The sequence below is a fragment of the Phasianus colchicus genome, chromosome 6 (genome assembly GCF_987193195.1).
Source record: "Phasianus colchicus chromosome 6, bPhaCol1.hap1.1, whole genome shotgun sequence".
Lineage (NCBI taxonomy): Eukaryota > Metazoa > Chordata > Aves > Galliformes > Phasianidae > Phasianus > Phasianus colchicus.
The window spans coordinates 26,873,556-26,945,644 of record NC_143441.1 but is presented as its reverse complement, the minus strand read 5'-3'; the positions used below and the strand labels follow the sequence as shown (position 1 = coordinate 26,945,644).

General features: G+C 39.0%; 1 protein-coding gene and 1 long non-coding RNA gene across 2 annotated transcripts; both read left to right on the top strand.

Moving 5' to 3' along the window:
- The first annotated feature begins 114 nt into the window (after positions 1-114).
- Positions 115-2,107, top strand: LOC149917507 (uncharacterized). The gene is made up of 3 exons (XR_016467504.1): positions 115-206; positions 1,152-1,200; positions 1,942-2,107. It is a non-coding gene; the product is annotated as an uncharacterized LOC149917507 (long non-coding RNA).
- Positions 2,108-24,453: 22,346 nt separating this feature from the next.
- On the top strand, positions 24,454-71,286 carry SCIN (scinderin). Its single transcript, XM_031590045.2, has 16 exons — positions 24,454-24,684; positions 27,695-27,849; positions 29,328-29,489; positions 40,720-40,869; positions 55,779-55,871; positions 57,000-57,132; positions 58,903-58,991; positions 59,205-59,420; positions 60,633-60,754; positions 60,950-61,040; positions 63,772-63,942; positions 64,420-64,597; positions 65,052-65,173; positions 67,246-67,323; positions 68,599-68,659; positions 69,576-71,286. Exons 1-16 carry the CDS (start codon positions 24,486-24,488, stop codon positions 69,707-69,709), a joined length of 2,154 nt encoding a protein of 717 aa, XP_031445905.1. The 5' UTR covers positions 24,454-24,485; the 3' UTR covers positions 69,710-71,286.
- Positions 71,287-72,089: the final 803 nt, after the last annotated feature.

Here is a 72,089-nt window from a genome sequence, read left to right as displayed (position 1 = left end):
AATGTTTTGTAAATGAAGGTCTAAGAACCATCACTAGGCTGGGGTTTTTTTTTTCTTGCTGTTTATCTTTTCTTCCTGACTTCCAGGTGGGCCTTTCTGCACGGACTTATTTCTCTCTTTGTCCTATGCATCAAAGCCTTATTTCAAGTCAGGATGGTGTGAAGCTACCTGCTGTAGAGAGAAGTCTTGCTTGGAAGGGCTGACAGGTGACTTGTGTGAATCTTAGCTGCTAGTTCAATTGTTTTACAGTGTCTGGGGAGATCATTTCTCACCTATACGGACAGTATTGAGGTGATAAGCAGACTAAAATTTGCTCTTTGAAAACATGTAAGATTTCATCCCATGATGTGACATACATCTAGCCACTCAGAAAAGCCTTAATGAGGTATTTCTGTGTGCTGCATCCAATGAAATACAACTGCATTAAGTATCCACAAGGGAGGAATCGCATCTGTTAAATTATGATAATTTCTGACATGTAACATACTAAAGAAAGTACGGTGATCATAACGGGGTTCGGAGGCTGTGTGTGTGTTATGAGAAGCTAGACTGCTAGGTCTGTTTTTTCCTCTTGGTTTAACCTACTGTCCTATGGGCCTCTTGTCAGTAGAGACTGAGGCAAGCTAGACCTTCTCCCTGAGTGGACAGCTTGTTTCACCTGAGTGTGTGTACACTAATAACTCAGTTCTACCTGAGTTACCATTTAGTAATGGTAAGCAAACCAAACACTATTCAATAATAAAGGCTGAGTAGGCCCCTGCAAATGGGATGCTGCATGTGCTGTGTTCAAGAGTTCCTTGCTAGAGGTAATCTTGCTAAGACATTTTCAGATGTGTTTAAGACTGGCTGTCAAAGGCAGAACCTGCAACAGTGCAAGTCTTAAATGAGGCTAAAGGAGTGGAACAGCTAAGAAGCTCTGCTCTGCCTTTTGGTAGTGGTGGTCTCTGGGTGTGGGACGACATCAACAGTTCTTTTTGTCCTCTGAACTCCTGCTGATCAGTACAATCCAGATCCCAGCAGAGAAAGAAGGGAACTTGGGCAATATTCTGACTGCTTTAGGAATCCTCTCTTCCATGGAATCTTGCATAACTGTTACCCACTCTTCAATCATAATGTTAACGGTTATGTATCTGTTCTTCCTGCCTCTCTAGATAAACTAACGAAGCACGGATGAATGCTAGAACTCTACAGTTTCAGATGGTAAATGTCCAATTCTACTCTTCTGTTTGTTGTCACCTTAATGTAGCCTCCTCCGCTTGAGTTGCATGAACTCAGTGCAGCCTCTTTCCACTGTATCCATTCTGTGCCTACAAATCGGGTCAAGATTGCTAGTTAACATACTTCTTATGATGTTGTGTGGCTTTAAAAAAAATAATTGTAAAACGCTTGATGCCACGTGCATTTGATTTGGATAGAACAGCGTAAAGTGGCAATATTTGGGATTGGAAACTTTTATCTGGTCCAGTGATAGAAGAGGAAAAACGGGCAGCTTTTAATGTCTTCTGAATTGAAAAGGGAAATATTATCCTGCAGCCTTTGATTTAAAAACTCTGGATCCATTGCCCTGTGCAGCAAGAAAAACCATCCGATTGCAAGTAGTCAGTAGAATTAGGAGGCTGTTTTAGGTCCAAGGCAAGACAGTCTTGAACCAAGAACAAAGAAATCAGACACCTAATTATTGACATTCTGATATAACACTGCTTGATCCAGTAAAGGGGGGAGATTGATTTCAAATATTTATTGGGCAGGAAAAAATCTCACGTTATGAGATTCGTGGACTTTGTACTGGGGGAAGAAAGCAAAATCTCTTGAGTTCAGAGCTCAGATAATGAGTTCTTGCTTAAAACTTGTGCAGGTGCCTTCTTTTCTACCTCATTCAGCTCCTTTAGGAGTAGGTGAACTTGTATTTAGGTAATCCTGTTTTTGTGGGGTTTTTTTTAGGTGAAGAGCCTTGTTTAGAGAGAGCACTTCACATGTTGTTGCAATGTATAATTTCACACAGCGGTCCATGTTCCACTCTGTGGGCAGTTGAACATCTCTGCTTAGAATTACAAGGTTGGAAAGGATCTACATGATCATCTAGTCCATGAATCTCTCTCTCGCTTTATTTTCCGCTAAGATTTTTTTCCCCATCCAAATCATGTCAATGGGGCTTTGGAATGGGGGGCTTTGGAATGGGGGGCTTTGGAATGGGGGGCTTTGGAATGGGGGGCTTTGGAATGGGGGGCTTTGGAATGGGGGGCTTTGGAATGGGGGGCTTTGGAATGGGGGGCTTTGGAATGGGGGGCTTTGGAATGGGGGGCTTTGGAATGTCATGGGGAAAGATACAGGAAATGTAGAATGAAGTCTGCTGGTATAATCTTTTAGATAGCTGCTGGGAGTCTGCCTTTCTTGACTGGCAGATAGCTGTCATGTTCAGTGACGTGTGCCTGACATCATCCAGGTCGCAGTAGCTGAATTTCATGTTTTCTGGGCTTGTTCTCTGAGAGACCGCCGTTGCTCAAGCTGCGCTGTCAAGTGAAGCTTGTACTCCTGGGATGAGATACCTGTGCTGAAAGGAAACAGCAGATTCACAAGTTACAGCAGCTGCATCTGTGTGCTTGACTCCTGCTGTAAATGTCTTTTGTTAGCCTAACTGACTTCTCAGCAGTATCTCAGTCACGTCACCTCAACAAAGTGTTTGAAAACTGAAATAGAACTGGACATGAATTCTGCTCTCCTGACTCATGTTTTCATACTGCACAAACCAAACATTCAGGAAATAATACTGTAAAAAACGTTGCTGCTTTGTATTCACTGGTTACAATAAATATGAATTTACTCAGAGCACAAAGTAGCAAAGCATCAGATCTTATAAAAGAACGTTTGGCAAAAAGGTAGGTGCATCCCTTAGGATAACTGGTGATACTACAGCTCTGTTTTGTTTTCAAATTAATGTTCTTTTTTCCTTAGTGAGATTTTCCTTCTAATATCCTTGTTTTCTAACATGTAAGAGAATCGCATTGAACTTGTGGCCTTGTTGCTAGGTTTCAAGCTGATTTTATGCAGTCTACTGAGACACTATTTTCATTTTTGAATTCTGAATCAAGTCCCAAGGCAACAAGGCCCTGTTTCTTAGCAACACAGATGGGTAGACTATATATTCCAGTGCTTTTGTACAATGGAAGAATAAACAACTCCCTGAATGAGGGTGTGCTGCAAGTTGATCTCTTTGCTTAACTTCTCCTAGAAAAGAAGAAAGAGAAGCATCCTGCAGTACAACGTTTGAAGTTTGTCAGGAAGTCCCTGTTTTTGCAATGCGGTGAGTGCTATCTGTCTTTCCTGTGCAGTGCATCTCTCTGGGAGTCTTTGTTCATCACTGTGCATAGAGATCTGCATGTATTTCAGATTAAGGAGTTTCAGTTTCTAAGCTACAAAAAATATACATGGAAAATCAATGGTAACAAAACTGGTAGAACTGAGGAGTGTGAAAATACACAACCTTTTTGCTGCTGTGAAATTAGTGGAAAAGCATAGAATTGGATTGCTTTTGTGGGGAACATTTTAGGCTTAAAAAAAAAAAGACATTTCCTCTGACTGTAAAACTTTGCTTTTAGGGGAAAACCAGGGCTGGAGAAAGCAGATGGAGGCACTGAGACATAAGGCGGTAGAGGGCATTCATGTGACTATAAATTCAGTATACATGCTGGTGTATGAAAAGAAGAGTTACATTTATGAGTCTGAAAAGCATTGCATGGCTTTGAGACTTCTTGGCAGTGTAGGCAAACTTTAAATTTAGTTGCATTCAGACTGTGGGTCTGATGTTGTCACAGGAAAAGAGGAGTCCTGGGAAGAAGAGAATCATACAGTCATTAAGGATGGAAAAGACCTTCAAGATCACCCTGTCCAATCATCTGCCTATCACCAGGGTTTCCCACTAAACCATACCCCTCAGTACATCTAAACGTTTCGTGAACATCTCCAGGGATAGTGACTCCACCACTTCCCTGAACCAGTTCCTGACCACTCTTTCAAAGAAGTTTTTCCTGATGTCCATCCTGAACCTCTCCTGGTGCAACTTGAGGTCATTCCCTCTAGTCCTATCACTAGTTACATGGAAGAAAAGGCCGACTGCCATCTCTCCACAACCTCCCTTCAGGTAGTTGTAGAGAGCGATAAGGTCTCCCTTGAGCCTCCTTTTCTCCTGACTAAATAATCACTGTTCCCTCAGCTACTCCTCATAATACTTGTGCTCTATACTCCTCACCAGCTTCAGTGACCTTCTCTGAACACACTTCAGAGCCTCTGCAGATCTGCACCTTTCTGCCCTGGTACATGTATAGGAGCAGATGCATAAATGCCCTTCACACAGTGCCAGCAGCAGTAAAAGTGCATAGTCTGGGTTATTACAGTTTTGGCACAGGATAGAAGCATTGGCTGTTCTTTCACACAGCTGGTTGCCAACTTTGGCAAGTCTCTGTTTTACTTGTATCTAAATCTGGCCTGGTGGATCTGCTAGCATCTCTGTTTAACTGCAAAACAAGAAAAGGCTGTTTTAAATTTAGACTTAAAACTGTCTTCTGCAAGCTGCCTCCCCCAATGTCTCATTCAGAAATACAATTTTGTTGGTACAGTCATATTTCCATTTCTTTCTTATCCTTTAGTGAAAGATTTTCTCTTAGGAAAAAAAAAAAAGATATTCTGTTTTCAGAATGAATTAGTCCAAAGAGGAGAAAGCTGTAAGGCTATGGCTTTCCTTCAAGTTTCCTAAACACTGAATATTAAGGGAAGTAGGAAAAAAACGTTTGTATTGTATTGGGAACTGTTGTATTACCATTGGGATCTGTGTTTCTCAAGACACAAAAGTGCTTTCAGGCTAGGATTGCAGGTACAGTGTAAGAAGAAATGTAACAAGGTCTGGGAGCAGCTTCAGGATCGGTAAGAGGAAGAACTGGGGTAACATAGTTTTTGCATAGAGCTAAGCATTTTGCTGCCCATTAAGGTGTTCCAGCTGCTCCAGTGGTACCTCGCAGGATGAAGGATTCACCCTGCCAGAGGCATCCATGGGTGTGACAGAAGAGCTCCTGTGTCTCACTCTAGGGGAGGAGGTGAAGCTGATGAGGAAGTGGTGGTGGCTGATGAGACAGCTTAGGGCAGTACACAACATGTGAGAACACGTTGGCATGGCAGTGTGGCAGCTTTAATTATCATTATGGCTGGGTGGGTCCAATAATGCAAATAAACATGAAAATGTTTCAGGAAGGCTAGAAACTGGTGTTTTAGTGTTCCCTGATTTGGGGTCCATTTTGTCACTCACTCTTGTGCAAAGTGAAACCAGTGTGCAGCCAGGTCTGCCCACCTAGCACCAAACCCCCATTGTGCTCTCATCCACAAGTATTAGCACAGGTTTAAACTTCTCTCAAGAATGTGGTGTTTAATGAGGCAAATAAAAAAGTGAAGGACAGGTTGTATCTATGTTCCTACTTAGTGATAGGTATTTCAGGGAAACAAACCAACCAACAACAACAAACCAAAACCACAACAAAAAAAGAGGTCATATTCCAGTAGGCTGATATGAATATGTAGATTCTTGAACATTAGTAGTTTGGGCTTTAATTGGGCTTTCTCTAGGGCTTGGAAGTTCGCTTTTGCAGGTTACCTTGCAGAACTGTGGAGAAAAATGTATGAAGAAGCAACAATTCTATTTTGCACAAGTACTAAATAATGCTGAAATACAAGTATAGGTAGGTTATACAGATGAAGCTAGCCAGACTGCAAGTTTTGTTATGAATGAGTGTGTATGTTTTTGATTTCTTTTTGCCAGGGATTACAATGTCTGAGAATAATAACATTCACAGGAAAGATTTATGTTCATATTCTACCAAAGTGATTGACAGTTTTTGTGTGGAAGTCAAATCAAATGTTGTGGAAGTCTTGACTGGGCTTTCTCATGGTAACAAACTGTAATGCAGCAACCAAAAGTTGATTCAAATGTATGGCTAATACAGACTCTGGATTGTACCTACTGACTCTATAGATTATCTAACCCTTCTCAGAACTCACAAGAAAAGGAAAACTGTGGCAAAAAGTGACCTCTGAGTCCACAGACATGCAACAATTTTCTGAGGTTAGGTTCAGGCAGCTTTTTCTCTGGAAAGAAAAAAGACTTGCCTCAGTTTGTCATTTATGTTCCACAGGTCAGCTCTTATAAGGCAAAATAAGGCTTGTGAAGAACGATAGATTGGTGCATATGAAGATCCCAAACCACATAGCTATAACCATATGCTTTCATAAAACAAACACTGCTTGAAATTGTTTAGGGATCAGTTAATGAACCACTAGATGTCAGTCTCACTAGCAGAAAAGAAAAAGGAACCAAATAGACGAAGTCGGGAAATCCCAGCAGCTGGGATCTAACTTTGTTACATAACTCTGTGTTAGTCATGAATTATTTCAAAAGGACTTCCTTTAGGAGATCTGATTAATCCATATTTGGAGCTTTCTCTTTTAATCTGCTGTGTAACTGACAAGGTAGCTTTCATTTTGGCAGAACTGACTGAAGTGCAGACATCAGAGCTGATTGGTTCATCTTTACCTTGCTCTCTGTGGCATATTTTCCTCTGCTTTACACAGATTAATAGGTAGCAGCTGAATTCCTTGACGTGCACTATGGAAGGATTTTATAGTATTTTTTACATTTGGCAGCCTTCAGTTTCTTGTTGTATTTATTACTGCTGTGCAAAACACAACAAGCAAAAAACCCATTTTCAAGATGAAAATAAAATTATGTTCAGAAAACTTGGAAGGAAAATGAAAAAAAAATCCATGCTACAACTTGGATTTGGGTATACGAATAAATAAGTAAAAGCTTGTGGATTTGTACATTCAACATTAAAACTGTTAAGGAAGGAAGAGAGACTTTCCATCTAAATGATTTTTTTTCAAATTTTTTAAAGATTTTTTATTTGGTATATTAAAATCTAATGTCATATAAGAAAAGAGAAGAATATTTTATTAAAATACAGTATTCTATCCACACTGAATTAACTTTTAATTACGGAGCTTCCCATCTCATTCTTCTGAGCCCTTTTGAGAATCTTCCCCACAAAGCAATTCAGCAAATTTATTATTTCTAAAGTAAAAAACATAACAAAGAAAAAACATTACTGTTCTCCAAAGCAAACACTTATAGCTGGGCATATCATTTACTCACAAACCATATAGATGGCGTATAGCCAATGTTGCATTTCCATGGAAAACAATAATTATTTTTTCCTCCTGTTCTCCCTGTGAGAGTTTTCAAATTACAGTTCTCCATTCCGAAGAAAACTGATGCTTTGGGGCTGGAGGAATCCCAGGCATCAATACAGACTGGGAGGAGCAATCTGTGAGAGTAGCCCTGCAGAGAAGGACCAGGGGTTCCTGGTGGATGAAAAACTTAACATGAGCCAGCAGTGTGCTCTTGCAGCTCAGAAAGCAAATGGTATCTTGGGCTCCATCAGAAGAAGGGTGGCCAGCAGGAACAAGGAGGTGACTGTCCCTCTCTACTCAGTCCTTGTGAAGCCCCATCTGGAGGACTGTGGCCAGGTCTGGGGCCTCCAATACAAGAAAGACAGAGAGCTGTTGGAGAGGGTCCAGAGAAGAACCACAAAGATGATCAGAGGACTGGAGCACCTCCCCTACGAAGACAGGCTGAGGGAGCTGGGTTTGTTCAGTCTGGAGAAAAGAAGGCTGTGGGATGACCTCATTGCAGCCTTTCAATACTTAAAGGGAGCCTATAAGTAGGAGGGGAGTCGGAGTCAACTCTTTACAAGGGTAGATAACAGCAGGACAAGGGGAAATGGTTTAGTTGAAGGAGGGAAGATTTAGGTTGGTTATCAAGGGGAAGCTCTTTACAGAGAGAGTGGTGAGGTCCTGGAACAGGCTGCCCAGAGAGGTTGTGGATGCCCCGTTGCTGGAGGTGTTCAAGGCCAGTTTGGATGGGGCTCTGGGCAGCCTAGTCTAGTATTAAACGGGGAGGTTGGTGGCGCTGCATGTGGCAGGGGGGTTAGAGATTCATGATCCTTGAGGTCCTTTCCAACACAAGCCATTCTATGATTCAGTAAGCTCCAACAGCTGATTCCAGAAAGTCCAATAACTACAAGACCAAGGTACTTAGCTGTGAACGTTAAATCCATGTTCAGATTCTCGCTATGCATCAAGCACTTTGGGGATTTCAAGGCCACCTGTCAGTGCTTAAATCTCTGGACTAGAGCTTTCCTTTGGTGTAATTCCACTTCAGTGAAGCCAGTGATAATAGCTAAGTCAAGCTGAAAAATCAGTAACTGAGGTGATGGTAATTATTTTATTTTGGTGTGATTTGCCTGTTATGCAACAATTTCTGTATTTGCTCAGATGGCAAGTCCCCTTTTCACTTTTCAGGTCAATGAGAAATGCTTCATAAAATGATGATAATGTGTATTTGAACAAATGTTTCCAATGTTAAATGATCCCCCTGTTTTAGCCTTGTTTTTAACATTCTCAGGAGCTCTCTGGCAACAGAAATCTTTTAAGCTCATTATAGTGACCAGACTGAATGGTATGTTAATAATTAATTAGTTCAATGGAAAGGTTTGAAAAATAATGCAAAGAACTCCATGAAGGAAAGAATGCAATATATTTATTACAGAGAACTGTATGCACTATGTTTTTAGTATAACAGCTCATTTTTCTAGAAGAGTGTTCCATTTCTATTACTATATTTCTCATCTATATTTTAACAGCAGGCCACTGGACCCCTCTGAGTCTGGGACCACAATGACAGGAGTTGTATGAAAGAAGATATTTGCAGATGACACCAAGCTGGGAGGAAGTGTTAATCTGCCTGAGGGTAGGAAGGCCCTGCACAGGGATCTAGATATGCTAGATCGTTGGACCGAGGTTCAACGTGACCAAGTGTCAGGTCCTGCACTTTGGTCACAACAATCCTATGCAATATTACAGGGTTGGGAAAGAGTGGCTAGAAAGCTGCATGGAGGAAAGTGATCTGGGAGTCAGCAGCCATCCAAACACGAGCTAGCAGTGTGCTTAGGTGGCCAAGAAGGCCAGCAGCATCCAGGCTTGTATCAGAAATAGTGTAGTCAGCAGGACTAGGGAGGTGATCATCTCTGTGTAATCGGCACTGGTGAGGCCTCAACTTGATTACTGTGTCCAGTTTTGGGCCCCTCATTACATGACAGACATCAAGGCCTGGGAGTATGTACAAATGTACACTGCTGGTAAGATGTTAATTTCGACCTTTTAATGGTGGCTTATTCTTAGGCAACTGGGCAAAGTTCAGTGTGTGCTTCCTCCTTGTAGATAAAATAATCCATGTTTGCAATCCTGCTGTTGTAAGGAGTCCATAAATGGGATGTCCCCATTACAGTAGTTGCTATAGCTTCACCTCTTCTAAGGATAGCTCAGTTGCAAGTAATAAGCTATATAGTAATTAAAGTACATATACAACTGTGTACCATGTAGCATAAACATGGCTACTAAACTCTATACTGTACTGTACAGCAAGACCATAGACAGTAAGATTTCTTTTTGCTTATAATCTTTATGGTACAGGTTGGAGTGCTCCTTTTCTGGAATCCTATCTGATTAACAATAAACATAACTTTTCAAATTCTAGAATCCAGACAGCTTGCCCTGTAGCTTATAAACATTGTTTGCTTAGTCTTTTCAGTTCTGGGACTTGAACAACAGAAAGGAAAGCAAAAAGACTCTGAAAGGAGATTTGTTATATACAAACATTGTGAATGTAAGTGGGATCCTAGGTTTCTGATAGCAAAGAATCCCTGACCACCTAAATCTGCTTCATTTACTGTTAGATTAAAATACTTTCTGCTTTTCTTCTTGTCAAAATATTTTATAATTATTTTTTATTATTGTTATTATTACTTTAAAAAAAAAAAACACTCCTGAATTACATTGATTTCAGAGTGTTTTGGATCACACAGTAAGTGATCTTTATGGGAATTGAGAAGTCCTAATGACAGTGGCACCATACTGGAGAAGTAGGGACACAAACCTTCAGTTTTTCTCAGTGTTTCAAGAATATAGCTTTGATTCTAGCTCTTATTAACTGTAATGGAGTTTAAAGTACCTCTGCTTTTCTGCTCTCAGAGATGCAGTTGGTGATGTGGTGCTAACACTGTTTTTGGATCCTGTGCAAAAAAAGCTGTCAGCTGCAGCAGGAAGAGGCAGGCACAGATTAAGCATTCATTGTGCTAGAGGAGGGGCACTGGATCCTGTGTTATTCAGAGGCCAAACATAATTGTTGATCTCCAGTGGTATTAGATGAGAAAAGAATGATGGGTGCTGTCAGAAACTGTAATCCCATTGGTTTGGGAGAATGGACACTGACACCCAGTTAAAATGAATAGACATAAGCCTTTTTTTCAGCCAGAGATAGAAGTGCTAGTCCACAGCATGGAAAGGTTACCACCAAGTGAGATCCTTGCAGCATCCAGGATGACCCTAACTTACACAAGCTTACTATATCTATGCAGGGCAGTGCAATATCGTCTGAGAGTCTGTGCTGCAGTGTTAATACAAGCAAGATGAAGTAATAAAAATATGCTGCTTAGAACACTGACCTTCAGTGGAATCAATTACATTATTTGGAAAAATACACTTGTCTGAGAACAGCTTTCTGCTCTGATAAACAGAAAACTCTATAATTACCTCTTGTTAGATCTCTAGAATGGCTCTATTTTATGTCCTAGTTTTGAGCAGTGACATTCCCAAAGGTTGAGAAGTGAGGTGAATAAAGCAGCTCTGAATACTGTGGTGATGAAAACAAAAGAATTATTGTCAAACAGCTTTGTTTTCTAGAACTGGTTCTTATTAGTTTAAAACCAACTTGCATTTGGCCAGAATATCATTCAAAATACTTAACATAGCATCATTCATTTTGCTTACAGGCTTACTTTTAATACAGGTATTTGGTATCAAACTGAGAAAGATGGGTAATTTGTATATTATAAAACAAATTTTATTTTTTTTTAATAAAATTTTATCTATTTATTTTAGTCTGTTTGACGTTCAGTTGAATTCATTTTGAATCATTTTGCTTGAAATGCTTCTATATTGTTGTGTGTGTGTGTGTGTGTGTGTGAGAGAGAGAGAGAGAGAGAGAAGGTATTTTGAGGCAATCAGGGTGTTTTTTTTTCCCCAATCACTCTAGCACCTAAGCCACAATAAATGAATGGTATGTGAGATAAGAAGCAAAATTTTTTGCTTGACCAAGATACTGATGGATCATTAAGGCTGGAGTGCACAGTACAGCTTCCTCACTCTCTGGAAGTGGCTACAGGTGGTTGTGTGGAATAACCACTGCTCAAAGCAGGGCTGTAAGGGGTGGCATTCTAGGTAGATGAAAGCAGAACTGCTTTTTAATATATTAGAAGATGAGTTTTCAAACTTCCAATGCATCTCATTAGTGTTTCCAGGCTGCTGACACCTTACAGCAGACTCCAACATCTCCTATGCCTGACTGCCAGAGTCCCAGAAGAAACAGAAAATTGTTTGTGAAATGCATTTCTGCTTCTACCTGGTCTAGAACAACCACCTCGAAGGGGGAACGCTGATCTCTGTGGTGAAACCACTTTGCTCTAGTACTGTATTTTCTTACATTGTACTTGATACTTTCCCAGTGTGACCTTACAGGGTGATGAATGCATTTAAATGACAATGTCTTTTCTTTCACAGGAATCCCAGATTGAACATCAGGATGTTGAAGAGAAAGCAATGCAGTAGACACTCCACAGACGTATCCATGCTAATGTACCAACCTTCCAGTTCTCTGAAATCTGTACATCTGCAAACTCTACGGAAGATACTAGCAGTTCTGAGCTCTGTGTTATCCTGTCAGGCCAGGTATGAGCTTTCTAAGAGTGCTGACCCACCATAATAAAGCAGGCCTATGTCCTTCAAGCACCACAGAAATTGACACAGAGAGCTCCCTTCATCAATGACCTTCAAATAGTTTAGTGAAATGTTTGCGGGGTTTTTGTTTGTTTGTTTGTTTTTGTAAATACCAGCATGGAACAGAAACACATTAAATGCATTTTAGGTTTATTGGAGAGTATTTGATTTCTTTCCCTTAAGCTTAATACTTCCCTTAACCTTAATACTTGAAATATCATGGAGGGCAGTGCTATTAGCTCTTAAAATTACTTTTTATATCTGTCTATATACATTGGTTAAAATTACTTAATGACTATTCTAATTGATTAATTCTTTTCTCAGGTCACTCAGTCATTTGGAGGTAAAACCAAAAATGGCACAGTCCATCATGCTCTTGAGAACTGGAGAGGCTGAGTACCATCATGAGCTTGCTTTGGAAACTGCCTGCTGTCTCTACTGGTAATTGACAGACTGTGTCAAAATTAACCCTCTTGTGCTTCCTCATCTTTCAACAGAAAGATATGTTTTGGTCTTGGCTCCTATTGACTGTTGAGTCTGGATTCAGTGCTGAAGCTCAACACAGTCAGGTAATCCAATTCCTTTCAGAAAAAGTGTGTGGGGATGCTGAACTTCTAAGTCACAGTTTGCATTGCTGAGACGTCTGGGGGCATACCCAGATCCAGATTTGGATTCAAATCTCTATATTTAGACAGTGAGTGAGCTGCAGAGAAAATACACTTCTGATAGTGATTTAGTGTAAGAAAATTGTAGATTGGATTGTTTTGTCCTTTGTCCAAAAGACAGTGATTTATACACCATTGTGAAAATCTTGGGATACTAGAGACAAATCCTTTAGCAATGATCTCATTACTGTTTGTGTTGTGGAGTTCGGCATTTTTCCAGAATTTGGCAGATGCAGACCTTAGTGAAGTGAATTTTTTTAGGATGTTAATATTAAAAAAGATACATTTTTTGTAAAACACATCTTCCTTCTTGTGAGGGAGGAACTGCATTTTATTTTCAAACACTGATTCAGTTTCAGATTTGGAGTTCCCCAAACTTGGGTTTTGAAAGGATAAAGTTCCCTGCCTCTGAAGTTCCCTATTTTCTGAATGCCAGACAAATCCGTTCTAGCAGATGGTGCTTTCTCTGTACTATCATGCATGGCAAATGAAAGATTTAGTACAAATTCAGTGGCTAGAAAATTTCAGAGGGTAGGACCTGGATCTCTTGTTGGTAGACATGATACAATAGCATTGCATCAATACTGATAATAGGTAATGATAGCAGGTATTAGCTGAGCTTCCTGATAGTAACAGGGGAGACAGTATAATGAAGTAGTGCGCGTAGCATTCCTTCAAAGGAATACTGTTAACATTGTATTTTTACGAATGGGAAAAGGGATGTGCAGAGCAGTTCAACAGATTTCCTGTGAAGTGTGAGGAAGAAGCCAGTTTCAGTCAAACTCTCACAAGTAAACTTTATTTCTTAGATTTGGAAGCATTTCCAGGCTCCTGAGGAAAAGGGAACTTAGCTTGCCCTTAAGCTTCATACATTTTAAAAAATGTGGATAGATGACAGCAGTCTATCTCTGTTCTTACAACATGGGGTCAGCCCTTCTGCTTACTGGCAGTGGGGAGTGAGATAGATGCAAGTTACAGATGGGCATTTCCTGGCTTGTGCAGCTGCAGTCTTTCATTAGAGAAGCCAGAAAAATTCACAGGGCTGTTCATAAGTGAGGAGGGTGCAGGTTGTTGGAGCCTCTGGGATACAAAACCTATTAAGGAAACTAAGGTACTTGCAATAAATCTATGCCTGGTTAATGCTGTTTACTGCCAAATGCACTATAGCAGATATTCTAATGACCAAAACTGAGAGCTGTGGACCTAAGGTTCCTTGAAAATGCTGTCACAGTTTGTTCAAGTACTTTGATATATTTATTAAACATATTTTATCCATTTAATACATGTAATATATATAAACAAGAAGAAGGCAACAATTCCTGTTAAGAACACTGTAGATTTTCCATTTTCTCAAAAACTACATGGGTTTAACACTCAGTATTCACTCCCAGCACTTCTACTGTAAAAGCAATAATGCCTCTAGTCAGCTGTGCGTGACTTCAGACAGCTCCACTGTGCTTCCAGGCTTACCAGAGCAATGTGCTGGCTTGGTCTGGAGCTGGCGATGCTGATGTGTAATATGAAGATTTAGGAATTAGTTTTGCCTCTTGCTGCATCTCCAAGGGCCCCTGCCCACTGCAATGGTTTGTAGAAGCACAGGGAAGAAGCACTCTCCATGCTGCCCCCACTCAGCATCTCTCTGTCCTTCTGCTGCACACTTGAGTCACTTCAGAGCATAAAGAGGGCCTGAGATATTTACTGTTCAGGCTGATCTCCATCTCCTCTGACATTCTTCACAAAGTTCTTAAAGCTCAAAGAAAGCAGAGCATGGTTTTTGTATCTAAGGCTGGCTAAAAAGTTGTTCTCATGCCTCAGCAGTTGAAGCAAAATCTCTTAATTCTTTTTACTTTCTTATTCTCATTGAGGGGGTGCAAATGCACTGTAAGCATTGCAGACAGCTTTGTTGGTCATTTGGGCACTCAGTTGACTGCAGTGTGAACACCTCTTAGCACAGCATGTGAGTAATGACAAGTATCTGTTTACCAAAACTCTAATATAAAATCTATGAATGGGCAGGAAGATTTCCAATGACTCTGTTCAGGACACTGTTCTTTCCCCAGTAATATACTTCAAATTCAGTGTTACCTCTAAAGCTACTCTGGGGCTGGATTTAACCTTGTGTCCTTTGATTTCTGGAATTGAGATCCTACTTATGTGATTACCATGGTTATTAAAAACAGTGTTTGAATTATACACAGGGCTCCTAATTCTAAATAAAGGTCTTTAAACTTTTCTTTAACTTTGTTTATACTTGTTTTGTTTTCTTTTTTTTTGCCATGAAGTATACCCGAATTCAACTTTATGACTGTTCCATTTATCTTCCCTTCATCACAAAGACATACATTCAAAAAACTGAGCACATACACAGAGTACATAGATAGTAAATGAATTGTAGGCAGGTATTAGTGGTCGCATTTTAAGTATCAACACCTTTGTCATACTGAGCCTTTGAAATACCAAAGTTTATGCCTTTCCTGTTGAAGAAAATAACTTTATAAATAAATAAATAAGTAAAGACATGAAACAAACAACCTGAACAACAATAAAATGACAATCTTAGTTTATGTAATTATTATTGATTTATTAAGAACTTTTGGAGATCTGTTTTACAAAATCTGGTAAACAAAGTGGATTTTTTTGCAATAAAAAGTCTTGTACTGACCAAAATTGAAAGCAGCATTACTGGAAAAAAATATAAATAATACTTTTCTGCCGGATTCTTCTATGCTCCATAAAACTTTCCTTTGAGCATTATACCTTATCATGCTGTGCTGATAGCAGTGGAATGATTTTATTACCTAAGTAACACAATTACAGTTACCTAGCACTATACAGACATATGCTTTTTATTTTACATAAGGAAGGAAATTATAATTTCCTGTAAATAAGGAACTTCTTTTAAAAAAGATACTAACTCTGCATTAGAAACCACACAGGAGAGATGTGAAATAGTAACTGAATGAGAGAGACCTAAATGAAAAATATATGATGAAAAATACACACGGATGACTTGTTATTTACGTAAGGTCAATGTCTTTTATTTTGCCACCTATAACAAATAGCTCAGGAAATGCTGGAGTGTTCTGATTGAATTCTGCACATCTTACTGTGAGGTGCAATACGTAAAGTTGGAGACTGGAGAGACGGGAGTTGAAATCCTCAGGGAGAAGGCCTTGGAAGAAGCAGTGGGATGCCTTCAGCCGGAAGGGCTGCTGCTGCAGCAGGATGCCTGGAAATTGCTCTTTTAATAAAAAGACTCTTCAGTTTTACTACCATGTGATTTCCTGAAATTACAAATCAGCAGGCATAGCGTGATATACACAAGGCCTATTCTGCTACTGTTTAAAAGAAAAAGGTTTATAAACATTGCATTCTACTTTCCCACCACAGAGGCCTTTTCTTGGTTGGAAAATAAAGCAAGGAAGTGTCTGTCATGTAGGCTGTGCTGAAATTAAACTTATCTGTACCATTTTTCTTAGCTGTCTATTTTTACCTATTATATTTTACTTTGTAAAAAAAAAAAAAAAAGAAAAAAGAAAAGAAAAAGAAAAAAAAAAGAAAAAAAAATGCTACCGCTTATTTTCATTTGCCTCCTATGTAGTTGTGAAAGATAGTATGTAAGCAGTGCTAACATTCCCTGAATGTTCATTTCAAGAGGTGAGTGAGAGAACACATGGCAGACACTGGAAAGTCAAAACAAATGCACATAAATAGATGCATTCCTGTACATGTTTTCCTGAGAAGATAATTGTTTCTTTTGAAAGTTAATTGCCTTTGAAAATTAAGAACAAACAGTGTTACTAGTGAAAAAACTATAGCCAGAGAAAGCCACAGAATACCTAAGGGATTTTTGTTTTACCAACAGAAAAAAATTTCTGGCCTTCTAGAAAAGGCATTGAAGGAAAGGGAATATCATGAGCTGGTGTATTTTAAAATACTCTATTAATGCTCTCATTCCTGTCTGGTCACGTCTCTACAAGCTGGCTGGTATACCTTATGTGAAACACAAGGCCAAACATACAAGAACTATGTAGTCACATAATATTGGCTACATTGTATTGAGTGAGCAAAACATTTCTCTTGAATCCAGATAAAGCTGGACAAAGCCTTAGGTGAATTGCAGATCTAGAATTTCAAGCACATAGCAACATGTATAGTGCTGTGTTGATGTGTTATTAAAGGGCAGAAAATTATCAAATGTGTTTATTGACAGTATTGATCTTCTTTATCTGTTTATTTATTCTTTTATTTTTTGGCACCACACTGATTATCACAGGTCCCCTAAGAGTGGACATCCCTCAGTCTCCTGTGGGGATCTTTTCTGGAAAGTGGAAATTTCAGAAAAGTACTCCCAGAATTCATATCTACAAAACAAAAGAAAGGAATAGTTGGGATAGAAATAACATTTCTGTTTGATTTCCATGCAGATTGAGTCAAGAAAGCTCTGGAACAAAGCTTGGAGATGCTGGACAGGAGAGCACAGAGACCTCAGGGCATTGCACCAGAATGGTGGGATGGATTTCCACTAGGAGGATAAACAGAAGACTAATGGGAAGAGGTACCTCAGCTACTGATTTGGAAGAGAAGCTAAAAAGTGCTTTGTAGCTGTTAAAATTCTGGGTTGTTCTGTAGGGAGAAGTATATATATTATTAGCAACAAGGAAAAAAAAAAAAAAACCCCACAAACATGGGGTAGGTAAGTATTGGATTAATTAGTTGTTTTTTGTTTGTTTGTTTGTTTTCCAGGTCAGAGTTTCTATTTTGGGAACTATGCTTAATGGTAGCTAGAACGGAAGACAGATAAATAATCTGTGCACTTCACTACCTCACATCAATCCTATATTTTACCTCATGCTTTATTTATCTGGTATCTGCTCATTGCTAGGGAACAATTGTGTTAAAATAAGAGTGAGGAGAACATGGAATGCCAAGATAATGCACCTGGTCCCTGAAGACATGCCTTTTCTAGAAAAGTAGGCTCTTTAAAGCCAGATGGTAAGAAATTTTTTTTTTTACATTGGAGTTTAGAGCTGAGGGAGTTGCCTCAGGGGGGTTGTTCAGGCTTTAGTTGATATGAAGAGTGTTCTTCAGACCTTCTTTCTTATCAAAAAAACTTCTTCCTGATGCATGGAAAAAACTAACACAGTGTTGCTTCATGACCTTTCTTGTCGCTTAGATTTAAGAAATTGGCTTGAAAAATAAATGTTACATTTACAGTAGGACTCTTAAAGTTGAAGCACCACCAAGCTTTCTATGCATGAAAATAGATGTTGAGTCCTTTTCCAGTAAGTGCGTCTCAGATTATTGAAACAGGAATCAGTCACAAGTTTTGATTTAAAATAGATTCTTCTGTAAACTTCTTGAGCAACACCAAGAGCTCATCTTGAACATGCACTACTGAAGGGTGACTATTTTAGAAGCTGTCTCCAGCATAATACAGATCTCAGCAGCTTTTCAGAGAATCAGTATACTTTCAATACTTCAAAGAAAAGGGAAAGACTGAGTTTTATAAATCAGGTGACTCTGATGTAGAAACTGAAATTGATGGGTGTTTTTGGTCTCCTTCAGACTGCTTTGCTTTTGCATATACTAAACTCAATGGGCAGCTCCCCAATTAATTTCAGTGATTGTATAAGCTGCTCTATTTAGGACAGGTGATGAAGGATTATTTCCTGTCCTCTTCAAAAATGAAGAAATGCTGAGAGTATTCATTTGAAGAGATTATTATGGGACTCTTGTTAGTGATGGTAGTGCTTGCTTAGTGCTTGGATAATTAAACTTGGATAATTCATAATAGCTGACAATGGCAATGAAATTTTTAAGTCTAAAGTGGATAGTATGAAACCATTTTAGCCTTTAGCTTATTCTATTCAGACCTTCAGACAAGCCTTCTAACAGATTTAAGGCTGTCTTGTTGGAGAGTAGATCTATGAGCTTAATGGATGTTGAATAATTGATAGGTCTAGAAGATAATTGTGCTTTCTTGAAATTATTGTTGATTTCCTCAAGTAAAGATTTTTTTCATCAGTTTTACTTAAATGCTTTTAGCTTTAATTATTGCTGTGATATTAAATGGAACTTTGGCAATTTGCTTGTCCATCTTTTCCAAGAATTCAAAAATAAAACAACATAAGAATTGGGAGCTTCACTTAAAACATTTTGAGATTCAGAAGGTTATTCTGGAATTATATACCAGACCAAAATGACATTATTGTCAAATAGGAACGTTAGGGGACTGGCTGGGATTCTGCATGCCTCTCATCTGGTAGCCTCATGACTAGAGCTTTGCCACAGCTTACTCTTTGACACTGCAGGATGTCAGTCTACTCAGAAAAATTCTGTAACTAACTCATATATAGTCCTTTTAGGCTGAAATTTGAACTTTTACACAAGAAACAAAGAAATCAGGGGATTTAAATCCCTGCTGCTTTTCATTCCCTGGAATGCAAAGTGATGCCACGCCTACATTTTATAGTGTAAAAAAAGTCCGCAATCTGACACACAGATCAGACATGATCTTTCACTGGCATCTGCCACATGATGGACTATAACCTTTTGTGCACTGTGTAAATGACATGAATGGAAATAATTTTTCATGGGCAATCTTTTTTCACAAAGCATTGGTCAGTCAAAAGCCATTAATACTTTTGAAATTGATAAAAGACAGAGAAAGAGTTTTCGAAGCAACGGTCAACGTTATCAACTGATTTAAAGTCATTTATGTACCTGATGTAAAACCTAGTGTTAAACCTTCTGGGAAATATAATTATAGGCCTAATATCTATGAAGCCTTCTTAATAGAGTGGCCTTTCCTTTTTCCTTTTCCAATCAAAAAGCACTGATTCTTTGCCAACTTGAATCTTCATCTTCTCAAAGAGCTGGAGTTTTCCCCCTTCAAACTTGGACCACTATATCTAAATATATTGAAACAACTAAAGGGTAATAGGATTGTATTGGTGAAATATACTGAGACATGTCTGTACAGAACAGAAAGTTTTATTACTTGATAAAGCAAGTAAGAAGGAAATGTGAGCACACTGATCAGTCTAGACAGCCAGAGAAAGTAAAATGATGAGTCTAAGAACGTTTTTCTGAATTTTGTCTACTCTATGACCATGCAATGAAATGCCAGTTCACATAAACATAAGGGAGACTTTCTGTCTCTTGGAAGATAGGAGACAGAAGGGCTTCAATTCCTTATTGCTCACTTCCTGAAATAAAATACGTTGTGACTTAGGATAAGTATATAATCAGAATTTCTTGATCAAGCTGTTTATTTAATATTTCAGGGGAATAATGGAAATAGAACTATAAAATGAACATTTCACTTCTCTGCAGCCCTGTATCAAAACTTTTTTCCCAAATTCTTTGAATGAAGCCAACATCCATATTTCTTCCCTGGCATGCCATTGATGACATCACCATTGATGAAAAGTAAATTTGAAGAATCAGAGCTCTTCTCTGAATGCACAGCAGACCTTATTTGCACAGCTGAGAGTAGTGTGTGCCACTGAAGGATCTCACCCTGCCTGTGCAGGAAGCTGAGACACTGCTGTAGTGAATGAGAGAGTGCTCACTTGAGCAGAGCATGGTGCAGATGAAAACCAACCAGTTGCCAAGTGGAACACAAAATGTAATTGTGATCCTGCCTTAAAGCTCTGGATATGCAGCAACTGAACTCCACTCCTGAAGGCACAGGGGGATTTGTTATTTTTATGTTAGGGGACTGGCTGGGATTCTGCATGCCTCTCATCTGGTAGCCTCATGACTAGAGCTTTGCCAGTTAGGAGGAAAGCCAGCTTTCAATCTTGCTTTAGAATACTGTGGCTTTGTTAAAGCTTCTCCTATTGAAATGGGGCTTCTGAGGGACTGATGAGAGAATGGAAAGAATTAGTAGGAGGAAACATAATTCTACAGTCTGGTTTTGATAACTTGGTTTTTAAAGCTGCATGGTCTAGTTCTCTTTCCAGTTACACTTTCATACATACACCACTTACACAATTTCAGTGATTTTTTTAAAGTACATTGGAAATAAAAACATAGATTGTATCTGTGAACTGTAATGTTGCATTTCAGATGAATCTGAAATAACTTGATTGAGTTGTAACTTAGGATCAGGGCAAATGAAAACAGGGGCTGACCTCAGTGTTGGCTTGGACAATAATGCACTTTTGACACACATATTTTTTGTACACCAAATGTTGTAACATGAAACTAAATGACAAAATAAACCCATGTAATCCTATTGTTTAGGAGAGGTCACAGAGTTCAGGAGAGTATTTAGCATATGTGGTAAAGAGGATATCAGCTTTGTAGAAGAAAATAATCGTGAGATTTTAAAATATTCTCTCCTCAGAACTGGATATAAGAAAAATGCTTTTTACAATAAGGATAGTGAAACACAGGAACAGGTTGCCCAGAAAAATGATGGATGCCCCATCCCTGAACAGGTTCAAGGTTAGGCTGGACCTTGAGCAACCTGATCTATCTATAGATATCCCCGTTCATTGCAGAGGAGTTGGATTAGATGACCTTTAAATGTCCCTTCCTATTCAAATGATTCTATGATTCCTTGAATTCCTGTTTGCTTCTTCCACTGTTACTTCCTCTAACTGTGATTCAGTGTAGGGCATCTGACCTGTAGAAGGACATAAACTTAAGCTGTCCATACTGAAAGATAATCCTGCTGGGAAATACACTTGAGCTTCTGGGAGCCCTTTTGCCTCCCAGTGTGCATCATCTGTAAGCAACGCCTTGCTTTTCTGAAATCCTGATAGCCATAAAAATGAGAACTTGGTACATAGCTTTCCATATTTTTACCTGTACACACCCATACCCACATCTTGCATGTATGACAACAATACTTCAAGGCACAAGTAATGAATAAATGACAAAGTCTTTCATAAGACCTCAGATTCTCTGGAGTCATACCAAAGCTTTAAGCTCAGAACAGTTTTGAATCTCTGAATTGCTCAAGGAGGAGGAGGAAAACCTCCTGATACTCCTGTGTGACCTATTAGGGTGTTGCACTCTGGACATTAAAAAAGGAGGCATTTACAGATTGCCATACCTGAAATGGTGCAATCAAGGAAGTAGAAATATGTGCTACTTTCTCCATGGCTGCTCCTGGTCAATTAACAGTTAATTGCTATCCATCTTCTCCCTGAGGAAAGGCTGTGAGGCAAAAATATTTCAAAGAATCATAGAATCATTAAGCTTTGAAAAGACTTCTAGGATCATCTAGTCCAGTTGTCGACCCATCACCACCATGTCCTCTAAACCATCTTCCTCAGTGCCACATAAACCCTCTTCTTGAACATCTCTAGGGACAGTGACTCCACCACTTCCCTGAACAGCCTTTTCCAATGCCTCACCACTCTTTCTGAGAATAAATTTTTTCTAATATCCAACCTGAAACTCCCCTAAGTATGCTAAAATAGCCCTGTGCCTTTGCCATCCTTTTGGCTAAGACATAGTTCATCAGCAAAATACATTCTTTAGGAAACTAGAACAGAAATCTTCATGATGTCTAAAGAATTCCAAAATTCCTTTACAGTGCAATTTCTAAGGAGTGTGGTATTCATAATTTGACCTGTGACTTCCATGTCATAAAAATAATGCTGTTTTTCAGACAAAATATATTAAAAGTAATTTTAAAATATTACTTTTGAAAGAATGAATTCTAGGATAAATCTCATTTTTTTTTCCCCCCAAATATATCACTTTTGTCTAATTGCATGTTGGAAAGCTTTTGAATATTTCAAATGTTGCGAAAATCTGTGCAATATTAACAGTGTCTCTGCTCATTTTTGCTACAAAAATAGATGGAAATGTATCAAGACAAAAGACAGTACAGCTTTCATAAAGTTACAGACTTACATAACAGAAGTGAGTTTGAAGAAAGCAATATTGAGCTGTATAAACAAACATCTTTGCACTTACAATACAAACAACCCGAGATTTTTTTGTTAGCAGTCATTACAGAGCACATAATCCTGGTAAGACAAACAGGCACGAGAAAACTCTGCCATCAGTGCTGAAACCCTTTGTGTGTGAGTAGTGACACAGACTTCGCTCCAAGACAAAGTAATTAAAATATTCTTGGGTCTTTAACCTTTGTCTGTTGGTGCATGATACTGAGCATTGCCAATGCTAAACAAATAGCATTAATGTGCATCTAATGGCAGCAACAGGGTTACAGCTGAGAAAATGATAGAGATAAGAAGATGTAAATGAGAGTTGGCTGCAATCAGTTCACAACATACCTTACTTTGCAAAAGACAAGAAGGACAGGCTGGAGACATGAGACTGCATGGTGCTAGGCTGCTCTGACTGATTTCACATTTGGGCAAACTCAACACATTTCCAAAGTGCAAATTGCCAGATTCAGAAGAAATAATAAATGCATAGAATTAATATTAGTGTTTGTGAGAGTAAAAGTCAAAACAACTGAGATAAGTGGAAGGGTGAGTCTGAGAAATCAGTCATGAATGTTTTGAAAGATCTGATAATATGTTGAAACCAAACCTGTTAGATTCTTTATTTTCTGTCTGCTCTTCCTATTTTTATTTTCTCTTCTTCACAAAGCATATAACCTGGAGAAAAGTATTTCATTTTGGACATGCAGTGCTTTATCAAGCAGGCTCAGCACCACCAAATCCAAAGCCCTAGCAGAATGGAGGTTAAATACTTGGCAGTGAGCTGTGCCGTGCTCAGCTGGATCTTGAACAAAGCAGAGCACCTGTAGGTTTCTTTTCGTGACAGTGGGGATAAAGCACAGTTGTCTGGCAAACTGATGGAAGGATGCTCACCAAAATGGGAGATGGTGGTAGGCACCCTCAGGAGCTAAACCAGACAGTACACCAGTACACCAGACAGTATGAAAAGGAGGCAGGAAAAATAGTTAAAAAGGATTTCTTAATGCAGTGCTGCTTTTAACTTGCTGCCAGTGTCCAGCTGCCTCATTGCATTTAGCAGTGCCTCATCTTGATTACTGTGTTAGCTCCAATCTGCCTACAGGGAAATACCTGCCCTGTTCTAATAACTTGCCAAGACAAGAACTCCTGAGCTAGAGAATTCAGCTAGGTGGATAAAATGCTGCACCTAAACACAGCCTGCACTGGAATACATCTTCTGGTATGGTAAGCTGGCATGAGTTGGACTTGATAATGCTTGCTGGTCTCTTCCAACTTGGGATATTCTGTGATTCCATGAGAGCGTGAACTTTATCTGTATCCCATCCAAAATGAGCTATCCCCTATCTATATCAGATTAAAGCAGCAATTACTATAATTTTCATGCTATAATGATCTGCCAGCATGGTACCAACTTATCAGAAAGACAGACAAGTAGGAAATAGGCTTAACCCTTTTGGACTGTTGTATTATGTGAAGAAACACCAGAAAGGGAGACACATAAACTCTGGGCTTCACCTGGAATCTTCAAATGGATATGAATATTTTTCCCCTTACAAGCTTCCTGGCAATACTGGATACACAAAATAAAACAACTGGATTCTACATTTAGAATGGAGAAAAAATATCCATTTGTAGCAACGGAGACTTTGTCTGGTTCTGCAGATGGTGGTCTGGCCCTGGAACAGTCTCTCCAGTGCTCGCAGTCCCAAGCTGCCGGGCTTCAAGGAGTGTGTGGACAAGGCTCTCAGACGTACGGTTTGGATTTAAGTGTTTCTGTCTAGAGCACAGAGTCGATAGTCCTTGTGGGTCCTTTCAACTCTATCTCCGCAGCACAGCCAGATGAGCCGGAACGCTGCCGGTTGTCAGCGGAGAAGGGAGGGCCGGGGCACTGCGCTGCGCTCCGCCCAGGGGCGGCCCCAGCGCTATAAAGGCGGCGGGGCTGAGCAGCGCTCACTCGGCTCTGCGCAGAGCTATGGCTCCCGAGCGGCCCCCGCCGGCCTTCGAGGGCGCCGGGAAGGAGAGCGGGCTGCAGGTGTGGCGCGTGGAGCGGCTGGAGCTGGTGCCGGTACCTCCCAGCCGTCATGGGGACTTCTTCGTCGGGGACGCTTACCTGGTGCTGCACACCGTGCGCCGCGGAGCCGCCGTCGCCTACCGCCTGCACTACTGGCTGGGTAGGCAGCGGGGGAACGGAACGGAGCGGGGTGGGGGTACCGCCTCCCAGCACAGAGCGTGCTCGGGCTGCTTCTGGAGCATCCAGGCTGAAGCAGGAATACGGGGTGTGGGTGATGCCGTGCCTCGCTGCTGTGCTGCTAAGGGGCACTGGGGAGGAGAACGCTGGGTGTGATGGGGAGGTGTGTGTTTGAGGGCTTTACGGTACGAGTTTGGAAAAGTGGTGAAAGATGAAATTCAGGTCTTAGCTGTGTCTCACCAAGAGTCAAGAGTGAAATCCTGCCTCTGTCAGGATGGAGAAGTTTCTTATTGTTGTTTCTGCCAAAACTTCATCTTAGCCTTCTCCTTGTGGTGTTGCTGAACTGTTTGGTGTCTCAATGCTGCCTCTTCCAGCCAGGCTGATCTTGCTTTCTGATGCTAGAGATTGTAGGTGAAGTCACAGAGCTTTCTGTAAAACCAGTTCTCTTTAACACTGCTGATTGCCTTGTAGAGCCCCTCCCAAAGCAGCCGAGAAAAAGCTAACTGTGAAACAGATACCTGTCATGTGGGTAGACTAAAAGGGATGTGTTTTAGGTCTCTTCCTCATCTGCTGAAGGCTAATTGGACTTCCTTGTCTAGTCATCCATCTGACCACAGCCTGAGGTCAGTTTCTTTTCCCGTTATTGTAAGGTTTGTGTGTGGGCAGCCATCTCTTTGGATGCATGTAGAGGTCATAAAATCATTAAGATCAGAAAAGACCTCTAAGATCATCTAGTCCAACAGTCAGTCCATCACCACCATTCCCACTCAACCATGTCCCTAAGTATTACATCTACCTTTTCCTTGAACAACTCCAGGAACAGTGACTCCACCACTTCCCTGGACAGCCTGTTCCAATACCTGACCACTCCTTCTGAAAAGAAATTCTTCCTAATATTCGACTTGAACCTCCCCGGTGCAATTTGAGGCTATTCCCTCTTGTCCTCTTGCTAGTTACATGGGAGAAGAGGTTTACCCTCACCTGACACAGCTTCCTTTTGGGTAGTTTTAGGGAGCAACAAGCAGTGTTAATGTGTATTAGTATTGCCATATCTGAGTCCCTGTGGGTCTCATTGTGTTTTATCTGCTGGGATTGTTTCTGCATAAATGTTTGAGGCTTGTTCAGCTTTGCATTTGTTATTGGTTATTCAGCTGGTGCACTGGATAGATCAGGCTCTGACAAGAGTATGATCAGGGATGGCAGTGTGAATGAGTCTATGTCAACAGTGCTGTTAGTCAGAAGCAAGGTTTGGCTTCTTGTGCCATTGCTAACAAAGTTAGAAGTACTTTAACTTGGGAGTTCAGGTTTAGTAGACCTGTGCCAGGGCAAGCTGCACAAGGGCTGTCACTGGATATGAAGCCAAAATGGTGACTGACACTTGCAGTAATTATGAGTTGGCTGAAGACCTTTGGTTTTACGCACTGCATATAGCATTCTGATAGGTGCTGTAAATAGCCTTGGGCAATCTGGGCACATATCCCTATACTACTGCCAAGCTGCCAGCTGTGTAGTAAACTGCTGGGAAACTCCTTCCTTCTCATGGGACGCTCCAGTAGTGGGTGGAGATACCAAACGTTGCTGCAAGCTGTTAGCTCTGATCTGCCCTGCAGAGCTTTGTATTAGGTGCACAAGAAAGGATAGGCATGTCTGGGGCAGGAGTCTGGGTTACTTTAGTAGTTTTGACTGATTCTTACCACTTCTTCCTTATGATTCTCACAAGACTTCTTCCTTATAAGCAAATGTTTTATAACTTGTGGGTAAGGAAGATGTCAGAGGGTCTTTCTGATGTCTTCTCGTAAGTGTGAACAGTAGCAGCAGTCAGTAACAGGCTGAGATGGAGAGAATTCCTGTAAATTTCCGTACCATACTCGTCTCACCCTGGTAACTGTTCCTAAAAACAAAGTTGTTGTTAAAGAACTTAGTGAATGCATAGCTGTCCACACTCATTTACAATTACATACAACAGTAGAATAGATATGTCCATAATAAAAGACAATCATAAACTTGTCAGCCAATGGAAAAACTCTTGGTTTAAATAATGCTGTCATGAATGTGGATGTGGGCTGAGACACTTCTGCATTTCTTGTTTTATATTTTCAGAGAAAACTTGTACTTTCTCTCATAATAATAATAGCAGTAAATTAAACTGGTGGAACTACAATTGCTCAACTTCACAAATTCACTGGACCCAATTTTATGCTTTGCTTGAAAATTAAACCTGAACGCTGCAGCTGTAACATGCACTCAGGCTGGGAACCAAAAAAAGTGTTCTCAGCCTCCCAGGTGTCTCAATTCCTGTGCTCAATGTTTTCTCTTGAATTCATATGGTTATAAAGCCTTCTTTTTAGGACCATGGAGGACAGAGGCATATGTCCTAGAGAAATATAAATTTTGTAGTCTGGAATTAACCAGTAGTCAGAAAACAGATGTGCAAAGAGAACAGAAGTTACAGAACCTCTTCATCAAATATCTGGCTGTTGCCTGAGCTCAGAGTATTAAAGAATCACAAATCCCTCTTTCATTTACTTTCTAATGTTTAAACTTCCTACTCAGCTCAAGTGCACAATCTGTTTTAATAAGAGGAGTTTGTATGTGAGTGACCAGTGTTGCGATAAAAGGGTTTATTTTAGGAAAGAAAATATCAGGTGTATAATTTGACTTGACTAACATCTCTTCACAGCTTTTTGCTTAGTAGGACCTGGTGTTTGCAGTTAAAGTCCAAAAATTATTACCTCACTCACTTATATTCACTTAAAATACACTGAAATAGAGTGCAAATAGTTTTGGCCTTTTTTTTTTTTTAACCTTCCCTCCTTTTAAAGGTAGATCTTCAAGCAGCAAATAAATTGTATGAGTGACCATGTGTTTGGTGGCTAAGGTAATGTGTAGTGCTTTCTTTCAACAACCTACTGGAGGTAGAGTGTCACAATTTCTATAACAGGATTCTAAATTATATTGGTTTTTTATAGACATAATACTTTATCTTATTCCAGGGAAAGAATGTACCCAGGATGAAAGTACAGCTGCAGCTATCTTCACTGTTCAACTGGATGACTACTTAGGAGGAAAGCCTGTACAGAGCAGAGAAATTCAAGGATATGAATCTAATGAGTTTGTGAGCTATTTCAAAGGAGGAATTAAATACAAGGTAAAGAGCCACCTGTCACATTGTCACTTTTTTTTGTTTGTTTTAGAATGTTTTAATGTTATTTCACCCAAATAACATTAAATATTTGTTATTGAAACATTAAAAATTGTTTCTTTAATGCTTAGTAGTTTTAGATCTACCTACTCTGAGCTGTTGAGTACTGGTATTTGCATAGAGAGTATCAGCTGATTTTTATCAGTGCTCCTTCTGGAAAGTGCAGACCACTCCCAGGCATGCTTTCCATATCCCCAGTCACTGATCATGAAGTTGCATACTCTTGTGTCTAAGGGAGCTCATGGGACTCTGTTTTGGAGACAGTAAATCTTACAGAAACCACTTCTGTGCTGTAATCTGAATCATTCTCTTCAAATGAAGAGCCCGCAGTGTGTAAGTAGCGAAAAATATGAACAGTAGAGCAGACCCAAACCTCATTTTTGTCTAAAAATGGTGCTTATAATGAATTCAAAAACCCTTCTAGTCCTACTACTTTCTTCTTTGAGGTAACTAACAAAATTCCATATACTTCTCATGAAAATTTTCTATTTTAAAAAGATGTAGTGACAGTCTTTCTAGAAGCAGTATTTTAGAAGGAAATACTTTTCAGACATCTAAAGTATTCTGAGAGCAAAGTAATGCATCCCCTTTGAATGAGTGTTACAGGAACCATTACATAGTGAGCCATTTTCCATATTATGGAGGTTTGTAATTTGTCACAGTTGATACAACCTAATGAATTTTTTTAGCTCTGAGTAAGAAAGCTTGATAGTGAACTGATGACGTGAACTCTTTTTTTTTTTTTCTTTGTACTTTCAGGAGTGGCTGCCTTTTCCAGTCTAAGAGTAGAGAAAGTTGCCTCATGCAGGCAGATAGCCAAGCCAATTTACAGGAATTAGTTAGGCTTTAACTTAGTTTATGGATTTTTAAATCAGTAATTTGGTCTTGCTTCCCCCTAGTTTGGTGCTCTTGGTTAGCTTATCTCCTGAAGGAATATTTGCAGCTTAGAAAATTGTAGACCTGCTATTCAATTACCCTCTCCCTTTATGCATAACCAGACTCTCAAAGCACCAGGACTGCTGAGATTTAAAGAAGTCGAGAAAACTATGCAGGACTGCACATTCCTTTGTTTTCCCTCAGTTATTATGTGCTAGAGTACTAACTTTTGTCTTGACAAGGTGGTTATGTTTACAATATCTTCTTAGTTATATAGGAGAAGGTAGTGAATCCTGTTCTTTCCTTTTCCACACATTTATGAAGCACCTTTGAAGCAGGGTGACATCTGCTCCCTCAGATTAAGGCCTGACAGTTCAGCAACAGAAGTGTTCCCCATGTCTGTCTGGTCTGTGGTCAGCACTATTAAAATGTGTGCAGTTCTGGCTTACTGCATGAACTCTTTCCTGCTTGCTTCTCAGCTGCGGCAAAAATGTAAGTTCAGAGAAATGAAGCTGAAGTAAAACTTGGTGCTTTGTGTTTTTATTCAGGCAGGTGGTGTTGCCTCTGGATTCAATCATGTTGTTACTAATGATCTGAGAGCCCAGAGGCTTCTCCATATCAAGGGCCGGAGAGTTGTGAGAGCCACAGAAGTCCCCTTGACTTGGGCCAGCTTCAACAAAGGAGATTGTTTCATTATTGATCTTGGAAATGTAAGTCTTTCCCAAAGCAACTTGCACTGAAAAGTAGATGTGCATTTCAAGGGTGAAAAGATGCTGCTGTAGGAAGTAATTCTTGTTGTCGCAACAGTTTCATAGCTCAAAACTGCTCTGAATGGTTTCTGAAGTATACATAGAGTGCTCAAGAAATAGTTATTTCCCACTTGAGGGAAATACCCCATTGAGAGTATTTTCATTCATGTTTTAAGCTTAAGCTGTTCATAGTGAGTCTTTTCAGTGCTAAGGCAAATTGGACTTTTCCCTTAAGAGCGCTTCCTTTTTTTTTTTTGATTTTGACAATTAAAGAAATAGCTGCAAGATATGTTATCAAAATAAGCTGGTAATAAAATGTGTTGTAAAACTAGTTTTTCAAGAGATTGCTTCTCAGAATCTCTACTCAGGTATAAGCACTCCTGTAAGGCTTTCTGCTAAAGGCAGTTAGAGAAGCTGAGTGCAGGAATGTATGGACAGGTAAGGGAAGATAATTCTGCTCCCTTCAGATGACCTAAAGGATTGTACTGTCACTTTAAAACTCATGTTAACTTTCTGATACAGCAGGTAGTTCACACTTTTTAGATACTAGTTATCAGTTTGAAGTAATTCTCATGTCTGATATGCTGACATATACAAAATGCTACCTTGTAGATAAATTATTTTTTCATGTGCTTGTGCAACTGCAATTGGTTTTAGCTTTAACACTTCACAAGGAAGTGGTTTCAGCAAGGTTTGAGAAGAGTTCCTTAATGCACTGAGGAAAAAATTTCTTCTTAACTCATGTTACAAATTCTACTTTTTGCTCTGAAAGTCCCCCACTGTTGTGATGAATGAAGATATTGGTATCACTTAGAATGTAACAGATAAGCAATATGGCTAATCATGCTTAGCAGCATTCAGATAACACAGCAAGCAGTATTTCCTCCAGTGATGGTATGGTCTGAGCATCTAAAACAGCTAAGTGATCAATATCCAAAATGTTGTCTCTGAATGTCACTTCATATTAAGGAGGCAAAGAAGAGCTAAATTACCTATTCCCTTTCAGGGCTAACTCATGGGAGACAGGCAATTGGGAACTAACCATCAGTACGAAATGCCTGCTTTTGCAATCAGGCTCTCAGGCTTGAGTTTTGTAGTTTGGAGTTACCCTTCCACAAACACCTAATGGAAGGTGGGCATGCTCCAGTCTGACTTCTCTTGGCCCTTACTGTGCTGGAGATGCCTAGTTCAGTTAGAGCAATTGCTAAAGGCACACTGCAGACATAACAGTGATACTGAAATGTACTGTGGGTATATGGATGTACTGTGGGTGTTAGATATATAGCTTGGTGAGATGTATTGAGAGGAGAGTGCTGTCACTGGGCAATTTAAATGTAACACTTTAGATTCTTGTTTTTTAACACAAATGTACATTGTGAGTCTTTTTTGGTTTCTTAGCGTAACATCACTTTGGCTTCTGATTTCCTGACTGATAAGGCAGATGTTAAGCAGCTATGTAATCCTGTGCCATTTTAGGAAGAAAGATTAGATGTATGAACACTTAGATCTTTACTGAGCTATGGAGAGTCAGTTGAATCACATGGCTAATAACAATGCTTAGCTTTGCTGAGCCAGTGGTGGTGTAAGGATTGGTTTTCTTGGATGGATAAACAAATAAAAAGTATTTTGACACCCACTTGCAGCAATTTAATTATCAGTTACTTTGTAAACAAGACCTTTCTTGAGAAGTGAGAAGGCAATATCTGATGTACTATAAGATGAAGAAGCAAATCTACCTGAAATGCCTGTTGAGAAATAAATGTGATACAAAACTTGCCCAAGATTTCTGCTGTGACAGTGCATTTTTCTAAGAACTATATTTCAAGCTGAAGTAATTGTATTTCAGGTTGAAATTTTCCACTACCAGAAGTCCTTTGTAAATGGGTGATTCTTTTAAAGGAGCTCTTAATTTAATGTAGGAGTCCTTTTTTTAAAAAAAAAAAAAAAAGTTTTGGCTCAGACTACTTAATAAAGATAAAATGAATCATTGATAAGGTTGTTCTTGAGTCTTGGGACTTATTGCAGGGCATTACTGGATCACTGTCTGAGATTAATGGGTAGTAACTGCATAATGAGCTTATTGTCAAGTTTTACAAGCCAAGTATTGCAGCCTGTCAAATAAGATGAGCTTCCAAGATGTACTTCTCCAATCTCACAACTAATAGGAGGATGATTTCTATGGTACTGCAAAACTACTCATGCAGTCCATTTCTTGTTGCACTATGTCAAGCTACTCATTTAATATAAGTCACCTCAGTTTTCCAGCTGAGCTCAACTACTATGCTATTTTTAAACCTATCATTTGAACAGATAAGGGAAAATTAAGTTAATAACAATCATGAATAGAACTGTTACTGACCACTAAGTCTTTCCTCTGATAATTCTTTGAGTTGAAAGCATCTGTGTGCAGATGGCTAGATATGAGATCATAGTTCAGTTTGTGATGGTTAATATGAGAAGCTATGTTGCTTACTAGATCGTGCTTGTAGCACTTAAAATATCCTGCCAGGTCTTACCTTGCCTGCTTTGAACAAGGCTGGAGAAGGAAATAGCTTCAGATGGCAGAGAAATTCTGTCTTTGACAGAAGGAAAGTCAGTAGCCAGTAGGTAAAGACCTTCTGTTCAAATAGTCTTCTGGAAGTCTTCTTACATGAACTATACCACCACACTGATTCCTCTGTGCAGTGAATGATCCAGGAGCATGCCTGGGGTGTCAGACTCTGATTTTCTTCTACAAGGAATGCCCATTCCATCTCCATGCTGAATGAACCCGGGAAGTTGTTCTGTCCCAACAGCAGCTCAGGCAGGAGAAGTACAAGGCAGCTGCAAGAAGGCTTTGTACAGGCCTGGAGTAGAGTGCCCCTTACCCTGCTGGCTTGTACTTCTCAGTGCATCCTGCCCAGGCACAGTTGTTCCATAGCCCTCTCAGAATCCACATTACCCATCCAGTCTTCCTGTCCAGAGAGTGCTGCGCAATTCATTATGCCCTGCTTGAGAAGCAGAAGGACAGGCTTGGTGATTCCTAATGGTCTTAACTAGTTATGTTCTGTGCTGTCCCTCTTTACACCTGGCACAGCTTGCCTACCTTCCAGCTGCTTTCATTAGGCACATTTTTTTCACCCTTCATCACCAAGGCAAGTGATTCTTTAAGCAGTATGACAGTGTGAGGACACTTTTAAAGTGGACAGGAAACTCCTCAGTATTGTGATATTTACCATGTGTACATTGGTGCATAGTGGTGATGTACAAAGTATGAATGTTGAGTGGCAGTGATGGTATGGGAAGAGCTGAAAGTCTGGTCAGTGAGGGAGAGAGCAGTTAGCAAAATGCAGCAGAAGCGATATGAGTGGCAATACAATAAAACACGGAAGTGGTTGGGTTGTTGGTGGTGGGGTGGTTGTTTTTTTTTGTTTTTTTTTTTTTCCAGTTTCTCACTTCAATTTGAATAGCTCTACTAGAAGAAAGCTGTTTAAAGTTATGTCACTAATGACCAGCAAAAATACTCCCTAAGTTCAAACAGAGCTTTTGGAGTGTAACACTTGCTTCTCACTGGCAGCAGTACAGTGAGCTAAGCGTCTGCAGGGAGAGGGCTGCATGCCACTCAGCTTCTTGGGAAAAAAAAATTCAGAGATGGCTGTTAAAAGAAATGTGCTGGTGAGGTGGTGAATACCGAGCAGTACTGAGGCTGGACGTGATCTAGGTTGGAAAGTTTCAGCAGCACAATGAGTTCTGCTAACAAAATGTTACCCATCTTCCCAAAGGAAGAATGCAGGAGGCTAGATGATAGCGATACCAAAAGTCAAGTAAATGCTGCAAGTAAACTGTACTGTTGTCCATTTTTCCTATTACTGTGGTAGTACTTATATATTGACTTGTAACAGCCAAGAGGTTGCTGATTTGAAATGTATGAGCCTGCAGTGTGCCTGCACTATGTTATACTTTACAGCAGTCAATGCATGCTGCTTTTCCGGGGCTCTGTGAATCAGAAATGAAAATTGTTAAAAATTATGATGTCAAATACATCACAATACAGTGAGTAAAGTTGTCATGTATCAGTTTGGATGGTCTCATATGACTTCCTGACATAATTTTCTTCCTGTTGCTGTAGGAAATTGAGACGCTTTGCTGCTTGAGACACTGTTATTCAGAATGAATATACTCCTTTCAGTCTTTTTTTTTTTTTTTTTTTGCGGTGTGATGTAGCAACAAATATTCCCAGAACACGCTGTTAAAACAAGTGTGAAGGAAAATACAGTGTAAGTGTATGCCTGTGGTACTTATTTTTACCCTGAAGTTTGTTCCAGCTGAATCGAGTGGGAGACTCCTAGACTGATTACAAAGATGCTGTTGTAACCCTACTAGGGCTAGGCTTCTGGTGGCCTATGCTGCATTCTGACTGAATGAATTCAGAGTGTATTTTGGATAATCAAAACTCCACAGCTTTCAGTGGTTTCACAGTATCACTGTTTTAACAAATTAAAGGCAGATTCAGTGTCTATCAGGCAAGGGAAAAAAAAAAAAACAATTTCAGTCTACTGAATTTAACAGCCAAGACAGGGAAAAATATTGAATAATTTAGAAACTGAGAAAAATTTTCCAGAAGTCTACATTAACCTGGTTCAGTCTAAACCTTCTTCTTGATGTATCTGTCCATCCTGAAAAATGTGAAGAAGTGGATTGTAGTCCATTCTCAGTTTTACTGCTCAGTTATTTTTCCCACAATTTGAACTTGTTTTCTTGGTTTGGCACATGTTCATGGTTTTAAAACAAAACACAACCTCCACACTCTTGCATTAGGTCTCTTGGTTTCCTAAGTCTGTTTGCAGGTTCCCATTTTGTACTGATATCTTTCCGTTCAATCTATGAACTTTAAGGAACTAAGTCTTAACAAAGAACTGCCTCAACTATCATTAACACTTGCTGTATCAGAGCAGCTGTTTATTAATATATGTGAAGAGGATGAATGGAGCCTCAGATGAGTGCAAGCCAATTATTTTGATGCAACTGTACAAGCATAATAAGATAGGTATTGAAACTTTGCCAATATTCATATATTTTCAAGCTGTCTCTAGCCACACTCAGTATAGCAATATTCTTTTTCCAACAGGAGTGCCACCTCCTTTGGTCACTCCTGCTGCTGACCTCCTTCTTTACAGGCCTCATCAGATTTTCTTCTACACACTGAACCACTGCAGTACCTTTGTGATGTGATTATTTGCCCAGGCTCTGGTCTGATTGTATATATAAAGTAGAAGCAGTTAAGTCTCAGAGAAAGAAGGAATTCAGAGAATAACAACTTTACAAGCCTTCTTTTCTTGCTTTTAGTCACTTTAGGGGTTGTGGGTGTAAAGATAACATAGTATTGTATTCTACATGAGTAAGCATATTTAAATGAAATATTTTTTCTTACGCTAAGCCCCTCTGCTTCATAGTTATATCTCTGTACTTAATATCCTGGTTTACAGGAACATTCTGACTGTTGAAATTTAAGTCAGAATAAGCTATGTCATGCAGACAAAGCAGTATCCACTCTATAGATTTAGCTGACTCTTAAAATACGAGTGGTATTTATTGATTTATTTTCTTAAGTGAGGTGCAATTGCATTATGGGAGCATGTTTTAGCATGGATGTAGGCAAAGATGAACAGGTTTATTTTACATCAGGGCTTGCCAATGAAGAATGGAGACACATTGTCTGATGATACTTGGCTCAAAGTCTTTCTTTAAAACTTACATTTTTAACTGTTTAAAGATTAGTGAGACTTGATATTTTAAATATTTTTCTATCAAAATTGAAGCTTCAAATTTGTTTTAAATTACTTCTGAAAGCTCCTTCGCTTAGCTGTTTAATGTCCATTCCTGTAGGAGAATGCAAATCAGGAGTACACTATGGATTATGAGGTAGCTGTAGTACACTATATTACTAGGTACTTAAGAGAAGATATGGGATTGGAATGTGTATGTTCAGGACATGTTTATAGCCAGAGTAAAAGTGAATTTTTCACTGATATAAGCTTCTTGGCTTTTGCTTTCCTCATCCTGGTCAAAATTCATAAAAAAAGGCATAAGAACATAGACTGTTTTTCCCTTGTGCCAAACTAAGCTGGCTACAGTCAAATACAGAGGTGGCTGTGTATTAGAAGGGAAAGCTTGTTTTTACATTACTTCTGAAATAAGTACATTTCTGTTTTTCCTCTTCTAGCTCTATATCCCATTTGGAGCTGGAGCAGGGGGGCAGGAGTTGCACTTTCACAATCCCACTCCATACAGGGAAGAGTGCCAAAACACTGTTACTCAGTTATTTGACTCATATATAATCATCCTGCGGTGTGTTTCTGTACAGAAGTGGGGTCCCTCTTTTTATGTGCTGTCTATGTCTAGATCTCATGATTTTCTTGAGGTCACTCTCCAGCCCAGCAATTGTCAGGAGTAAAACCCATGACTCCCTATCCCTGTTGCTACTTCATAACTATGAAACCAAACTGCCTTCCTACCAAACCTGTAGATGAGACAGGGCCTAGGAGTGACTGCAGAGTCCATGGTACAGACCTGTTTTGCTTTCCTGATCTCTCTCAGGAGCTATGGAGTGGTCACTGTGATTATTCATGGCAACATTTTCCTCACTACCTGTCCTATTGCAATCCCATAAGGATATTGATATCAATCATCAATATCAAGTGGTAGAATAGGTCTCTTCCACAGCATTTCTTTTACTCTGTTAAAGAGATTAAAAAGAAAAAAAAATGCTGCTACTGTAACCTTCTGAAAATAAACTGGGCTTGGCACAGGAATTACTGATGAATGAATGAAGTTCCTTTTTTTTTTTTTTTTTTCCCCAAGTGAACTCTTGATGTCTATTTTCGTTATATTGGAAACAATTTCTGTCAGCCTACCAATTCAAAATAAGGTTAGCAAAACAATGCTAAAAATAGTGAAGGTATAGTACAGCTAAGAAATTGTGAACGCACTGAGTGAGTTAAAGGCAAATGCCACACCATATTTATATCTATAGGGTTACCTATAGGATCTATCCTAAAGGCCATGTTTATATCTATAACTAAAAATAAATGTATGAATAATAACATACAAGTCAAAAGCTCGGTGGCATGCTGGATGTGGTTAGATAGCTAGCTGTCTCTAGTTATATATTTAGGTAGATGTAAATATTAACCTTGTCAAGAAGTTATTATAGCTTTTAAACTTGTTTTCCACCCCACTGAGAATAAATAGTTAAAACCACAATCTAACTAGAGACTGAAATGAATAAGCTGTATCAAGAAGACAAATGTGTAAATATCCCTCTGAACTTCTATTATGAGCCCAGAAAATGAGATATAAATTAAAATGATTGAGAAAATGATTTTACTTTGAAAGTAAAATCAAGGTAACTACACCAAAATTTCAAGGGGCTTGTAGCACTGGATGTTACACACTTGTTTAGTACTTGTGGTTAATATAGTAAAATGTTATGTTCTTTGGGACACTTTCATGACTTCAAGCTTCCCACTTCTTCCTATTAAATTACATGCTCAGTACCCAAAGTTTAGATGTCAGTGTTAGGAGAGAATGCTATCTTTGTTCTCAAATTCAGGAAACTTCCAGACTCTTGCTCTCTAGCATTTAGCATTTTAAACCATTAAGCCATTTTTTTTTTTTTTTTAAATAATGAAGGAAGGTGGAGCTTTAGGGATGGATATACTATTTGTGAACTCCTGGTCTAGGATGTTTTCAGATGCTGCTTGTTGATGCAAGTTCTTTATGCTGCAGGAGAGAATTTACCACATGAAGTTTCTTGAGGTTTTACCTGATAAAATTTCATACTTATTTTAGTTAAGGATAAATATTTAGGTCACATTATTTTGTGAGAATGTTTCAATGGTTTAAAAATTACCATTCCCCTCCCAAATCTGAGAAAATGAAACAGGCATATTTTGAAAATGAAAGTGCATAACTTTTATTGTCTGCCATGGAAGACTTAGCAATGTCATTTACAAAGAGAATTCTGAGAAAAGTTTGAATAATATTGCAGTACATTTGGACCTGTAGTCTGCAAGTTGTTATGGGGTTAAAATTAGCTCAGGTTAATGAGATTAATTTTTTTTGTGTGTTTTTTCATGTAGCAATAAAATAATAAGGTTTGCATGTAAAAAAAAAAAAAAAAAAAAAAAAAAATCTGCTGTAGCTTTTGAAGGTCTTTCTCATTCCTCCAGCTAGTCTGAAACATAGAGCTGCTTGGTTTAGAGAACTCAGTTTAGTTGCTTACTGAGGGCAAAGCGGGAGAGCATACTGTGAGCGGGGGTTAGCCAGGACATGCTTTTCAAGAGAACCTTTAGGAGATGCTAAGAAAGGAAAAGGTGTATTTATTGTCTGAGATCTAAAGGTCTTCATAATTTGCAGTGACAGTTTAAGTCTCACAATATCCTGTGTAGTCAGTAAATATTCATTTTGTAGATGAGAATGTTTTTTTGAGGTTGCATGGCTGGTTACCAAAAAACCAAGAGAAGGCTGTTGAACTTTTAACCTTTATGAATGAGTGATCTCTGTGAATTTAGCATACACACTGAGATAAGGCAATATTTGCCCAACTTCTCTGTGTCATCGTCTTCCTTATTCCTTAGGGTGTGAGAAATAAAGAATTCCTGTTAATTGCTGTTACATCACTCACGGCTCTTACTTTCTCATATTTCAAATAAGCTCAATTAGGAGGTAGGCCAAGATAAGAAGTAATTAAGTTTGAGTAGTGAAATTCTCCAAAGCTCAAAGTCTGTGTTTTGAGAAGTCTTACAGAACTTGGGAGAGGATGGCTGAGGCAATGTATTGCTATAAGAATGATATTAAAAAATCTGTTTGAGCTGAAACTTTTGTCTCTTTACATACAACCAAGACAGTCTTTCATTAATGACTTAGAATTCTGTTTCCTTGAATCTGCACAGATATTTTTTTGTGGAAATGTCATAATCAGATTTAAGATAGGTTTCAGACCTGAAGACAAGAATGGGTCTCAGATTCTGGATATTTAAGTGTAACAGTTATTTAAACCAGAACTTGGAAACATTTTTATTTTGTGTTGAACCTATAATCAGATGATTGATAAATCCAGGGTGAAAACCCTACTGCTTTAACTGTGTAACATCTACATGTTGAAAGCAATGAAGTTCTGGGAATCCATGTAATCCTGATGTAAACTTAAAGCATCTCTGCTGAGAAAAGCTTCCTAAAGGAAAGGAAGGGAATTTGGCTGTGAGATCAGTCAGGTGTTGTTTTTATTTATTTATTTATTTTGGAGCATTTCCAAGCTGGTTTTGGAAAGTAATTATCAGAAGTTACTAGTGCTGTTTTGTATACAGGTGACATTATTGTTAGCTGTCTTCTAGAAGTTTGCATCTGCTAGTGCTGAGTAACAGTACTTATTCTCCCACTTATTTCAAACCACCTTTTTGAGTACTATTAAGTAATGATAATAGGAAATACTATTTAATAATGATAATAGTATTAAATAATACCAGTAAATAATGATAATAGGAAAAAAAAAAACTCAAAGCTTTTATGAATTAAATTGATTTTCATTTAAAATGTAAGTTTTATAGAGTTGTATGTATATAATAAAACTTAAACCTCTGTAAGTTATTCTTTATTATTTTCACTGCAGTTGATCACAAAACAGTTCACCCTTTTTAATGTTGAAGACAAATGTTTACCTTTATTGTTGCTATTGGGCTATTTGAATCATGGCAAGAAGAATCAAATGACTTCCTTCCAAAAGAATGGAGGAAAAAAAGACAGCCAGCCAAGCTGATTCATATATTTTGCCTATCTTCTCCCAGCTCAGCCTCTGGGGGATCTGCAATTTATATTCTGCATCTTAGCAGTTTTCATCAAGACTGAAATTTAAATTTTGTATCCTGAAACACTTTGTATTTAGGATGAAGCACAGGACATGCCAGAACTGAGACTCCTCTGTCTGCAGTGTGGCTGGGTTTGATGACCTGTCTGAGGCTGGTTCTGGTGGCCCTCCTTCCTGAGACGTGCCTCAGGAGACATGCTCTGTTCTGAATCAGTTGCACTTTCCATGCTGTGTGGTGAGCCTACGTGCTCACTACCTGTTCAGCTAGATGAGATGAAGGATTTGAAAGCCTGTAAGATATTTTGGAGGCAGCTGCTACCTTCAGAGTGTTTTCTCTTAAAAATGAAGACCCACTGCTGTGGTGTTTGAGGAGTTCCCTTTAAAGGTGGCAATCCCACTTGTGTGAATTGCTCTGTGTAGTTTGTTTCTAGCTGCTGCATTTTTTGCGTGCAGACATCTATTACAGATGTGTCTTTTGTCTGTGTTATAGTCAGTTCCTAAGGCAGGATGGTATATGCCCATCTTGTTTTAAGTAACTTGATTACAGTAATAATCATAAGAAAAAGAACTATATATTTCTGATCTGTAAATCTCTGTAAGTCATTTATAAAGACAGTTGTGATAACTACAGTTGGAAGAGTTCATATTTATCCAAGGTTAATAAACTTTTATGAGCACAGCATCAGCTGTACCCCAAGGACAAATCTCCCAGTGAGGAAACCTTCTTATTGAAAATGCCTGTGACATTGATTTGCACTTGAGCTGGCTTGGAGATTTGATGAAATGAGTGACAAATTGAGTTGCATACGTTACAAGTATTGTACAGCAAAAGGTCACAAAAAAAAACAAAAAAACAAAAACAAACAAACAAAAAAAACAGATTTGAAAGATATAACTTTACTTTTGAGGTGCAGATACAGTGAATTTTTCCAGAGATTTTAAAATGATTTTGTTTCTTGCCTGAGACGCGAGTTGGCACTGTTAAAATGACATAGAAGTGGAATTGCCAGTTGTAAAATAAAAACAGTTTACAGCAGCAAATTTAGGAGTTTTGGGGTTGAAGATATATCTCTATTTCGGACAAAACTCGGTCAAATCAAAACTGACTATTGTGAGATTGAATGATATCCTAATATATAGATACTGACTTACATTATATAAATACCTGGCTACCTGCAGATATCTACGTGACTTAGAAATGCTTCCCATTAAAGATATGCTGAAAAATATAACTTCACTGATATTCTGCTGGTTAGCTGTAGTCAGATAATTATTAATAAAATACTGATTTCATAATTTTGTTGTGTTGAAACATTGCTAATGTATACATGCTTTGAATTATTTTAGGAGATCTATCAGTGGTGTGGCTCTTCATGCAACAAATATGAGCGCCTGAAGGCCACTCAAGTTGCTGTTGGCATTCGGGACAATGAACGAAACGGGAGGTCCAGATTAATTACGGTGGAAGAAGGAAGTGAACCGGACGAACTCATAACGGTATTGTATTGTATATATGCAGTTACTGACACAGCTGTGAATAAGAATGCTGTTACACTTCAGAAGCTTAACAGGATTGGGCTCAAAACCTATGTTCTGCAAGGAGACCAGGAACTCGGAGAGAGCTAAGCTGCAGTACACCAGTTTAGATGACTTTTTGTTACCTTACCCCAGTAGTATTAAGATAAGGGCAGAGGAATAAGAGATCATTAACTGAAAATGTTCTTCTGAGAAATAAATGTTTGCTTTTTTTAGAATTAGCCATAGGGTAACTGGACTAACAGCAGAGCTCATATCTGAACCAAACTGTCTGTTCTGTGTGAGGAAAAAAGCAGCATCAGGGTCAAGCAGCAGATGGAAGTTCTATTTCCAGAATGTCAAAACATGTAGCAAATTGTGTGGAGCTTCATAGGGTCAAGCACACTGTGTGGCATCACCACTTCCACTATAAACTGTTATGTACCTGGTCTCTAATAAGTCTAGAGAGTCTCCTCCTTGTGTTTAGACTAAAGTTTGACCATGTATCTAAAAAACAGAATTCAGATACCTTAACAGAGATGATCAAAGTGAAGTGGAGAAAAATAAAAGAAAAAAAAAGCCAATTTATGGAATTTTCAGATTTTGGAAAACACTAACAAGTGCTGGTGAGCTGTTGCTGTTGCATGGTAATAACAACATTGTTACTTGGCATTTGGGTGCTAAGTTAAGCTTTTTCATTCATTCTCTAACAAGAAGGAAAAGGTAAACAGGGTCATAAACCAGTCCTTCAGTAAAATGGAAAATGTTCCAGTAGAATATTATCTCACACTTCAGATTAACTTCAGGAGGTAATGCTGAATGGTTCTTGCTGGTATACCTTTATTTGTGATGGTGTATATATTCAGTTTTGGCTCATGGAACGTGATTAGTATTGCTTTAAGCAGTAAAGTGTGTAATATATATTTTACATTAGTAACAATGATGAAAAGAGCACAGACTGACAATTAGAGCCAAAGTCCTGCTTCTTATTTGCAATGTATGCTCAGTTTGCAGCCTGTCTGGGCTGGGTGGCACTGCAGGAAAATGCTGTCAAGCACGTTCCCTCTGGCCCAGCCCATCTTGGGGTTGCTGCTCAAGGCCTTGCATGGGATTTCTAATAGGCTCATGGTGAGTTGAGAGCGTGGATCAAAACAGCTGCACTTTGCACCTCTTATCTGGCTCACGTTCAACTGCAGACAGTGTTAGCTCCAGCAAGGACATGGGTGGCTGAGGGCTGCTGCCAACACCCAGTAAGGATGTGTGTGGTCAGGACGTGCTGGCCCCACCCTGGTACCTGCTTGCCAACTGTGTGCAACTTGTTTTGTAGAGCCTTGAGAGTAAGAGCAGGAAAAATGCCAAGGTTGCATTTTAATCTTGTCACATGTTGTTACTGTATCAGAATAAATTATTTCACTGCTTGGTCAACAGTGTATGAAGAAATGAAGAAACTTCAGCTTCTCCTTTTAGGCTGTGAATGTAGAGGGAAAAGGAATGACAGTGCTGTGCGAGTAGGTTCATAGCTTTCATTGCTACCACTGTAATGAGTTTCATTCAGGTGAGTCTATCAGCAGCCAGTGCTTACTGCTTAGTGCTGCCCACATCGCAGTGCCCATAGCTCGGCCATGGCTGTCCCAGTCCCTGTGAGCTCTGAAGCATGCTGTTACTGAGCTAGTAAGATGTTAACCTAATGAACATATACAGCCTATACGTTATTTTTGCTCTATGCATCCAGTTCCTGGTCTTTGTTACTGATTTCTCATTGTTCCTTAACCATTATCTCTAGCCTGCTATAGTGTTTGCTTGGGCTGGCTGCTCTGGAATTAGCATTAGGCCTCTTTCTTCCATTGGCATTGGGAAGTTATGGGCAAGTGGAGGGAAGATGCTATTTCAGTCCTTGTTAGATTCTTTTCAATCTTCAGCTTTCCTAGGAAAAAAAAAAAAAAAAAAAAAGGTTACTTCTAGAGGAGACTATTATTAAGTAATCATTTTTTCATCTACTGCACAGCTGAAATCAGAATGAGATTTCCTACTTACCTCCTCTGATAAATGTCAGGAATGATTCTCCCTAACTGTAAGCTGAAAATCTGTTGGCTTCCATACTGGTGGCTTGATGCACTTGTACAACATTGTTAGAATAATGTTCAGCAGGCAAGGCCAACAAACCCACCCCAAGTACCAATGTGAATAGCTGATGGTGGTCTTGTCCCTACTCCATAAGCACAGAGTGGTGACTCCTGAATTGTAAAGCAAGAGCACTGTGCTATACCCCACCACTGAGGCAGGATGCAGAGATGAATTCAACAAACCCTGCCAGATTTTTCTCCTTACACAAGACAAGGAGATGCAGCAATAGACTTTCAGTTCCTGGATGCCCACTTTCCTACTGGGAGCAGTGGGTGAGATGAACTGTTCTGACAAGGGCAGTTGCCTGCTCCCAACTGCTCTGTTTCAGCAATGGCCTGGGATCAGGCTGCCCTCCTTGCACAATTTGCCCATGGGAAAGAGATGTCTGGAGTGTGCTAGAGGGCTGAATAAATTGCTGTGGCAGGCCAGCCCCATGCAGCGTGCTTGCCCTAGGAGAGTAGAGTGGCTGGAAGCTGGTACATGAGTGATTGTGACAATGGCAGCCCCTGCTGTTGTGATCAGGGGCTACCTGGTAGCACACAGTGACCATCCTACACTCACAATCAGGAAATCCATTGTGTCTGGCAACATCAGACCTGCTGTGAGTGTACGGAAGGCCACGTATGGTTCTGCAAGAATAACTGAAATTCTTCCACTGTGAAGATGAGGCTAAAATTCCCTGTGCAAGCACATCAAAGGTGTTTTATCTGCTTGGTTTCATCTCTGTGTTTATATTTTAAGTGAGGTACTGGCAGGTTTAGCTAGGAAGTGCTGTAGAAGATGTGTGCCTTGGTTATTTGAAAAATTAAGTGACTAAAGTAGAGAAATTGCTGCTGCTCCTGCTCAGTACTTGTGGCTGCTCCCTGCAGTTGCAGCTGCCCATAGTGAAATTCACTGTCTGCCAACTCTGCGCCAACTCTACATGTCTTCTGACATGTAAACAGCTGAACAGTTGCTCATTCTGCTGGGCTTTAGGCCTGAATGCTCAAATTGTGTTACAGGAAATTTTTCACCTGCATGGGACTAATCTAAAAATAGGTCTTGGCAATCATGAGTCAGTTTGGTCACTGTAATGTGACCACGTTAGAATTAGAGCTAACTCCACTTCTTTTTTTCTTTAAACCAAAAAGAACACTAAGTATATTACTTCAAAGCTAATTTGGGACCAAATCCTCAGTTTTTAGCCCAGCCAGAAGCTGCCTTGTGCCCTGCTTTGAGACCAAGGCTTGTCCTGACTGCTTGCATTTAAAAGCAGGGATTTCATAGCACCGCATTTGTGTACCAACAGATCACTGAGATAACTGAGTGTGGCCACAATAACAGGTACCTGTGTTGGGGACAGACAGTTTTCTAATTGTTTTTGGGATACCTGGTGTAGTTCTGAAGAGAGGACATATTGAGGAAGCTAGATTTTAAAAAAAATAATTTCCCATTTACTTTTTCAAACTATTTCCCATGACTCAGCATATGGTGAGTGGGATGAGTGAATGATTGAGGTACTCTATTTCCTTTCTTCAGTAAAGTCATCATTTATGTATGGCAAGTGAAGTGTAAACTGTGCTTGTGCTTTCAGAGCAATGGCAAACAGGCAAAAGAAGAAATTAGAAATGTCAGAAAGTTTTGTAGCTGGCCAGTAAGCTGATGATGCTTGCAGTAATGCAAGGAGCAGCGTTCTGTTCCAAGTCACCCAAAAGAAAGATGGAAGGCATGCAGTCCCCCACACATTTCTCATCAACAGCTTAATCTGATATGCTAAGATGGAGTTGAAGAGAAAGTCTTAACATATTTGCTTTCATATTTTAGTGTAATTTGAAATATTGCACACCAGAAATATTTTTAGATTGGCAGTGTTCTAGCTATATAGCTGTTCTCCCCAGGCATCTCAAGTACCAGTAACAGTCTCTGTGTGGCAGAGCAGAGCAATCTGTAGGGTATAAGAGCCAATTAAAGGATAGGATAAACTGAGCTTTCACTAAACTATGCATTGATCCTGCAACTTCTACTTAACCATTTGTTCATGAAAGGAGGTTGTAGTGAGGTGGTGGTCAGTCTCTGCTCCCAAGTAACAGTGATAGGAGGAGGGTGATATTCTCAAATTACACCAGGGGAGGTTCAGGTTGGATTTTAGGAAAAAATAATTCTCAGAAAGAGAAGTGAAGTATTGGAACAGGCTGCCCATGGAGGTGGTAGAGTCACTGTCCCTTGAGGTATTCAAGAACCATGGAGATATGGCACTGAGGAACATAGTCTAGAGTGGACACAGGCATGGATTGGTGGTTGGATTAGATGATCTGAGTGATCTTTCCAACGTTAATGATTCTGTGTTCTCGCACTTTCAGGATGGTTCTTGTTTCCTGTATGGTCAAAGCTGTCTTAACCTTTGGGCTGTTTTATTGTTTTCCTATGAAGAATTTCTTTAAAACTGTGGAAGTTTTTACTGCTGAGACTTTTGGGTTTTATTTGACTTTTGTCATGGCTGAAACAGTGAAATGTGAGAAGCTTCACTGCTGAGGTCTAAAGCCACATGAAAACGAAATTGCTCTTTTGCCTTAAAAAAAAAAGAAAAAAAAAAAAAGGAATGACTTCTGTGTTTTTATTATTTGTGGCTGTCCTGTGCTTTTTTTTGTTAGAGTTCTATGAGCCTTACATCAGATGGATGTAAACTCAATTTTCATAAAATACTTCTGTAAATATTCACCTAGTTTAAATATTTTTGAGACACAGAGGGATCCTCTTTGTCCTTTCTGATAACACAACCTACTTCTCCTTCTTTTCTTTAAAGCTCCAAAGAAATGTTTACTCCTCAGAATTCCTGAATGCTATTGTGTTCAGTGACGATAGGATGAGAAGGAATTGCCTTAAGTTGTGCCAGGGGAGGTTCCGGTTGGATTTTATTAGGAAAAACCTACCTGAAAGAGTGGTTGGGCACTGCCCAGGGAGGTGGTGGAGCCACCGTTCCTGGAGGTGTTCAAGAAATGTGTAGATGTAGCACTTAGGGACATGGTTTAGTGGACAATATTGGTGGTAGGTGGATGATTGGATTAGATGATCTTAGAGGTCTTTTCGAACATTAATGGTGCTGTGAATGATGATTGTTACATAGGAGCAGGATTGTTACAAGGAGCAGGGAGCAAGGAGCTCCCCTCATCAGATACCTGTTCTTTTCCTGGAAGACAGCAAGAGCAGGCTCTGCAGTCACAGCATTGTGAAAACAACAATTGCTATAGCTGCTTGCCTAATATTTGCATTTCTTCTTGTTCCCTTGTTCTTGATTATATTTGTTTTGTAAACAGAGGAGTGGAGGAGCTGTGGGGGTGAGGGTAGCACAAGAGGAGGAAGAAAGGTTACGACTTCTGTATAATACAGACACCAGGTATTTGCTAGGTATCACATAAGCATTTAATTGCTTATAGCTTGTACATGGTTTTACTGAAAGACTGTATGCTATGAATGTTCACAGTTTTTTCAGGGAATTCTTTGCACTAAATACTAGAAATGAATTTCAGTACCAGGAGAGTAGAAACATTGAACAATCCTTTGAACAAGCAACACTGTACAAAGGAAAAGGAATGCTTTGATAGGGGGGGAGGCGCTGATAGTGAAGTTGCACTTGTCCCCAGTACAAAGACTTGGCTGGACAGTGAAATGCACAGAGAAGAGAGACAATAACTAAATTTTAATGCCAAAATAAAGGCTTAGGAAAGCTGATGGACAGAAAACAGCAACAGCAATGTTACTCAGACTCAGAGACAACATTCTCAGGCTGATTTGAAACTTTGAGTCATATTTACATCTCAGAAAGATGAATGAACTTCCTCATGAAGTGGTTTGGGGTATACGCATGTCTGCAAAGATAGAATTTGGGTCTTCATCTCTTGAATGCTGATGGAGAGGATATGAACTCAAAATATTCCAGGGAAAGTTAGCACACATGCATGTAATTTTCAAGGCTCCTCCTTTCCCATCTGAGAAATGGAAGCTTAATTTTTACACTGTTATGTTCAGTTCAGTGAGGACTGTGGATGTGGGTTCAAAGTCCAAACGCCTTGCCCTGTGGGGAGCCAGCTGCAAGCTGCTAAAAGCAAGCAACATAATTTTTGTTCACATGGCAGAGCATCTCTCATTCATTAAGGGCACTCCTGGTTTTTGATTAAAATTTGCCCTGGCAGGACTCTGTGCAACCTGCACTCAGACAGACTGCACTTGGCTTGGATCTTCCACTGACTTGACTTCAGTATGGCTTAGCAAATCTCACCAGCTCATTGCTTGGCCCAGTGTTTTCCCCAGGCCTAAATCAGCAGGGGTTCTGCCCTGAAGGGTAGAGGCTGGCCAGGAGGACTCTTCAGGAGCATTGAGAGTTACCAATCATGATTTTCAAGCTGCAGTTTTCAATCTTGACTGTCTGAAGGCAGGTACTTAAAGGGAACTGAATGGGAGCTGCAGGTGGCATGTACCTCTGAAAGTCAGGCTTGTAATCATGACTCTGAATGCAAATTTCACAGCCTGCATTGGTAACTTACTTCAGAAGATGTTCAAGCATATTGTACTGCATGGCATGAGCTAAATTCTTTATGAACTGCTTCAATAATAAATGGTTGAAAAACTGATTTCTTATGCTAGAGAAGATGCCTCTATACAAAGTATTTCAGTGAATAACGAGAACCAGCATGAATTGCTGCAAGTACTTGCAATGTAATTATAACCTATCTCATTTGCATTCTTGTAGGTGGGAAAATCTCTCACATTTATTTTCTTTTTCTGCAGCTATAGCATTTGCAGGGTTGCCATGTTAGTCAATTACAATCTTATAATTACATGTTAGAATACTAATGGAGTTTGTAACGGCTTTTTTCTTTTGTGTGCTAGGCTATTAAGAAATCTACTGATGAAGAAATGCCATAATTTTCAGTTATTAAATGAGCATAATTAAGAAGACAAGACCAAAGGAAAGAGTTATTAGCAGTTACTTTCATATACTTTATAGCATCTGGAGATTTCATGGAGAAAAATTGAAAGTTTCTTTACTGCATAAAAATATCAAAGATATTTGTTCCTAAAATTCAGCATGTACCCAAGAAATATGCACCTTGAGAAGAGATTTTTTTATCCTTTTTCTTTCTTTTCTTTCTTGCAGGGACCTGTTTGTATTTCTACTATAACCAATGTGTAACACTGTAGATATAGGTGAACGTAGTTACTGCTTTTACTGCAAAGCTGGTTTTTAGGGAAAGGTCTTTTGCTCACATTACTGTTTATGACTTTGATACCACCTGGATGTAACTGTAAGAATAAAAGACAGGTAAAATCATGAAAGATTTGAATATTTCAGTAATCAGGTATAGAATATCTGACTTGAAGAGCAGGAAGTAATACCCTCTTCATTGGACACTTTGGCTACCTCACACAAAATTTGAAGAAGTGTAGGAACTTGGAAATCAGTGAGTGGAAGGCACCTAAACCAGCAGGGTAAATGGTTTTCAGAGTTAAGTAGGTTGTATCTCCTGTACATCCAGGTATAGAAATATTCTTGCTTTCTGTTTTTGTGTTCTGAGACATTTAATTTAGTTTAAGTGTTAGCAGGAAGCATTAGCAAAACTCTATCAAAGCACTCTCTGATTTGCTTTCTTAAAAATTAGGGTCCGAGTTTGTGCTCTCTCTCAGATGCAGAAGTCTCACTGTCATTCCAAGACATTCCCCTGGTACAGTTGAGCTATTGCACTGTATGGAACTGGAAATGCTTTTTGTGAATTCAGCAAGCTGGGCACTGGGAAAATACTTCAGCTCTTTGAGCAGCTTTTTCACTTTTTGCGTTGAGGTCTGAGTGCTGAAACACTGCTATGGCTTCCACTGCTCACTGTGGTGCTGTGTGTCACTGCTGATCCTTTCATCTGCTCTGCCTTTCCAGGGAGTCCTGGTTTTCCAGCAGGGATGCTAGCTGCTGCCTGCACCTTTCTCTCTATTCTGCTGCTTCAAGCTCCTTAGGGAAGTTGCCAGAATCCAATTTTCAGCCTGCAGTTCAGCCTGGCCTGTCACAGCCTGGGAACCAGCTTGCATGGTGGCATTGCAAAAGACTACCCAAGTGTGTGCTTACAGAACAAAAAAGCTAAATGTAAGCACTGCCTTAGTGCCTGAGGCTTTCTGTTAGCATTAGTTATTGATTTATTTCCATTAGCTATTTTCAAGTACACAAGCATACAGTATCTTATGCAGCACACAGGGCTTTAAGCCTGAAGGCTTACAGTTCAGGTCTGCAAAGCTGCAAAGACTTCAGTGTGTTCCAAGAAAGCAGCTGAATCTGGCATCTTTTAAGTCAAGGATTTGTGAGGGTCTCTGTGGGTCTCAGCTGTAATGCCTCTGTTGGTATTTGAGAAGGATGTAACAAACAAAAAATAAAAGTTAAAAAAAAGTTAAAAAAACAAAATTAAAAAAAAAAAGTAGAAAGGATTGGTATGAATGGAAAAAAGATGCAGAGGTAATTACTTATTGTGTTTATAATTATGCTGTGGGTGGGTGGCTGAAAAGCTTAATTTTCAGTGTTCAGTGATGGTAACAAAGTGTTTCCATGTTTGTTATTAATGTAGTGTGAATAGAATCATAGAATGGCCTGGGTTGAAAAAGACCACAATGATCATCTAGTTTCAACATCCCCGCTATGTGCAGGGTCACCAACCACCAGCCCAGGCTGCCCAGAGCCACATCCAGCCTGGCCTTGAATGCCTCCAGGGATAGGGCATCCACAACCTCCTTGGGCAACCTGTTCCAGTGCGACACCACTCACTGTGTGAAAAACTTCCTCCCAATATCTAACCAAAACCTTCCCTGTCTCAGTTTAAAACCATTCCCCTTTGTCTTACCACTATCCACCCTCATTTGTCCTCCCATTTTCTCTATCATGGGACACTGTTTCTCTTGGAGACATCCCAAAAGCTGGGTGTTTGAAGGTGACAGCTGCAAGGGTTTCCCCAGCTCATACTATGCACTCCAAGTCTCGAAGGCCCAGCGGGACAGAGGGCTTTATCTCTGAGCCAAACATAGCTGTCTCCAGACTGATCTCAGTGAGTTTTTGTGTATGTGTTTAATTTTGTGGCTGTTTCACAGAACAGAAGATTGATGTTAGAACAGCATTATCACATGAAGTCAAGGCTTCGTATTCAAATTATTACAGATATGCAAAATTGCAAATACTATATGATAAGCTGCCAAAGTCTAATGCCCTATTTTTATGAAGTTAAACACAGAGCTATGAATAAAATTATGTTTTGCATTTGAAATTTCTGTGAAAACAGAAACTGGATAAAAATGTAGGCTATAATTTCTGCATCAAAAGTGCCATGAGCAACTGATGTGTTTTGCTATTATGCAACATCCTGAATGTATACAAATCAGGTTTAAACCTTAATACCATAAAGTGCTTTTGATAAATTACAAGGTAAAACCAAACAAATGATCAAAATGCCAGAACTGTGTTTTAACAGAAAGCATCCTTGGTGATTGTCAGCACCTTACAGCATTTTCATCTCATTCTCAATCTTTGTTGGGGCTGGTAGGAGGTCTTCTGCTCAGGGTGAGCATGTAAGAATATCTGTTGTTGCTGCAATTGCTGGTGAGAGGCAATTTAAGGCAGAAATTCTGCTGACTTACCTGGGTTCAGTTCAGCAAAAGATGTTTTGTTCTTTTTTTCTTTGATTGAAGTATAATTTTTTGAAATATTATGTTTGCTCAAATAGATTGAAAGAGCTCTGTGTTACAATATTTAAAAAAAAAAAAAAAAACCTACAGTGAAATAAGCATATTCATAACTGACCAATGTCAAAAGTAGTTTTTGTCTGGAGCAGATGTCTACTGCAGTCATCATTTGCTGGCATGAGAAACAGTAAGCCAGTGTGATAGAGATGAAACTGTGGCCAGTAATGTTAGCAGTGAAGCCCTAAAACCAGCTTTGTCCAAAGGTCCCCCTGGGACATCTGTGCTGATACTCAAGGGTTGGCCCCTTTATGTCTTCCTCTTTCAGCTGGAATTTTTTCTCTTATTGCTTACTGGAGTAGATATTTGAGATGGTATTTATTTCAGAGAGACATTGCTTGTAATATTCTTCTTTTGTTTTGAAGGTAAATATAAAAACCCACTTTTTTATCTGCCAGTGAGTTCAAGCTGTGCCTGTAGTTCAGAGCTATCATTCTGCACAAAAGATTTGTTCTGTGACCAGCACATGTGTACCTAGAGTTGATAGTAGCAAATGTATTTACTTATGTCAGAGCATGTAAGAAAGTAATTGATGAGCCACTAAGCCTGATGCTTTCTGAAAGGAGCATTAAGCTCTGTAAATGTCTCACTTGCTTTTCTTTCTATTGCTCTTAGTGCTTAAAGAAGGGTGTTTGAATTTGTTTGAGACCCAAGCTTGGGATCTCAGCCACAACAAATAGTTCAGTTTCAGACCCAGAAACCTAAGCCAAATTGTGCAGTGAAAAGAAACATAAACATAGCACTAGTGTACACAAGTTAAACTGTATGAAACTGGTTTGCTCTCTTAATTAACCTTCACATGCCTTGTTCCTCGAGCATTGTTTTCCTCGTTGGATTTTCAGCCTCACTGAGTTTTTTTAAACTTCCTGCTCCCATTTAATCAGTGTCACCTATTTTATGACGCAGAGCTGACTTCTCCAGTTGTGAAGATAATGTTTACTAAATTCCTTCTTTTTGTGTGTTTACTTTAAAATTACCTTGTCTCATTCCTACAGGTTATAACCTTTGTCTGTGATTCCTTCTATTCTTTTTGAGGGTAAGAGAGTGGAATTTCCATTGTCGGAAGAAACTCTGGCACTGTATTTTATGCTTCTTTGAGATGGTACAGATTTGTGCAGAGGGGATGTGCACACAAGGAGATGTAATGGGATTATAGTTTTGCAGGAAGGATAGACTACACTGCATTGACTGGAAAATAGGAATGAAGTTGGGCAGTTGAAAAGGAACTGTTGTTTTCCTGGTCTCCACTGAGATATTCTTGCACTGCACTAACCTACCATTGTCTACACAAAAGTTTAACAAAACTTACAAAACAATGTGAACAAAAAAAGTTTTTAAAAGTAATGCGGATTGAGTTTCTATTTTATTACATCCTCAGCTCCCCGGGCAGATTTAAAATGTAGCATTCATGAACACTTCTCATAAAACATGTTAAAACTATAGTCAGATGCTCTCATTGAGAGCTGAGCTAGTCTTAGGCTACAGCACTGCCATACCCAGATTTGGGCATGCCTTATTCTGAAAAAATTGTAGTAGATTTAGCTTTGGGTGGTTGAATGGCCTGATACAGTGCATGAGAGTAATATGCCCGAGTCCTTTTCTCCAGGATACTGCTAAAACTGCAGGAAGCAGTGGTGGGGAGAGAATGGGTATTGCTCTAGGATGGAGCAGCAGGTGAGGATGGGTTTGACAGCCTAATGTTTCACTAGCAGATCAGGTGGACAGATATGAGGAGTCTCTGTGGTTCTAAAATCAAGCAAGATTTTAAAGATCCCAAACCCAGACAAGAAGGTAGCTATGACACAACTACTGGTGCTTTCAGGCACGAGTTATGCCTTAGATTATTTCTATTATGGTAAATAATAATCATAATAATAAAAATTAAAGAAATGGTTACAAAAATCTGTGTGTGCATCTGTCCAAAAGTTGTGGTTTGGCACTGATAAGATGGTTGGAAAGCCCAAGAGTAAATGCAGCTGAGCCATTTTGTGTCCCCAAGAGAACACTGCTGCTTTGAGATCTGTACGTTTGATCTATGGATCTGCATGTTAGGGCCCCAAATCTATGAGTGGCCCAGGAGAACCAGCTCTAGGCTGTCAGCACACTGGCCCCTGAGACATGACCCAGTGGGCTGTCTGCACAGGGAGAATTGTATAAGTAAAATTCAGTGTTTGTTGCTAACAAAGTGTGTGTGAAACTAACAGAGTATGTAGATAAGGAGCATGAGGTTCAATATCCTTTAAACTGTTGATTTAGTTTCATTTCATCAGGGAACCATGCTGAACGGTTTCAGGAGCCTTTGATTCTGCCTCAGGTGGCATGATCTCTTTTATTTATGATGCATCACATGAGGGTGGCTACATAAAGGTGAGGCACCTGGTGCTGCCAGCCATATGCTTCTGTAATTACATGACCCAATTCTAGAGTACCACTTAATAACTTGATAAGCAATTCGTAGTCTTATTGGTAACATTTATCAGTTGTCTCCACATCCAGACATGATATGTGAGATATCCAGATATGTGAGTACACATGGACTCAGCCATACCGCAGACATTTCCATTAGAAGGAAGAAAATCAACTTACCTGAGGAGGGATTTCTTTGGGACAAAACATTTTTTTTTTTTAGTATAAATTGCTTTCTGTTTAGACACGTCGTTTTTCCTTCTGTTGTTTGTGTCCTCTGACTGTCTATAGAATAAAGCATCTGAAATTGTTGCATGTTGGGAATGACATGTTGTCCCCAGTGTGGTGACTGTGTATTTCAGACTGTATCATTTCACACACAGATTATGTCTGTTTCACACCATGACTGGTATCCTCGTTTGCCTCAGGTCATTTTGCCTTTGTCTCATCTCCTGCTTCTGATATGGGTACACAGTATTCCAACAGGGGTTCAGCTGAAGGCTTATTCCAGTGGCCCTGCTGGCTGCACAGTCCTCCACACCAGCAGATTTCTGTACCTGCTGGGAGAAGCACATCATGGCCCATCCATCTTAGCAATGGTCACAAAATGCTAGGATCTACGAAGAACTTTGACTTCAAATACAAAAAAAAAGAGGACATCCTTTTCTGTTTTTTACCTGTGCTCCTCTGCAGGAGAATCACAGAACAGATCTTTCAGTAATGCTTCTTTCTTCTTGCCTGTGCTATAGCATGGGGCTAACTTTGGCCAGAGAAACTGCTGTACAAGCTGCTATTGCAGAACCAGAATTTCCGCTGAGATGTTTGTCCCTCTCATCATGCCAGTACTGATGAACTGAAAAGACTTAGAGGGTCTGGTAGTAATTCTCTTTCTAGTTTAGAAAAAAAGAGATGCACATCTTTGGACACCAGTAGGTGAGGCCGGCAATCTGAACTCTGTTGGAGCCATTTTTAGAAATGAATTTTTAAATTATACAACTTACTAGGTTTAGCTGCTGCTAGAGCAGAGTGCTTAGCTCATGCTGTGGGCTGCTTCTGTCACGGTGCTTTCAGAAACTGCATCAGTTGCTTCCTGACCTAGTTTTAAAAAATATTCAGTGTGGTTCTTGCATAGTTCTCAAAGACTCCTGTGCATACACAAATTGTAAGACTGGTAGATTTTATATCACTTTAAGAAGCTTACAACAAAGCATAATAACTGTGGTGCAGTGGGTATTCCATATGCATGGCAAGGGAAAGTGCTGACTATAACTGTCAGAAACCACAAGTTGTGTGTGAATGGGATTTCTGTTTTTACTGGAGGTAGCTAATTAAGCAGAAAAAATAGCAAGTATGGACTTCTGGAAGTTTTATTAATAGGAGTCTTTCACCCATTTAATAGTCACTGAAAGTCAAATCTTATAAAATCCTTAAACCCATTTAGTATGTGCTCAAAGAAGTATGCCTATTTGGGCATTTTCCTCCTTTTGCATTACAAAGGCAGGGTTATTCTTGGTGCTCTTCAGTTTGACTGTAGGCTGCTGTTAGTGTGCAAACCTAGGAGGGGAAACATTTTCAGAAAACTTGTGACAGTATGCCCATTCTCTTTTAGGTGGTCGTTCACCAGCATGGTGGCACTGCTATGACAGTCTGGCCCCACTTGGCCTGCACATGAATAAACCTGCAGCCACGAGGTGCATATTGAGGGAAAGCTGAACGATAGCTACTGAAGAGCTCCTAGTGATGCCTTTCTTATACTTTGAGGGCACTGCTTTTTGAGTTACAAGTAAATTATTTTAGATTAAACTGGAGCAATCATACTTAACAAGGCTATGTACTTTACTGGCTTTGCTAGGTTAGAAGATGGCAAATTTCTGTAAAACACTTAGACTACATTTGTTTTCTTTCAAGTTCCTTGCGGCTATATGCTTTCTTGTTATCAATTATTTAGAATGTTTTCGCATGCAACTCCACGTTATATGCAAATCTGCTGCGTCAATAGAAAGGCTGTAACATCACTTGTACTTGCAACCTAATTAACTATCATTATCATCTTCACTTTGAGATATAACTACATTGAAATTCATACAATTCTATACACAACATTTGGATCTGTATATTCTTGCTGAACCTCTGTGAGTTTATTCTAGTAATGGTTGCTATAACGTTGTCACTGGTGCAACCCATGATGACATAAAACTACCACAGTGTTAAAACTAGTCATCGAATGGTAGATCAAGAAAATATTTTTCTCACCCCATCATTTTTTTTCCAAGCTAATTTCCTTGCTAATTGTTTCCCATGCAACTGGAATTAAGAACCTGTAATTTTAAAGATTTTTGAACTCATAATCTGATATTTTATAAGCAATTGAAATATTTTTGAAGATAACTTTAGTTCATATTTTTCATTTTGCTTTAATTTTATTCTCAAACATTTCACAAATAAAGCCATTCCAAAAATTGTAAGAAGTCATCCATGAGTTTAGATTTAAATTGGATCGAAGGTAAAGATGATGCCAACTAATTAATTACTGGAACAACACACGGAAGTATTTGTGTATTTATACTGTAGAACCTATACTCTGTCTGCATTGATTTTATTATTCTCTTGTTATACAGGTCTTAGGGGAAAAGCCAGAACTTCCTGAATGTAGTGATGATGACGATGAGATGGCTGATATTGCAAATCGGAGGAGTGCTAAACTCTACATGGTAAGTAGCTTTATTTTGGGAGGTTAGGCACATTCGACAGTTATCATGCACACAGAGCCTTAGTATACAGAGTTCTGGCTGCACCTAAAGAACCGCAGCTGAACTGAGGAAAAAATATTAATTACAGCCCTGTTTACTCAGAAAATAAATTAAGCATGACCTGAGACCCATTCATCATAGGTGAAAGAACAATGAACTACCTTAAATCTTAAATCAAAATGTTTCCTGTCTTCTTGGTTTCAAAAGTGATAGTTTTTATAGTTGTATGTGATTTATCCTTAACAGAGCTCGAGAGATAGGCAGTTTTATTTTTCTGATTAAAATCCAAAGAAATTTGAATGCAGAACTCTTTTCTTTTCAATGTTCCTTTTCTCCTTTCTCACCTCCAATGGTTTAACACTGACTGGGACTGTGCCAATATCAGAAAAATTCTTCATTACCAGTGTCAAAGCAGAGCCAAGTTTTGGTATTTGATCATTTCTGACGTAAGAAACCTGTTTTGAAATGAAAATGTGTGGACATTCCATTTCATTGCAGGAAGCTGCAGAACTGAAACAACAAATTCTTGATTTTCTTTCATGTCTCTCGTCTTTCTTTCATGTTGCCTTTGTGAGAAAAGAAGTGGGAAACTATTCGGAAAAGGAAGGTGGTTTTAATGAAATCTAGAAAAGACTTTTATTCTCTTCCACAAGAAAAAAAGAGTTATTTCTTCCCGAAAACCACAAAATTTCAATTGTTCTGTAATTTCCAGTTGTTCTTGTTTAGCATGTAAATGTACCTTTGGCTTCAGTGGCGATGTAGTAGAAGATGACACTAACTCATAGGATAGGTTGATATAAGCATGTTTTTAACTGTGAGCTGTTCACTGTGTACACATTTGAAGTAAGAGAAAATTATTTACTTTAAAAAAAAAACTGTGAGAGATCACTAAAATTAACACTATATCTCCCCCTGCTGGATTTAACATTAAATGAAACTGAAAAAGTCATTGGCTGTCCTTACTTTCCAGCAGGATAAAAATTTCAGGCATAGGAATAGTAACTAATTTTTATGGTAATTTGGGAAATGGAAATTAGTTTGATGATTAAAACCAGAGTTTATCTGAAGTTGCAGTTATTGCTTCCTTAGGTGTCAGATGCAAGTGGATCCATGAAGTTGTCAGTGGTAGCAGAGGAAAACCCCTTCTCTATGGCTATGCTTTTGTCAGAGGAGTGCTTCATCCTGGACAATGGTGCTGCAAGGAAGATCTTTGTGTGGAAAGGTAAGAGGACACTTCTGTTGAAAATGCAGAAGGAGCACAGTTGTAAGGGGTCAATACAGCATCCAGTGAATAGCCAAAAATTTATACTGACTGGACACAGTACCCATAGTATGGGCATGGTTCTGCCTTGGCGTGGTCAGTGGACAAGGATTGCTCATATCGTATCAGTAAGGGCTTTAAGAATGTGTCTTGTTTAAAGATCCTGTCTATTTTTAAGACATCTGTAAGCTTAATGCTTAAATGCTTATCAAAGTAGCAATTACAAAGCAAGCATAAAGAATCCTGCAGATTTTGTGTATTGCCATCAAATATCCATCTTCTAGGAGAAAAATGGGCTTTGAAGGTTTGATAACAAGTAGGTATTATATTTTCATACCTTTATTGGTGGAGATGTGAAACTGAAAGGTGAGTGATAATTACAATCTCCATCTCCCAGGGACCAACTGAAAACATGCTTGGTTTTTTTCTCCTGAATATTTCTCTGTTATTATCAATGGTGCTAGGACTATCTGCAGTCATTTTAATGGATCATTTTCCCAGAGGGGAACTGATGAATTAGGTCTGGACACTGTACTTGGAATGCTATGGTGATGCTATTGCATTTAACATTGAGTATCCCCTCCCCCCCCCTCCCCCCCCCCCCTTTTTTTTTTGTCTGAGGCAGTATATTAATTCTTCTGTGACATTTGCATTTCTTTCACCCATGTGAAATAGCAAATAATTAATCAATGCAGTTGTCAAACTTCTGAATCCAGGAAATATTAGGAAGTATTGTAAGCATCCTGCTTGAGTAGTTATTTGCATTCAGGGATGTAACTTTTAAAAAATAACATCTGGGGGGGCATTGCACTCAGAGGCCTAAGCCTGATTCCTGGTTTTCGCTCAACTGACAGCTTCTAGAAGAACAAAGCCAATAGGATGAGGCAATTATATACAGTGTGGGTCTTGTGAATGTGGCCCTACATATTCCTTTGTGTATCGTCACTTTGCTACCACTGATAATGATAATGTGTCAGAAAAAAAACATTAATCTGCAAGTCTCACCCTTGCACTGAGAGGCTGCAGTTATCATCTCTGCTGGAAATCTTCAGACCACTAAGCTGAGGAGTGTGAATTACTTTGCTAATAGTCTCATTCAAAACTGAATACAATGAATAGCATATCAGAGCATCTTAGTAGACTAAGAATTCTTTAAAGCATTATCGTTGATAGCCAGCTGGAACACAGAACTGATACAAAAAAAATCATCCCACTGAGGATTTCAGAAATATCTAATACTGAACAAGGTTGAGGAAGGAAGAATAGGTGGGGAAAAGTGGTGGTAAATTGCACAGCACAGCCAGATTGAAAGGGAGTTTCATTTACTTGGAAGTAGTAGAATTGTGGTGGCGCCTAATGAAGGGAAGGCAGTTCTGGAGAGCAGCTTCATTTAACACACTGCAGCACAGAAGGCAAGGATTCACAGAAAGTACCCTGAGTGTTCTTATTGGATGTATACCTTAAACCTAGCAAAAATTTTGAGTAGTTTTTTTTTTTTTTTTTTCCCAACCAAAACACACAAAGCAAAAAGAATAATGATTTTTTTCAAAACCATTAAGGTAGTGTTTGGGCTGTTCAACTTTGTGTGGATCTCATTACTCATTTTGTGTTTGGTCAAGATGGAGGCATAAGCAGTGTTGAAGAGAATCTGGCTCAAGGACATCTTGTTTTGACAAAGTCGGTGAGCTCACTGCCTTTTCTCATGGACTGTTGTTCTTATTTTTAAACCAGGCAAAGATGCTAACCCACAGGAAAGAAAGGCTGCCATGAAGAATGCTGAAGCATTTATACAGCAGATGAATTATCCTGCCAACACACAGGTGCAATCTATTTATGAGATGATACCAAGAGATAATGAACTCTGTTAAAGGCTTTGTTTTTAAATCAGAAAAAAAAAAAAAAAAAAAAAAAAAGTATTCTTTAAGGGCACATAAGTCAATAAGGGCAATGTTTTATTGACAGATAGAGTTTTCATTTCAGTAACCGTGTTGGCCTTGTTTTCATTCCATCTCATGTTTCCTTTTTCATTTCAGATTCAAGTGCTTCCAGAAGGAGGTGAAACGCCAATTTTCAAACACTTTTTCAAAGACTGGAAGGATAAAGATCAAAGCGATGGCTTCGGCAAAGTATATGTCACAGAGAGAGTGGCTAAAATTGAGCAGATTGAATTTGATGCTACCAAGTTACACGAGTCTCCACAAATGGCTGCACAGCATAACATGATAGATGATGGCTCAGGGAAAGTACAGGTACTTTTTGTGTGGTAATTAACACCTATCCAATTTCCACCTACCCAGTTTCTTCTGTTACTTGTAATAGGTTAAACTGCTACTGTATGTTTTGCCATGTAAGCTGTTATGTTGAGTACAATTACATTAATGGTTAATCCTACCAATAGACAAGGAACTTTGAAGTGGAAAGTGAATCTCTTTGTCAGCAGTATGCTGGCATGTAATGTTATTTTTTTGCTCATGAAAGATGTTGTAGCAGTCATCAGAAGAAATCAAAGAGCAGAAATGTCTCCCCTTTTATAAAATACTTATAAAAGAAATACTTTAAATATGATCCTTATCCTAAAGGAATGCTTCTATCCCATATCATCTTGAAATCTGGAATGGGAAAACTTGCCTTCGGAGTCAGAAATTTAATCCATTTATCTACATATATCTTGTTGTATCTGTCCTGTCTGCTTCTTTGTCCCTAGTGAGTGTTTCAGGTAGCCTGAATTTTGAAAGAATATGATGGCATTAGAGTCTTTTCAAATCTATCCATATCCCATTGAAATCTCTTTGGATTGTCTTTTGTATAATCCAGGGAATATATTTGGACTACACAGAGCTAGCTTGGTACTGCACCAACACACTTTCCTGAATACAGGTCTGAATGTTGGGATCCTGAAAATAAGAGGAGGAATAAATGCCCACAGTCTTATTGGCTTATTTTCTGCATTTCTGACCTCATACTTGGGATGGTCCATGGATTTCAGCCACAGCAGCTTAGATCTGGAGCACTTTTTATTTATAATTTCAACTGGATGTTTTTGAAGGGCAGCTGTTAACTGAGTTGTGCTGTAGTGAATCAAATACAAGAAATCTGCAAAACTATATCTTGACTACCTCTCCCAAACACTATTATAGTTCTACTGGGAGCCATAATGTTGTGACATTCTTGTTACACTATCATCTTAAGACATTAAGTAAGTAAGTTGAAATATAGCACTATGAAATGACATTAAAGCATCAAGGCAAAGAAGAGTGTACTGCATGGCTCGTTGATCATTATTCATTCATTCAGTAGATGTAGGGTGTATACATACACTTCAGCGTGGAATCTTTCCTGGTCATATACTATAACGTTTGGGAAGAGAAGAAAAGCTGCTTAAGGTATGATAGAACAAATTGTCTCTTGAAGAGACTCAAGATGAAGTTTAGCATTTTGCAGTGATTTCTGTGTTTCCCCAGATCTGGCGAGTGGAAAGCAGTGGCAGAGTTCCTGTGGAACCTGAGACGTATGGACAGTTCTATGGTGGTGACTGTTACATCATTCTTTACACTTATCCTAAAGGGCAGATCATCTACACATGGTATGTGTGGACAGCTTTGCAGAGACCTCCAGTATGTGACTTTGTGTCCTGTTGAGAAGAATAGAGTCATGTGTAAATGCAGGGTTATTTACTATGTCTTGGACATGCAGTATAATCTCTAGACCATTTTGAAATCAGGCTCAATCATTGTTTTTGTTTTGTTTTGGTTTGGTTTTTTTGCAATGTCTTCCTCAGGCAAGGAGCCTGTGCTACAAAAGATGAACTGACTGCTTCTGCGTTTCTGACTGTTCAGCTGGACAGGTCATTGAATGATCAGGCTGTGCAGGTTAGTGTCCTTGGGATGACCTTGAACAGAGCATACAATATGGATGCAGAAACAAGAACTGAAAGGAGGAGATAGTGTTTGAAGACAGGGAATATCAACTGCTAATCGTGACCCCTTCTGTGAATGTATTTGTCATGTATCAAGATATTTAACTTCCATTCAGTGCATAAACTGCCTGAAATTACTTGCGTTTTACCACAGATTAATGGTACAATGATTAGCCATGAAGCACTGTAAATTTACCTCACAGTTCACTCTGCAAGAAATTGTGCATGTTGCCATACTGATCTTTTTTCATAGGACTTAGCTTAGTTGCAGAAGATAGATGTATCTCCTTAGTTGAAAAAACACGAGTTTGTATTCACACAGTCTTTTTGACATTGACCCATTTGTACAGATAAAACCAAGCTGCCAGTTCAAAAATTTTTTTCCAGCTGTTCCCTTTTATTTTCTTCATACAACTAATACTGTTTGATCCTCATATTTGTTTTCAAATAAATTCCTTACTTGTTGGCATTAACCAACATTGGATAGGTAGAGCAGTGGAAAGCCCCTTATTTTCACAGAAGAGCTCAAGCAAGAAGATGACTAGGGATAGGCAGGGATTTTCTAGGCACTAGAAGGTAATTATTTATTTCCCATCCTTTAATTACCAGTGTAAAGGCTTCCCCCACCCACCAATGTACACTAAACTTAAAAGGCAGATTATACTTCTGTCTATTAATCAGTTATGATTTATTACTGAAAGTATACTAAGTAAAGTTTAAAATTCTTCCAATTAATTATTCCTTGAAGTATTCCTAACATATGTTCTGTTTTTGGACACAGCTCAGCACCATACAGTTTTATCTCATACCTACAACCAGTACTGCAGTAATAATAACATTACAATTAAATAGCTGCAATAATATGATTAAGAAGCTGTTTTATTTGAGCTGTGTGTGTTTAGGAGGTTTAGGTTAAATATTAGGAGGAAGTTTTTCACACAAAGGGTGGTGACGCACTGGAACAGATTGTCCAAGGAGGTTGTGGATGCCTCATCCCTGAAGGCATTCAAGGCCAGGCTGGCTGTGGCTCTGGGCAGCCTGGTATAGTAGTTGGCGACCGTGCACATAGCAGGAGGGTTGAAACCAGATGATCATTGTGGACCTTTTCAACCCAGGCCATTCTATCATTCTGTGTTAAGTACAGGTAATATATTCCAGGAGGGCATGTATATGCTTACAAATACACACGTATATATGTATGTGTGGATTTGTATGTATATATGTGCTTACCTAAATTATATCACCTGTGCTTAATGTGTAAAAGCATTATTGGAAAGGTTTGAAGTGTATTATTTCTGCTCACTAGATGGCACTACAGTACAAATTACTATTAAAACGCCATGAGAACATTTGTTTTGCTGGAATGTTTCCCTCAGTGCATTTCTTCTGTGTTTTTGTTTTGTTTTGTTTTGTTTTGTTTTTTTCATTTGTTTGTTCTAATTGTTTGTCATTTGTAAAATCCTGCCACAGTTTTGCAGCTTGACATCCACAGGTATACATGTTAGGTGTCCCAGGTAATATTCTCGGTCTGTCCAGCAGTGCAGCAACTGGAAACTCTTCCTTGGCAGCCCAGCATGATCTGCTGGCCTGCAGCAACCCTTCCTTGGCTCTCTGCTGCTTCCAGCCTGACCAGGCATAGTTCAGGGCCTTGTACCTTGTACCAGAGCTCTGCAGCACGCATATACTGAGCTCCACTGCCTCTGGCTGAGTATAGCAGCATTTCAGCCTGGTACTGCCATGTCCCCTGGGTGTTTCGCATAGGAAACAGAGCCAATATGACCCCAAAAGACGGGCATGGTTCCTCCCTGTGCTGCTGCCTTTCACTGCCTTCCTGACAAGCAGCTTTCCATTTATTTCCTTTTCTTCCCCCTGCCCCACTCAGCTTTTCTCTCCTGCCATCCTTCCTTTTGCCTTCACTTCATGCAAGATGCAAGTCACTTTTCCTTGTATAAAGCAAGAGGAACTTGCATAGAAAATCTGTATATAATACAGTCTTTAGCTGTTGCAGCTTTTGTTTCCTTAGGTGGGAAAAGACAGAGGATACTCTTATAAAGAAACAAAGAATGAACAGTTGTATACAAGTAACTTATATAGTACATTAATATAAAAATAGCAGTTCTTTGTAGCTCAGTGTTTTTTGAGATGGCAACAATTTCTTTTGTATCTGTAATGGAAGTTCCCTTTGGTCATCCATGTTATTCATGCAAGATGGATTTATGCTCATCTTTTTCATCGTACTACAGATGAATGCACACATAAAAAACAATCAGGATGAACAACTGTCTTTTTGTGTTTAAATACACAGCCCCTACAGTTTGAAGTTATTGTTTTAGTGGAATTAAGAGACATATGAAACTCAATGAAATGACAGTTCTTTTGGTAAAAAAAAAAAAAAAGGCAATTTTCTTATTTTCTTATTACAGTAGATAGTAGACATTTTAGTCAGTGAGACATTATTTAGTTAGAGGTTTGAATCCTATCTCTGTGTTAACATGATTGACAACAAATCTCACAAATACTCTAATGTGTCTGGAACTATTCTTAGATTTTCTCAGTTTGCCAGTTCTTGCACTTGCTAACATTCCTAGTTTTATTAGCTAACATCCTCTATGCTATTCAACAAAGGCTAAAAATAATTACCCATGTCCTCATTTCTTTTATTGTATTTTGTTATGTATGTACAGGTTCGAGTCAGTCAAGGCAAAGAGCCTCCCCATTTACTGAGCCTCTTCAAAAATAAACCACTTATTGTCTACAAGAATGGGACATCCAAGAAGGAAGGTCAGAAACCTGCTCCACCCACACGGCTCTTCCAAATTCGCAGGAACCTAATGTCCATTACCAGGATTGCTGAGGTAAGGTCACGTGCTATATAATATGGTATAGCTGCCATGAGCTGCTCTTACTACCTCTGTGGAATAATCACATCTGGTACGAACACAAATCTAAAAAACACTGCTCTGTGTGACCAACCTATCTCAAAGATCAAAGGGAATAGAGTATAACTGGCTACAACCAATCTGCTTGTTGCAGAGGAAACTATATGAAAATGTGTAGCGAGCAGTCAACTGACAAAGAACAGACAAGAAATCACCCTTAATGAGACAGTCCTTCCTGCTACCAGAGAGTTCTAAGATTTGTCCTTCAAGTCAGATCCTAGTTTCAAGTGAAGTTCATCTCTAATTTATGTCAGTGTAAATCCTGGAAAAATTAAAATTAACAAAGCATAGCTGATTAACATCCGTATGTATGTTTTATATAAGCATTTAAAATAGTGACCCATGTTATTTGAAAATGGGAAGAGTAAAACAGTTTCTTTCTTGATGTTCTAGGTTGATGTTGATGCAATGTCACTGAATTCCAATGATGCCTTTGTTCTGAAACTTCCAAACAATACTGGTTACACCTGGGTGGGAAAAGGAGCAAACAAAGAAGAGGAACAAGGAGCTCAATACATTGCCAGTATTCTTAAGTGCCAGACTGCTAAGATTAATGAAGGCCAGGAACCAGGTTGGTTTCTGATGGACAGCTGTGGATACACAGCACTGCACAAAATACAGCCTAAATGTTTTTCACAGTTATGTATTTTGTAAGCAGAACCATGTGCTCACTCTCTCCCTTTGAAAATCTAACACATTTTACAGTGGAAATCTATCTGATTCTTGGCTGATGCACAAGTAGTGCAATGCCCTGGAAGTCTGTAGGGCAGCAGCTGTTGTTGCAGAGCAATGTGATCCTTTCTTAGCCCTCGGTGACCAGGAGGGGAGCAAGACGTTGCTCTATGTAAGTCTACAAGTGACAACTTTATTGTTACGCTGACAAATTGGAGGAAGAATTGTAAGAAAATGCACTCATCTTTGAGGCAGCAATATAAGATGCTGTTCAGGGATTCTTGAAATAGCATCAAGCAAAACCATTAAATGTTAAATCCACTGCTATATAAATTATGCATTCTGTATTTCAGAGGAATTCTGGAAAGCACTTGGAGGTAAAAAAAAGTATCAGACTTCATCACAGCTTTTGACAAAGGCTGAAGATCATCCTCCTCGCCTGTATGGTTGTTCTAATAAGACTGGCAGATTCATTGTAAGTATATAATGGATACTTTCCTCTTTCTTTAATAGTATAATTTCTGGCATGTTTTATCTTGGGAACCAACAGGTATTAAATTAATTTGGGGACCTGGCTTTTCTTTGTGTAGTTAGTAGTGCTTAGCAAGAGCTAGAGAGTTGAGGCTTCAAGTTTTGAATCAATTCGAGAGGAGAGGAGAGGAGAGGAGAGGAGAGGAGAGGAGAGGAGAGGAGAGGAGAGGAGAGGAGAGGAGAGGAGAGGAGAGGAGAGGAGAGGAGAGGAGAGGAGAGGAGAGGAGAGGAGAGGAGAGGAGAGGAGAGGAGAGGAGAGGAGAGGAGAGGAGAGGAGAGGAGAGGAGAGGAGAGGAGAGGAGAGGAGAAGAGAGGAGAGGAGAAGAGAAGAGAAGAGAAGAGAAGAGAAGAGAAGAGAAGAGAAGAGAAGAGAAGAGAAGAGAAGAGAAGAGAAGAGAAGAGAAGAGAAGAGAAGAGAAGAGAAGAGAAGAGAAGAGAAGAGAAGAGAAGAGAAGAGAAGAGAAGAGAAGAGAAGAGAAGAGAAGAGAAGAGAAGAGAAGAGAAGAGAAGAGAAGAGAAGAGAAGAGAAGAGAAGAGAAGAGAAGAGAAGAGAAGAGAAGAGAAGAGAAGAGAAGAGAAGAGAAGAGAAGAGAAGAGAAGAGAAGAGAAGAGAAGAGAAGAGAAGAGAAGAGAAGAGAAGAGAAGAGACAGAAGAATTAATACTGGAGATGTCTGCACAGCCTGCTCTAGCTGCGGACTAGAGGCTTGCAGATGTAAAAAGATGAGGCGTTTACCTAGTTAAAAGCATTGCATTCTTGCAGAGCACTGCCAGTCTGCTATCATTTCTCTGAGAAAGTGCAGGTCAGTGCCTTTCCCCTTATGTGTCTGATGGTGAGGGTGAGGAAAAGAAACATCCTAAACCCTTGCCAGAAATCCTTATTAGCCTGAAATTTTCTGTAGAGATTTAGGACATGTAATTACCTCTATGGTATTGGCCTGTGCTCAGGAAAGTAGGAAAAGTAGGAGGACATATTTACTTAGCAGAAATATCCAGAATTGTGTGCTGAATATTAAGTGTATGGTTTAGGCTTAATTACTTACCATATCCCGGGAAAGTGTTACTGTTTGGAAAAGATAAACTAATTTTTAGATAGGCAAAATAGTTGGCTACCATCTCTGCAACTTCCTTAAGAGAGATCTCATTCATACCTAGAGAGATAATACAAATAGAATCCTTTAATAAAGACTTTAAAGTCTTATAAGAATAGGAAAGCATATTCTTCTAGCAAGCTTCTAAAATACTCCTGTGAAATACAATGGGAGTAAGCAGTCTCACTATAATATCCTGCTGGCAGCTATGCACTAGCTTGGTTTTCTGTTTTAAATCCCCTCCAAATCTATGAAATTCCATATCTCCCATTTCATTTCCTCAGTACCTGACTCACCACTGTTAAAGCTCACCACAACAAGGGGGTCAGATCACTCAGAGTTTCTGGCCATCATATGGTAGAGGGAAAAAAGGATTGACTTTTGCAATTCTGATTCCAATCACTCTAGTACTCCTACACGACCAAGCATAGCCAAATGCTTGATAGACCTTTACAATAAGCAGCCTATCTATTAGCTATGTTATTAGCTCTCCTGCTCATACAGATGAAAATTAAACTACTTTCTTGTCTGCCTGTAAATCCCTGGAAGAAGCAAGCAGTCTGCATTAGCCTCTGGGGGCTAATCCTTAATGTCTTAGTTAACTATCATGTCTCATTTTCAAGTGACTGGAAAGCATGTTCATATGTGTATTTCACCACTGAGCTCACCCACTTCAAATCAGAGTAGTTTCTTTATTAATGAATGTAAGTTGCATGAATACATCAGCTGTAAAATTGGGTTAGTTTGGTACGTGTCATGCTATGGAAATCTCCCTGTCTTCTCCTTCTGACAAACTTCAGTCCTATTTCACTATGGTCACAATTCCTATTATCCTTTAAAAAATATCTGTGGTCTGTCCAAAATCGGAATGTTTTGAGCAGTCATTAAGGCAAAAGCAAAAAATACCCACCAGACTGTCCTTTTTAGATTGAGGAGGTCCCAGGAGAATTCACTCAGGATGATTTGGCTGAAGATGATGTCATGTTACTAGATGCTTGGGAGCAGGTAAGCTGTGTACTTTACCATTGTTGTTTTTTTGTGGTAACAAGAATTTATTCTTAACAGCTTTGCATGTAAGATGGGAGGAAAGATCATATTTATGAGAATGAAAGAGATCTTGTTTTCTTTAAATTGTATCACTGGGAGTTCTATTTTCTGAGTTCTATGATATTCTAGTGTGAATATACGTGATTGAATTTCTAAGCAAAATGTGACACCACAGCAGACACTTCCCATTAAAACCAATGGAGGCTGCAAGAGTATAAGCTCCAGGATTGACGCTCTCGAAATTGTCCTTGACTTCATCCCTAAGGTTTTTTAATTTTAAGAAAGAAAGTTATTGCAAAAAAAAGCCACAAAATCAATGTAGCAGTGTCACTTATGAAAAAAAAAATCTTTTTAGAGAAGGGGACAAACACTAGACCTTTACATAGATCTCTTCAGAAGAACTGAGTTGAGGGTGACAGAAATAATCTCCATCATTTTCCCAGATTCATAGAAAACTGAAAATATTGAGAGATTTTTACATGGCAGGCTAACTTACTGTGAGTGTGGATAGCACATCTGTGTCTCACATTCTCTCTATTCTTTCTCTCCACCTTGGAGAGAAATGGGGAGAACATCATGCTTTCCCTGTCTTCTTCAGCCTAACCTTCAAGGGAAAAAGGCTGAGATTTTAGGAAATGCAAAGGAATGTGCAAGGCCCATACAAGAAGGAGCAGAGGGGAAGGCAGTAGTAAGAGGGGAAGTTGTTGGGATATACTAAGAAGCTGATTTCCAAAAGAGGATCCTTGGCAGAAAGAAAGGAGAAAAAAAAAAAAAAAAAAAGTGGAGATTGCAGACTGAGGCTCTGGAAGTCGAGTTATTCAGTGAAGTGTTCAATACCCTGAGTAGCATCTGTCTCAGGGCACAAGTGTTGATGCATGTACAGAGCCTGATCCAGACTGCTCCTGTTCAGCACTTTCACCTGTACCCAAAGAGCAATTTCCTTGCAAAAAGATGACCATGGAAAAGGTAATTAGAGTTCCTTTCGTCTGAGTGCATCAAATCTGGCATTCCAGCATCAAGAGAGTAGTGAAATTGTTGAGTATAGATCTACATTCACTAGCAAGGGAAAAAAAACACACATTAATTTTGGTTTATGAGACCTGTGTATCTCTGCAGTACTTTCATAGAATATATTATTTCTCCTAGTGGAATCAACTGTTTTGTGTTTTGCCTACTGCACATAAAATCCTAATAAAAACACAAAAGCTTAAGCTTTCTCTCCTCTGTTTGCAGGTTTTTGTCTGGATTGGGAAAGATGCTAATGAAACTGAACGACAGGAATCCGTTAAATCTGGTAAATCAAATCAATTTGGCAGAATTCTGAGGGAAGTAGCATCAATAGTGCTTAAACAAATGAAAAGATATTGAAGAAGAAATGTAGTTGTGTTTACAATGTTGTTCAAAAGAGTTACTGGGCTTATTAGAATTTAACCCTGGGTAAGATTATTTTCTCCTTTAAATGTAATTTAAAACTCATATATCTTTCTTATATGTAAATTTGTGAAGAGAAAAATTAATCAGAGCTTTTTAAAGTGAATATAGGAGAGCTCAATGAAAAGAAACTGCACTGAAAATAAAATGAGATATTATTGACCCAAACCCTACAATGTATAGTCAAAGGAATGCCAACAAATCCCCAACTGCCACCCTTGCAGGAGGAAATTCCTATTGCAGGACAAATCAAGACAATTTACCTGGAATGCACCTCCTTGAAAAATCCTCTGTCATCTTTGGTGTGATTTCTTATACCTGAGCTCTCCTGATGGAATTCCTGCTAAAACTGCTTGCAAGCATTTCCTCAAAGCAGCTAAGGTTGCCCTTGCTGCTTTCCATTAGGTACTGATGTTACACTGAGATGTCAGGGGATCTCTACCGAATGCAGATTTGAAGCTTTTACATGGCAAAAATGGGACTGAAGCTTGTAAATTTGCACAGCACCCATAAATGTATTCTCCTGATCAAAAACCAAAACACGGTTGTATGGCAGTGGACTGACCAGAGTAATAATCACTGATTGACTCTTGTGGAAAATTCTTTCACTGGCAGCTGGGAGAAATCAGTAATTACTTGATCATTTCATTGCCTTTGAAATAATGAATGGAATACTTTATTATAATAGCTCTGGGTTCCTTCTCTTGAGCTTTTGATGTATTTTTTATGCCAAAGGAATTAACTAATATTTTACATGTTTTATTTCCCCCTGTTTTTAGCCAAACGTTATATTGAAACAGACCCTTCTGGCAGAGATAAGGGGACCCCCATCGTTATTGTGAAGCAGGGTCATGAGCCCCCAACCTTCACAGGCTGGTTCCTGGCTTGGGACTCCAACAAATGGAAAAACTGATTTACCCAAGAGAGCTTCAGCTTCAAGCCAAAGAATTATCAGTGCACAACTGTTTTCTAGTATTTTTAAGCATAAGCTTATGCAACAACATGATGCAGATGTTGTTATCTTTTTCTGAGCTTTGATATATTTATATGAATAACTTAGCAATTCTCAGTGCTGGATTGGATAAGTGATAATTGTTAAGTAGGTAGGTGGGGCTTTTCATGTTAGAAATATGTAACCTATGAATTCTTCACAAAAGTGGACAATCTCTTTTACTGTGCAAAGATGGGCCAAATTCTGCCTTCCCTTAACCATTCAAATCAATGCCAAACAAACTCCTTTAGTGTAAGGTCAGCATAATTTTGTGCTAGTAATTTGGCTAGTGTAGAATTTCAGATGATGCCTAATCCAAAGTTTTGTCTTGCAAGGGGCAAACAAGAGATGAACATTTTGATAAAACTGTTCTTAACACGTTTGTTTGCTATCCTTGGTCTAGATATTATAATTGGAGCTTAGGACTGTACACTTGTAAGAATATGAAGGTGTTTTGCAGTGGATTTTTTTTTAGATTCTAACTCATTTTAATGTATTTCTTTAGGTTTCTCTATGCAAACCATATCCAGCTCCAGATCTTTTTAACTGAAGCTCTCATGCACATTTTAGGGAACTACTTTTTAGTGGAAGCATAAGCAACAGCTTCAAAAATACTTATTCTGCCTTAACCAGGCTGCACTTAAGCCATACTTTGCCTTGGTTGCCTTACTTAGCAGTCCCTTGGAATTTGTTCACATTGTCAGGTACAGGATGTGTTTCCAACTCATTTTCTAAACAGGTCTCAGTCAAATATCAGCATGGAAACTCATTCCTGGGAATTTGGAGTATGAGGAAGCACCACATAATAATTTTCTCTCAGACACAGTTCTTTGGGATTTCTTTTTTGTATTCTGGTGAATTTAAGAGTACATTTTCAAAGTATGTTTTTTTAAGTTGTAATTTTGCCAGAAAAGTCTCCTTACGGGCATTAGGAAAAATTCTGCTACAAATCTATAGTGCTGCTTTAAGCATTTATCCTAGAATGCTTGTTTTAAACAATTTGTAGAACAGTAAATCAAGTCAATGTGGCTTTTTAATGAAGGCTTTTCAACACTTTTGTTGATCTCATAAGATTGTTTGGAAAGTGAACATTTTAGTTATTTTTTACTTTTTTTAAAAAATGATTGTGATTTTGAAACTGAGTAATGCAAAAGAGTGAATTTTGTATTTGGCAAAAAATAAAGAGAAGCTAAATCAATTAATTCAGGGAGTTTTTTCAGCCTTAAACATTCATTTAAATCCTTTCTTAAATAACTGGGCTGTATCTGGATGTAATTTCATTTAAAATAAAACTATGAAACAGTATGTTATATGCAAAATTGATTTTCTTATCTGACATTATTGCTCAGTGTATCCACTGATGTCTAGAAAACCTTCTTAAAGAACAGTACTTCCTCTTTAGGTGGACAATGCAATGAGAGGTTGAGTGTGGGGTTTTGCTTGTTTGTTTGTTACCCTGAAGCTGTTTTACCCAACGTAGATCTAATTCTTCCCAATAACTGTGAGAATTTGAGAACCAGGCACTTAGAAGCATATTGTTTCATCTTTTTAAAAAAAGAACCACCACTATTGTTATTAATTATTAGGTTTTACAATTCCCTGCTTGCAAAAATGATGGACTGCAGGAATGATTATTTTTTGGCAAGAGGAAATAGGATAGGTTTATATATATATATATATTTTTTATATATATATATATTTTTTTTTTTTAATATAAATATTTTATTTATAAGTGTAGAAGAGGTGTCCTTGTCCTGGAAAGAGCACAAAGACCTTTCCAGTGACTCAGCTAGCACACTTCATACAGTCACTGAGCAGTCTGTGATTATCTCATGTCTTTGACACATGCATATGATTATTTTTGAAAATTAACAGTTATAGTAGCTCCTTAAGTAAGGATTAAACAAGATTTGCTCTCATTGTACATCAACATCTGCCAGATTGCTGACAGCTCTGAACTCTACACAGGCTGTCAGCATGCACTGCAGCACTATGAAAGCCTGTTTTCAGCTCCCATACACAAGACAGAGAAGCTTTTGTGGTCTCCTGGCCCAGGCATTTTTGTCTTCCGTGCATTGTCCTGGCACATTGGTTGCTGATGATGTTGAGAAGAACATTGAGAGCTCATAACTGAACAATGTTTGCAATTGTGCTTTGAGCATGAAAGCTGCTCTTAACATTGTTTTTGGTTTTACTTGGGAGTGAGAATGTTTATTTTTCATATACATAAGCCTGTGCAGTACGTACAAAGATACATTTCTTTCCTTCTCTCTGAAGACAGAACTGTGACTGCTGGGAAATA

Excerpts from the sequence above, each read along its gene's own strand:
- SCIN (XM_031590045.2), top strand. The coding sequence starts at position 24,486 with ATGGCTCCCGAGCGGCCCCCGCCGGCCTTCGAGGGCGCCGGGAAGGAG. Across the intron at positions 59,421-60,632 it reads ATGGCTCAGGGAAAGTACAG|ATCTGGCGAGTGGAAAGCAG; the intron begins GTACTTTTTGTG and ends GTGTTTCCCCAG. Across the intron at positions 61,041-63,771 it reads TGAATGATCAGGCTGTGCAG|GTTCGAGTCAGTCAAGGCAA; the intron begins GTTAGTGTCCTT and ends ATGTATGTACAG.